The following is a 72,089-nucleotide window of genomic DNA, read 5'->3' on the forward strand; positions in this document are numbered from 1 at the left end:
CAGCTGAGGCAAATTTAGCCCTACATGTTGATGGGGGAGGGTGGGAATTAGCCTTTTACACTCATGGGTTTTAAAATGTGAATATTTGGTTAAGTTGTAAAAAGCTACCTTCTATAGGATTTATAGAGCAGTGGCAAAGTAAACAGAGTATCCATTACAGGCTAGCCATTCCTGTGTCTGCAGCAGATGTGTTAATCTCACAGCTTTCAGGGAGTAATGCATGACCGTTAAAGCATCCCTGCACAAGTCCTGCTGACCACCTGTCATTTCTTTGTGCAGCTATTAATCAGAGTGACATTACAGTTTATGAGAAATCAAATTACAAGACAGTCAGGAAATTAATGCTTCAGCACTTCATTATAGGAGCAAAGGGTAACAACCTATGCGTTCTTTTAATTAGTTATTCATCTGGATCTATTTCATCTCTCAAACCCGTGTGTGATGTTGATGATAACTTTACTTGCAGCTATCCACAGCACAAGAATGTCCTGAGGTCCCTGAAAAAAAATTGCTGAACACCACTAGAAATGTTTAATGGCTGACTTTAAGAAGTAGAAATCCTCTAAAGGTTCAGATAGCAGATACTGTTGGATTTACTAGATGTCTAACAGAGCAGCATATTCACTGCCTGAGCAGAAGAGGTCAATAAAACATTATAAATGTCTTCATTGGAAGTTAGGGAGGGACAGATCAATGTAGCAAGGTCCATGTGGAGGAGACAAAGCAGCAGTCAAACATCGATAAGAAAGATTGCCTTTGGTGTGCTAAGACCTGGTGTGCCTGTTGGAAGATGAGGCTTCCTGGCGCCCAGGGTAGAAGAGCAGAGTGCAGGTCGTAGCCCTAAATTAGCTACCCCCAGCTGGTTAGCCTGAGTGAGGAGGGTAGGTTTGGAGAAGGCGTGATGGGATGGTTTGGTGAATTTAAAATTGTATCTGAGCAATAATGAGGCCTGAAGGTAATGGGAACACTGATGACTTGAATATTGAATACCTAATTTTGCCATGTTACCTGCATTATAACAAAATGAAAATTACAGTAATGTCAGAAGAGATATAAACAGAGAGCATGCAGAAAGAGTTTGGTTGAGTTCCTTTTCCCAAGAAGAAAATATATTGGTGGCTGAGAATAACCTTTCCATAAAGAACTGGACATTTACTTTTGAATGCAAATTAAGACAGGTCACTGAGCTGCTTCATTCGGAAAGAGAACAGTGTGTCACTGCCTGCTCTGTTTAAATATGTGAAGAGAGAGATATGAATTGGACATAGTATTATAATACTATTTAGGGAAGATTACAGAATGTACAAGGAAGTTAGATTACATTAGGTTTCTGCAACTTCACTTTGCAGCAAATGACTTTCCTCATTAAAACCATCAGGATGATTATACTGGTATCACATCATTTAGTCATGGTCAGCTTCTCTGAGTATGGACATGACCAGAAGTTGTGCAAGTGTCCATTTGTGGCATTTTTCTTCCATCCTAAAAGTTCACATTTGTTTTTTACAGATATTACGTTGTTTCTAGCACATGTTTTTGACTGATCCTAAGCAGAATTTTACAGTTAGAATTTGCTGTTTATATAACAGAAGATGTTTATACCAGCCCTATCTTCATCACCAGCACCATGATGATAATTTCCTGCCGTCAAATCAGCTGTCTAAGGAAGACCCATGATCAGGTGTGGAAAATGAGCTCCCTCCTGTGTGCCACAAGTATTTGAAAAGAAAGTCACTCATTTAAACATAACTCTGAAAATTTCTCTCCAGGAGATGACATGTGACATGTGTTGAAGAGAATATAAAAACAACAAAATATCTACTGCATGATTCTGGAAGCCTTCCAAGGGAATTCATGGAGGGATTTTTGTTGTAGTTGCTGCTGTCAGGTAAATATTTTATTTAGTCTTACACAGAGTGTCAGTTAGCAAATTGTTGAAAATATATATATCTCAGCTAAATCTTTCACATTTACAAGAAGGTGGATGAGGGCTTAATAGATTCTTTTCATGTTGCTTTAGGTTTTTATTTCACTTGAAAACACTTTGAATCCTGATGCTCCAAAATCCATCTTCATATTCCTCTTTTTTCGTTTGTGCTTTTTTTTTTTTTTTTTTCCCCTTTTCCTTAATATGTGCACTGCTGTAGCACTCTCTGGTGCCAGGGGGGTTTGAGGCCCACTGTTAGGTGTAGTGTACAAATAAAAACTTTTCAATAGCTACAGTTTAAGGCCCAGATACTGTAAGCAATTAGAACAGAAGGACTTGTAGCATGATAATTTTGATATTTAAGGATGTCTCTCGCATTGTGTGTTTTTTACTTGAATAGCCCAGAACCACAGCAGTACGAGCAGAAATGAGGAATACTTGTGCATTTGGCCATATGTTCATTTTTAGCCTTTACATACAATCATGCGTTATGCTAAAGCACATATCCATCTCTGCAAGGCTTTCCATGTTTTCTGCTTATGGTATGAGATGGATCCTTTCCACCTTAGGAGACTCTGTGAGGCTCCAGATGAGAAATGTTGTCCCCTCAACAGACATAACATTTGTTCCTGTGCCACAGTGTTTAAAATAATAAACCAAAAGAAGAGATATGTTTCAGAGGAAAAAAAGTAACATTATCTCTCTTCTGCAGATAGGGACATAAAACATACAACCTGAATTACCTGATGTAACTCTGTTTAAAGTAAATGGAAAGAACTCTGTAGTTTCTTCAGAACCTGTTGCCTAAAGTCATATTGAAAGTAGATCTAAGGAAAGACCTCAGATTTCCTGCTTTCTTTGCAAGCTGCTTTATCTCGAGTTTATTTTTCATTTATAATAGTCAGGCGTCCATATTATATTCCCACTTAGATGTGAGTTTCAGTGAGTAGGACAAAGAGGTCCAATATATGTCATCCAGTTGTGTCATCATGCGTAAAGTTTATTTTTTTAACTCAGGATGGAATGATTACTGTATTCATTTGTCTAGACACTTTTTTATGCGTGTCATGTATACAGAAGGTTCCCATCTGATTTGTTTTAGGAAAATCTCAAAGGCACTTCTGAAACTGTACTTTGGAGATATTATATGCAACTGTGTTTGCAGTAAGTAGACAAAGGTTGTGTAGTTCTTTCGTTCTTTCCAAGCATTTTTTATCCTTTTCTGCTCCATGCTTTTAAAATATTTTTCCCATTTAGAGAGCTTTGGGAACATAGCCCCTTCCTTGCAGTGCTAATTAAGTTCACTCTTTCATTGTAACAATAGTAGCAAACAAAGATGAAAAAGCTGAAATAAATTGTCCCCTGGGATAGAAACTAAAATGTTGTTATGCTTAAAAATAACTGTTCTCCTCATCGCCCCTTGTTCTTTCTTATTTTAAGGACTTAAATCTACTTTCTGAAAGAAATACAATTCTATCAATGCTACAATCTAGACAGCATGTAGACCATTAACAGCATTGTGCAGTATATGCTAATGTTAAATTCAGATTCACAAAACGTTTTCCTTGAGCTAATAATTAGATTAAAATTATACCAACAAACCCCCTCTTTTTACCTATTAATACATGAAATCTAATTTTTCTGCTTGAAATCCATCAGTTCCAGGACATAGCCCTTATATACCTTTTGACAGTAAAATTAAAGACATGGAAAATTGCTGCAACTTTACTTCTTATTACTTGAAAGACTGCTATAATTCATGAAACAGGCAGTTTTGCAATCCATTTATGGTGAGCTACATGGTTAATGGGTTATTGTTTCAGGGACTAGGGATAGTTAGAAAAAATACTACTCCCTGATCTCTATTTTATGTGCAAATGGAGACAGGAGAAGGAATTTATTCTGAAATAACCAAACTTCCTTTTCTTCCTATTTCCATATAAACTACTTGGTTTAATATTGGAAAATAAACACGCCGGGGGAAAATCTTATCACTTGCAAACTGTTACTCCCTTAAGACCATGTCTTCTACCAGAGACAGTATTTTAGGTGAGTTTTGGGATTTTTTTGCTTCTGCTTATAAAACAGTATGAGGCTAATAGCTTTGAGATTGCCCAGCAGATGAGAGGTACCATACAAGACTATCAGCGCTCTCCAGATTATTCTGTAACATCTCTGAAGGCACTGATCTGGTATTTTAAAGTCAGATTTGTCTTTCACCAGTTCTGTTAATACACAACAATTGTTCATTTTCTTTCCTCCAGATGCTTTTACAAATCTTGTAGCACATATGCAGATATTCAACAGGATTCTTTCTACTCCTTTGCTCACCCAGCATTCTTCTAGATGCTGTCGTCTTCTAGATGATGGGCAATCCATGCCAATGCTGGGTTTGATTTTCCATGGAGATTCCTTGCTGGTTTCCCTGAACAACTTTGTGCCATGAAGAACTCTCTGTGTTTAAATGCTTCTCTCTAATCTAAGTGGAAGCACATTGAAAAAAATGACATGCATTGATGTAGATGTCAAAAGTTCTCAAACTTGATTTTCAAAGCTATGTAAAGAATGTTCTACTTTACTGCTACCTGCACTTTTCTGTGATCATTGCAGCAGTGAGTCAAAAACCTAGCTTGACTGGAATCTGAGTGGGTAACACTGATGAACCCCACAGGTATAAAAAATACTCCAAGGGATACTCCAATATTGATTTTCTTGTGATGACAGTCTCTCCAAATGACTAAATACAGTCTAGCTCTACAGTCAGAATATTACCCGAGTCCTGAATAAATAACCAGGGTCTTTCTAATTATCTACTGTAGAGTTGAACAGTAAAAAATATTTTCTAAAATGGATTAGTTCGCCTTAAAAAAAAAAAAAAGAATGTTTTGTTTTTCTAAAGGGCAAAAAATACAATTACATTATTTTCCTCAAGGCTTTGACTTACACCAGATTCTTGGAGATAGCGATGGCCTACGGTGTATCGCCAACTGTAAACATACTAGGGGAGGATTAAGAGAAATGATATATAAAGCCATGTAAATGAAAAAAAATTAATTACAGAAATGTGGAATTTGACTAAGACAATATGGAATGCAAATGTTAATATAATCTAGAAATCTAGATGTGGGCTTTGTGTATCTTCCAAAAGACAGTGTCACTCATTCAGTAGACCAACCTGTATTTGATAGACAATCAGTACTGACTGCAAAAGAACGTGGCCTTATGAGTTATCAACACCATTCTCTGCTGCCCCTTTTCCCCAATCTTTTTCATATCCTGGCCAACTGCTGTATAGGCTGAGGCCTGTCCGTTTAAGTTACAAGACATACTTCATAGGGCTGGCAAACATCTGGTGTGGCAAAACTTTCTCCTGCAGACTTTTGAACTTCTTTTGCTTAGATTTATCTCTGATGCCTTTCCAAATACTTTTTGTTGTTTTCTATAGCATTTTGTTCTTCTTTTATGTGGCAGATTATTTTTAGGTTTCCTACATTTATAGAGCCAGTCTAAACGTGAATTGAACTGTTTAAAAATAGTTACAAACAAAAGGGATACAAAAATTCAAACAGTCTAAAGGTCTGAAAATCAGCTCTCTATGTAGTTGTGTATGTGCAGCAACAGTAACACTGTATCTGACTCAGTGAACCTGAATGAATGAACACACTGTAATTTGAGACCCGTAAAGCACTGTCTTTAGAATAAAAAATATACAACTGTTTTAGGTTTCCAAAAGCCCTCCTTTCAAAGGGTTACAGTACAATTGTCACCCAGCTGTGGACTATCATTCACTTACTTTACTTAGTAATTCACATTATAAAGATGGCTCAAGGCAGTTTGCATCAGAATTATTCCTGTGGAGTTATGTTTGAGATAAACCTCAGCTAGAAATGTAGAGCTAACAGTGCAAGGCTAGCTTTCAATCAGTGATGATGGATGTCTAGGACAAGCAGTGTTAGACTGATTTGTTATTGATGTCTGAACAAAAACAGGTCAGGGTCGCAAAACATGTCCAGCTAGATAGTGTCCATTAGCTGCATGTTCTGTTATTCAGAAGGAACCTTCAGAGGGCTCACACAGAAATAAAGAAGCAGAAGGATGAAGCATGTATGCTAATATCGGATTTTGTAGCAAAAAAATTGGCTCCAGTCCCATAAGAAGCTCAGCATACATGGATTTATGCAAACATCCACTTAAGTGAGTGAGTTAGACTAGGGAGCCTTCCTCCCAGGATCAGGGCCAGAATGAACTGCTGGTGAGAACAGGTGGTATAAATACAAGGATGCAGAAGGCAGAAAATAAGAGAATCAATTATGCTAATTTATGATACAGAAAATACTGGCAAATCTTTTGACTGCAATTAATACTATCAGTGTGTCAGCAACAGCATCTTTGCAGTTGCATTCAGACTTGTTTTTTAAAAAGAAGACAAAAAATCTTTGAGTTATGTCTGGTGACAGCATTGGAGAATTTATGAGCATGAGTCAGATATGGGAGCAGGGGGGAATGTTACTTACGCGGTGCAGGGAAGGATGCTCTTGAGGCTAGATGTATGCAGATTGGTTTGTGTTTTTTACTAAATTCTACCAGATGCACAATGCATTTCAAGAACTGTTTTGGTGCAGCTGGGAATCTTCTGTGTTATTGCTGCCTGGTTTTTGTCATAGTAGGAAGTTTTTGGTTTGGCAAGGCCACAACACTCAATCAAAGGAAGATGGCTATGCTGTGTGCTTCTCATCTATCTAACTCTGAGAACAAGTGTTGCTTCTGCTTTTCTTTCAGCAGAATGAACCACTGCAGTCATACCTCTATAATGTTGAACTTACAGGTCTCCTGTGACACAGGCTGTGTTTCAGGTAGTAAGGTGGCCACTGTCAGATAGAGCTTCCAACAGTGCCACCCAATAGTTAAATCACTCCTCTTCCCTTGCCTCTTTGGGCCAAAATCAGGTACATTCCCTCTTTTCCAATGTTCCTCTTGTTTGTACTGCTTAAGGGCAACATCTGTGCAATGAAGCCCAACCAAGTGGGAACCCTGCAGAGCTGTTGCTGCACTCACACCTATGCCCTGTTCTCTGAGAGGTGACACATTTCTTCTCACCATAGTATTTTACCACAGTGCCTAGAAATACCTTGTTAAGATCAAGTCCCCACGACAGGGGAATGAGACAAACATTGGGACAAAGGCAGGAGGCACATCCTGCTGCAGCAGCGTAGGCAAGCCCCTCGTCCGCTGCTGAGAAAGCGCAAGACCAGAGGAGGCAGAGACATACCAAACTTGAACAGACTGTGATGTTATCCTGAGTGGATTTGATCCACCTCTGAGAAATGCCTGAGGGGCTCTGTCTTATGCTGTTAGATGCTTTGGCACTGTTTGCATATATTGCCTACACTGCAGCAGAGTCTGGTTTGAATGCTCCCTCTCCGGTGCAGTTCAGCCCTCTGAGCAGCGAATTTCCAGCTCTGGCTACAGGGAAATGGGAGGGAGAGGGGGAAAGGTGTGGGAGAAATTCATGGGATCTATCTCATTCCCTCTTCTCCTAGCAGCAGATCAAAGGGCCAGTGGCAGATGAATACAGTCAAGCTGCTTTCAGCATGGAACACGGTGTTCAAATGGGGGAAATTGAAGCAGCTCAGTTAGTGCTTTGTTTTCCAACACCAACACTGCTATGTGTGTGCATGTGAGACAGGTGAGCGAGGAGAATGAGAGTGGGATGGAGCTTTTCTGCTTTCCTGCTTTCCAGTGAGGGAAAAGAAAGAAAACCAGGCAGGTAGAGTACAATGCATCCTCATCCACTCTGATTCCTTCACACTTTATTACAGGAGACTTTTCTTCCCCTCTTACCATGATTTCTTCTTACTCTTTCTGTTTGCGTGGCATAAATACTGCACATGGAAGTTGGGAAAATTTCTTTCTAAAGACTGAAATAGTTACACACCTTGAAAGCACAAACAGTTATGGTTCTGTCCCTGAACTGAGGTTCTTGTACAAGAAAAGTTTGTTCCTGCAAACAAAAAAGGCTGAAGGATGAATGTGTGTTAGCCCTGCCCAGAGAAAGAGGAGGCAAGGGCGAGACAGGAAAGGTGTGGGTATGCTCTGGGTCCAGGTCTGAGCTGCTCCGATGTCCAGGTTCAGAATTTCTGCTGGGCTTCTCAAAGATCATGTAATTTGCACATCTGGTGGCCAGTGACAACCTCAAAGTAAGAGATGGATGAAAAAGTGTGTGAATGGAGAATGTCAAGAAAGCTACCTCAGCAACCTTAAAAAGGATTTGGTGAAGAAATGGGCAAACCTTGACATACCACTTGTTCCCTAATCCTGAGGAATTATTTTACGGGAAATTTCACAACGGTCTTTCATTGTCGGTCTAGCTGGTATTGTAATTTGTAATGGGATGGGTTTTTGTCACAGGACCTAAGTGACAATAAATGTACTGCTATCTAATGACAATACCTCCACAGATGGATAATTTCCATTTTAAAAGAAAACAGGGAGCATATTCTTACATTCTTACAAGGATTCCTTCCAAGAGAAGACAAGAGAAAATGCCATTCAGACTTTTCTGTTGAGTTTATTTACACAGAAACCCCTTTGTTTAAACTTAAGACGTTTCCATTCAAAGAATTAGTTTATACAGTGTGCATGCATCAGGGCAGGAGTAACATTTGTGGTTAGAGGGTGTACAGCCGGAAGGTGGTAGTATTTGCTGAAACTCCCAGGATACTGGGCTTGTGTATTTTAAATGAAAGAGGACAAAGAAATGTACAAGCAGAAAACCATGGTAAAAGGAACACTGCCAAGTACTTTTTCTAGAAACACTAATCACTGCACTGGAGTCACAAATTCTGGAACAGGTTATGTAGCTCCGTGGAGTAAAATTTCAAGATGCCTATTGACTACTGGGATGACAACTTATAATACTTATCACAGTACAGAAATTACATGAACTGTCAAAGACCGTAGGAAGGTCAGTGGCAATCAGGAGCAGTCTAAAGTTAAATCAGCAGCCTAGTATTGTGCCTCCCAGGCTTTTGGCCCCAGTATGAGATGCTGCTTTTTCTCAGAAGTACTTTCTGTTTACTTTCTCAGTGTATCTCTGCAGCCAAAATAACCAGGAGATTGGCTTCTTACTTACAAATAAAATAGTTTTCCAAAATATATGAGGTCTTACAAGACCTATCTGCCTTATCAATACCTTCTGAATCCAAAGTAAGCATGGTATCAAAGTGAACTTCCCAAAGAGACTCTGGGTAGCACTTGTTTGGCATTTCTATAAATTAATTTTCAGGTGATAGAAATCATTGATTACATATAATGTCCATGATGTCCCATCTGAAAGGCTTGGCTGCAAGAATTGTATGTAAGGTATTTTAAGGTCCTCTTATCTCTAATACATTCATTTGGAATAGAGGGGAAAAATAAGTTAAAATTATTAATAAGTGAGTTTGGTTGTCATGGGAACCAATTGTCTCAGGTGCTCTGTTCCAATACAGCTATTAACCCCTAGTCCATATTTATTATTCAAGGGAAATAATTGACTTGAAAAAGGAAAATTGGTTGTCACAAAAAAGACAAGCCACTGTGCTAAATTTGAATAATTTGCATGCAATGAAAATGAATTAAGGAGGATGAATCTTCTTCAGCCCTAAAATGATTTACATTTGGGTTAGTGCTCTATTTTTCTCAGCTCTCAATATTATAGGACATCAAAAAGAACTGGGAGCAGAAGATCTGGGATGAAATACAGTACCCTACAGCTGCTATGCTCTGACTTAGTTTTTTATCATGCTTTTTAAGAATTTAATCCAATTCTTAAAGTCTATTTCAGTACATACCAGGTGGCAAAATCCAGAGGAAGAGCTCACATTATTAATAATCTGATTTTTATTTTTTTTGTATCAGCCAATATTTATTCAAGTTTGTAATTGTGAGGTTACCCCACTTAACTGGACTGAACAGAATGAAGGGGATTGCTCAGTGGACATTTTAAAAGAATTTGCACAAAGGTGTTTCCTTGATGCAATAATATCAATTTCCAAGGAATCTACATATGAAGTTTTATTCTTAAAATATCAGCAGTCCAAGACTGGAAAGCAATTTTTTTTTTTTTTTTATCATTCTAGTTAACATTTATTAAAAATTGTTATGTATTATCTCAGGGATGTACTATATGAATTCTTCTCTAGAAAGTGTTGACCTTCATTTGCTTTGTCTGTTTTTCCCAGTACCCAATATGTTCTAACACCCAATCCCACATCTTCAGTCATCAATTTTGTTACAGGTTCCCTCACTGAATCCATATCTATTCAACATGGCATGGGATTTATGTTCTGGATGATGGCTGCTACTGTGATGATTTTTTTTCTTTAAATAATAATAATAAAAAGGAACTTATACCTTTTTGTTTTTTTTCCCTGACTCTAAACTAAAGACAAGTGTTTTACTTGCCAGTTTCAGTGATGTTTTACCAATCACAAAATAACCATAAAGTATGCTTTTACCTAGGTTACCAAAAATTAGGATGAAATGATCACCTGGTTGCTTGAAATAGAGGATTTTGGAGTTATTAGTCAGGAGCTTCATTTTTTGGCTTTAATTTTTGCTAATGGAGTGCTTTAGAAGATCAAAAGTAGGACATGCTTATCTCATGTTTAGAAATATTGAAAACTCTGCATACTGTGTTTATTTTTAAGAAGTTGTTAAACATTCCCTGTATGTATCTAGACAGAAAATAGCTACAACATATAACAAGTGACAAACAGAAATCTTTGTTTATAGAAGTCCTGTGATGCACTTGAAGCCTTGGGATAAAAGATGATATAACTAAAGTACTGGCCAGAAGAAGGTAAGGAAGAATCTGGCACTTATCCTTTGTTACAACATTTCCTATTCTGCCTGGTCCTCTTTTGCTCTTCCCAGTTAATAATGTAAGTATGTTGGATAACCCTTAATGTGAACTTGCTGTTTCTGAGAGAACAAACAAAAATCACATCCCTAAAACATGACCTCCTCTCTTTTCTCTCTGTTTTTATTTACTTTTTGCCTATTGCACATTATCACTGCTACTACTTAGTGGCACCTACCATTGACATGGTAGGCAGATTCATTTATCAACCTGAGAATTGATAACACTTTGTACAGTATTCTCAGCAGTGCAGCCACTGATGTTTTCTGCCACAGAATGTCCCTATAGTAGTAGTATTGCTCTTCTTGCAATCTTTTTCAAATCATACATTGCATCTGCTTGCAAATATTGCAATTTATCTATAGGTGGCAGCAGACTTACACTGTAAGGCCAAAGCTAGAGCTGTCAATTACTTTCAATTTCTTGTGCATAATCATTTCATCTCTGTAAAGACAGTATACAGGACAAAAGGGGTGTGGAGACAAATACATGGGTGGATTAGGCCATAATTTTAGCAGCTGAGAAAAAAACAGAAAAAGAACAAGAGAGAAAAAGATTTGGAAGAAGGGAGAACGTTCACACAATAATAAAGTTTACTTCACAGATGATAATAATTTACTGTCTCCTTTTTACAAAGCTATCATTTGGGAATTAACCTACATATTTGAATACCATCTCTTTGCAGCTGGACTCCACAGAGTTTGAACAGAGCTCTGCTGTTGATATTCTGTATTGTTCTTTTCATCATAACGTACTTCAGGCAAAGCTTTTCTTAATCCTGCCACTAGGAAACCACTATTTATGATAGGATACCTTGTGCATACATCATAGAGTAAGTGGACATGCTTCAAGGGACCAGTTAGCCTCTGTATTAGGTTTCAGTGGCTGAAAATGATCATTGAATGTTCTATTGCTATGGTCTTATTATCTTCTGGTCCTTCCTAAGAATCATAAAAGAGATTAAATTCAATTTATTGAAAGGCAGGCCATTAAACCCTTGATATGTGCTGCATTGCCTGTATCAGATTTCATAGCGGAAAATGGATTTCTTATGGGAGATAATAGAAGATAATGAAGGTAAAAACAATTATAGAAACTAGGGTCCAGTGATTATCAGCACCATCGATATTTGCATATTAGACCCTAAGGACTTATTCATAGGACATCTGGTTTATTAGTGAACTTACAGGAGCCAAAGAGAATTTTGCCATGCATTTGTCATTGTTTTTAAAAACCTATATGAAAGAAGAAAAGTGCCTCTTGAAATTTTTAGGCTTCCTGGACTTCAACCAAAAGTGGTATCAGGTGTCTTGCAGGGTGAAAATAACCAATGTACCATAAAATTATCTGAGACAAGAACAGCATATGGATAAAATGTTTGCCTTTCCTTCTCAGGTGATTTATTGGCAGTGAATTGACACCAAAGAATTGGAAAGCCTCAGTTTCGATCATGTGTGTGTGCACACATAAGGGAAAGGTCAGGGGCAGAATCAGTTTAATTTGTATTTTCAAAATAGTTTAAGCTCATTTTACTCTGGCAAAGTAAGACTTGCCATTCAAAATCTCAGTCATCTCAGTACTCATCACTCCAGGCAATTCTCATCTCTTTTTTCCTCATAGTTCATGTTGAGAAAGCCTAGTTTGCTGGTACGAGCACACTCGCCGGTGTTGGGGTCAGTCAACGCTCTTGACTTGCTCTGTCACCTGTGATCCTGCTTGTACAAACAGGTCAGGCCTGTTCAGCATGTAGCTATCTGAAGCCAGAGGACAGGGAACAATAAGGTAAGAGTGCTTAGGTGAGAACTACCCGCTAGTCTCATAACTGAGACACCTTGTGGGCACGCAGAAGTCAAATCTGAAGGTGCTGGGAGACTTGAAGGTCACTCCTACAGGCTAGGTGACAGCTGAGGGTCAGGACTCTGGGTTTAGGAAGCTAAACTCCCTAAATCTTTTTGTGTTTGTTATCCTGGATTACCTATCTGACATGAGATTTGCTAGGATTGAGTCCTTCAATTTGCTGTAAGTGAAGAATTCTTTTACCAGATTGAAATTTTTGGTTTAGAAATCTTATGTCTCTATGTGGCCCAGGTGTATGATTTTATATACCCTGTTATATATTGTACTTCAACAATAACAACGTGTGACTGTAGAGACTATGAACTTGCCATTAAAGCCAGACAGAGGTATTTTTGTTCCTTTTTGAACAGGTTTTCCTCTTGAATGTCATAAACAGAGCGGAGGATGTAAGGTGGCTTAAAGGTTAACACAAAGAACTGGAGGTTGAAAGAAGGTAGGTCAGCTCAGCTAACAATATGCATAAGTCTTCATGAGCTAGTGTCTCAACTCTTTACCCCCAGTTGTTTTTCTGTGTCTGTTGTTAGTTCTTAATCTGCCAAAAAAAGCAGGATGATCTTCTTCCAATACCACTTTTTTCATGATTTGGTATGACATTTATCCCATTTGAACTACAGTGATAGGACAAATACATTTTTCACTGAAAAGAAATTTTCCTTTTGAGAAATCTAAGAAATGTCATGGTCTGCAGAGATGACGCTTCTTAGAGTAATGCACTTTATTTCCTTTTATATCTGTTATGTAAGAAAAAAAATGAATTAAGCTTTATCCAAGAGAATGAGTCCATTGAAAACTTTTACTCTACCCTGGGAAATATCTTGGTTCACTAGCTGGGGTCCTTGGAGAAAGCCAGTGAATAAATCTTCATCATGGAGATGGTAATGGAATTTTAGTAGTTTAATATTTAGAAAACCTCCACCTTTATGGCATAGGCATAAAAGCCTGTAGTGGTTCGAGGTGGTTCTGAGTAATCATTAACACTGGGAAATACTGTGTAGCCATTAGGTCATAGCTTCCTTAGATGAAGTTATGTGTTTACCACATAACATATGTCTTGCAGATTGGATATGCATATGTCTACAAGATTGTGCCCTTTCCGTCCTGATAGCTTTCTTTCTCCATTTCATTCCTCTCTGGGAATATCCAGAAACTTTAGAGGAATAAAAAATTAGGGATTAAAAGGTAGATATAACAAAGATACTAAGCTCTTAGAATTTAGCTGCTGGGGTACCTCATCTTTAGGTGTTTTGACCCCAAGGTGCTGTGTAGAAGAATCACAAGTTTGGTGTATGCATTTTCTTTACTATATTCACGTGCCTCAGATGCAGAGCAAAGCTTCCCTGCTGTCTGAGATCCAAGACGACTATTAGAGATAAGGAAAAATCAAGTTCAGTTTTCTGCTCAGGCTGAAAAGGTTCAGCTTATTATTCTGACTTTAAAGGAGTGTCTTAACTACCTTACTAGATTTCCAGTTTTCTTCTCCAAAAGCCGTTCACAAAGCCCTGGCAATGGTGGGAGTCATCCTCTAGCTAAAGTCGTGGCACTGTGCCAGCAGATAGAGATGACCTCTTCTGCGTTTATGTGGGAAGATGTCTCCAGAAGTTCCTTGCTTCTTGCCAGTTGGATGTCAGCTCAGCCAGTTAATTCAAAGCTTCAATTCAGATGTCTAATCTACCACAGCTAATTTTAAATGAAGTGGGTCAGGCTGAGCTCACACAAATTTGCTTACAACAAGTTCTGCAAAGGGATAACCTCTGGAAGACAGAAGATATAACTAATTAGTGGGTAACTGTAATGTCGTAAAGTTGTGCAGCTGTTTACTAAGCGAACATCTGGCTTAAGCCTTAGTTGTCCTCTCCTAATACAGAGAGGACTTCAGCAGCCTATAAGCAGATTCAGCTTTCTTTCACTGCTGTGCTCCAATTAGACTAAAAAATATCACCTGCCATCCTCAAGGCAATCAGCTGCTTCTTGCAAAATCTGACCATTCTAGTTGATTATTCTGCTAAACTCTCCTACTAGAACTAGATGATGGTGCCTAAAAAGAAACAGCTGAAAAAAATCACTCAGCAGTGGGGAAAAAAAAACACAACATGGGAATAGAGCAGATAAAATGGAAGAGAATGCACAGTAATGTAACTGCTTGTAGGTGGAGTTTTATCAGGTGAGTGTTTTGGTAGATAAATATTTGCAATTAGTGCTATTCATATATTATAAAAACCATATTTAGTGCTTTTATCAGTTTTGATAATAATAAAATGAAGAATACTTTACAGACAGTAATGCTTTAGCGCATTAAATGACAATATGTTTCTCAGTCACCTCTTCCTGTGAAATCCACAGCATATGTTTCTTACATGGCTGACTTTGCTACTGCAGAATAGTTAGGAGCGTGTAAGGAAAATCTTCAAAAAAAATTAAAGGCATGCAATATTTTTGTTGATACTTTTGGCCTTCATAAAAATCCTTTGGTAATATTTTCATATTTCATGAGTAAATTTGGCTGCTTTTTGATAACTCATCAGCTCCAAAGAAAAACAGAAGAAAGCACATTTCCAGGGCCAGAGAAAAGGGCATTTTTTGTATTTACAGGGATATTAAAAAGAAAGGTTAATTCCTTATTTCTTCTTCTGTCAAGTTTTTGTTTCAATTTCAGTGCCATTTCAGAAAGAAGAAAATCTATAGTGAGATAATCGGGAGTCTTCGGAGAAGAAGAATTAGAAGAAGAATTAATTTGGTTATGCAAAAAGATATTTCTTTTTTTAAATATCCAAGCAAGCTTTGGAGTGCTGCTACCAGGAATGAAGAGTAAAGGATGTGAAACATCAGAAATAAATAAGGTGAAAAAAGGTAGGCATATGAAATCAGACAGTAATTTTTCATGTTAAAAATATGAGATAATCAGTTTCTTCTTTCTGCAAGTACAGGATAAAAAGAGATTTCAGTGAAACAGAGAAGCTACATTTCAAATGCAGATCATGCAGATCAGCTTGCATAGGAGATTCAGAGATTTCAGGCCCGGCTCTAATCATCACAACCTCTCTTGTCTAGTGAGGTTGTCCCACCAGCTGTCAGCATATTGGTTTAAGTTTATCTCCACAATTTAACAGAGTGCTCTTTTTGTCTTTCACAGCACACTGATGAAATATAACTTGTAAAGGCAGGGAGCAGTGGAATCATAAATGCTCACTTTTCTTAAAGAGCATGTGTAATTGCAATGGCTCTGATGTAAAGAGTGAAAGAGTGAAAAAAGCAACGCTCTGATTAGCAAATGCTGTCCTATGGCCAACTAGGTACTTCTGTAACATGCACAGAATTTCAAAAGCATGTTCTTTTTATCGGGAGCAATACAGAAATTTGGGGCCTAGGCTGCAAAGAAGCTGAAGTGACGCATGTGAACAATCCTAGAGAAATCAGTGCAAGTAAGTCTTCCCTCTGACCTTCAGGATTAGGCTGACAACAGCAAAGCAATGTATCTTTTATAATTCATGGAGCCTATTAAAATTAGAAATATTTCTGAAACCTAAATGAAATCTAAGCCTTGTTTGTTAGATTTCATCTAGACTTCATCTAATAAGGAAATCTTCAGTTATTTATTAAACTACGTTTCTTGGTGCTAAACAGTCGTTATTATAGTTTGTTATCTTCGATAATATGTCCACCAGAAAGCTTTTCTGAGTTTTTGGGAAGGATGTTAAAGTAAAAAATCCTCTAGATAAACAATTCATAGAATTAAGTGCACAATATATTCTGAACCAACCAAAATTATTAGATAGAAACTGAGGTCTTACTGGGCATTTATTTCAGTTATTACTGGAATCTTAAATGAAACACTTTTAAAATGCTTTAAATATTTTTCATACTTGAAATGAGACACACAGACTACTGGAATTTGAGACAGGCCCATTGCCTTCCCCTTCTGGCTTAATTCCATCATGTCAAAGACTCTAATAATTGCTGGAGTAACAGTGAAGGATGGATATACTACATAGGACCTTAATCTCTTACAACTTCAACTATACCAGCAAACTACACTGTTGTCTCTCCTCTGATGTATCTTGTTATAAAACCTTTCAAGTTTATTCTCTCTCTAAAAAGCCACTTCCACTCCTGTCTATATTATATGGGAGCCCTGATCCTGCTGTGTCCTGAGCCACAGTCTTGACTTGTAGAACAAAACCCCCTAAGTTTATGAAGGAAAGCAATTCTCAGATTTATTTCATTAAGGAAATACCCTTCTATTGTTTGATATATCTGGAGTGATCTGTTAATAGTGAACTAATTTTAAAACAGTGGATATGAATCCTCTACCTCACTGCTACTCAAAATCATGAATCATACCCCTAAACCAAAAAAATGGAAGATTGTTTAAGCCAATTGTATTTGCCCTTAATAAAGACTGAGAAATTCTAGCTCCTGTAAAATGACCAGAATCGTTCTTTGAGAAACTTGTTTGAAGATGCAGTATTTTATTTTTCCTTTGAAAACTTTTTTTAGAGCTCTCTAAAATGAGCCATAGGTAACTGGGAGTCGATCTAGCTCTAAATTACACCCCTATTAGAGAAAGATAGAAAGGTCCAAACAATAACGGGTTGCACCCTCCTCCTTTTTACTGAAAAATGAAGTGATAACGTAAAACCTGTAAGAATGGCCATATAGCCTGGATCAGACAAAAAACCTAAAACCACCACAAAAACTAGCCCAGTCTCTTTGCCCTGAGAAGGTTCAAAACTAGATGCCTAGAGAAGAGTATAAAAGCACAGCAGTCACAGATGATACATCCACTTAATGTTTTCTAGACTCCAACCATTTTCAGTTCTGGGGCTCCCCGAGCTCCAGCATGACTAGTATGCTCAAAACCCCTTAACAAAGCAGATGTGCTTGCCATGTGTTACTGAAATAGACCTTTAGCTCCCACCACACTTTTTGGAAAGGAGCAAGACAGCTCAACGACCTGTTGTATGGAGAACCATTTCCTTTGGAAATTGCCTCCCATTAGCTTCATCCAATGCTCCATTTTTCCTGTCTTGCAGGATATTACAAACTGTTGATCACTACCTATTATCTCATGTCATTCATGATTTTGAAGACCTATATCATGTCCCTTTTAGTTATTTCATTTTAAAAAGGGAATCCTAGCTTACTTAGAAAGAATCTGTCCCATTTTCTTTTTTTTTTTTGACTGTCAATATTGTTCTGCTTTAAACTTTCTACAATTCTACTATCTTCTTTATGAGATGGAGACGAGCAACAAAAAGTATTCTAGATACTGTGAATTGATACAGTAGTAAAGTAAAAGCACAACAAGTAAACACTGTTGGAGAAGAAGAAGAAGAGATGTCAAAAGTTATGAGAAACAGTTTTATTATCCCTTTCTCATATGTGGGAATACCTCTTTTGTGTCCTGAGGACCAAAACATTTTGATTAGTTTTTCTTTCAGCCAAATAGCTAACCAAACCTTTAAACAATTTTTTTTTTTAATTCATTAACAGGACTGAAATTGTTTTCTCTACCTCAGAGGTCATAAGAAATTATTTCCTCTGCATGCCATCTGTGAAGGTGTGATTTCTGGAGTAGTCACATGTGTAACGAGCTGTACCTCCCTCCCACTGGCCATTTCCTCATGCCGCTTCCACCTGCATAGACTCAGACTGCCTGCTGAGAGGTTACTTGGGTGTGCTCAGCTACATAAAGAATATGTAAACAGAGCCAAAGCACTTCATACTATAGTGATTCCAATAGCAGTAGTCAAGAAAACATGTATGATTTTAAACTACGTCAAAAAGAAACAGAGTGCCTTTTCAATAGTGTACATTAATAGTGTGTATGCCTCATATCTAAAGATTCACTGGATATTTTCTGTTTCACTGAAGATATTCCTGAAAGATGGACTGAGTAAAGCTAAGCATACCTGTTCTTTCTTCTGTTGTTTCTCCATATGTGAAAACATTTGCCTAGTGTCTTACCATTGGTAGCTTTGCTGCTATTGGTTTTGGCATATATCCTTTTGTAGGCTTGATGAATAGAAATGCGTGAAAATGGTATCATATGGCCTAAAAGTGGAGTAACATCAGGCTGTAAACAATAGCATACAGTGCTATTAAGACTGCAGTGTAAACACACACAAAATGATAAAATGAGCCAATCCATTTCATGGATTTATACTAGCTGAAGTGAACTGATCCTCCTCCAAACTCAATCAATTACAGTTCTCTTTGTTTATAACAATACTAAGTTCTAGAGAAATACAGATAAAAGTCCGATTTATTTTTTTAAAGTCAATAGTATCACTTTAAAAATAAAACTGAAATACGGTGACTAATATATATTTTCATGAACCAACTTATAATGAGCTTTGAAAACAAACTTCCCACTACCATAGATAATTTTATAGTGATTGTAGGGTTATTCATAATGCTTCAAAAATAACAGCAAAATACATTATAGGAGTTTGTAATTATGAAACACTCGTACGCAAGGTGAAGACATTTACATATAGATTGTAGTTGAAAATGGTGATGGCTATATGAATGCTTTATAATGTTTACACAATATTGCCTGTTTAGCTCTTGTTATATTCAATTATTTTAAGACAGGAGATATATTTTTAGTAATTGTCATCGTATTGCTTGATTACAAGAAGTATGTGTTTTATATTAAACACAAACAGAGTATTCCTTAGAGAAAAACCTACATGAAGGAAGATGAAGTGATTGTGATTTTTCTCTTCTGAAGGGAATTAGGTCATTATGATCATTTGATGGAGAAACTAGATGATAACGGGCTAAACTAAGGAACTGTGCCTTCCTTATTAGTGTGATCTGATTTTCTAAAAACTTCCTGAAGCATAAATGTTCATGAATTTGCAGAAGTATAAATGGAACAATTTTTGCTGCAGTGAGTATAAATATGAACTGGCTATTAAGCTAACTGGGGCAGAGAATTTAATCTAAAAATCCCTTATTAATGTATCTTGTTCTCAAAGTGAAGTATTTGTTTGAATTCATCATTTCAATGGAAGTTTTTTGCCATTGCATAGAATGACGATCACATTGGACCTTCTTATTCAGTGTGGATATGTAGGACCTCCCAATATTCTGACAATGCTTCAATAAAATGAGAAAGGAAGAACAGTGGGCTATTAAATACATTTTGGTTTATCCACCATTCTTAATCAGACTGGGGGAATATAAAAATATGAGGATATGGGAACAGCAGATCAATGTTTAAAAAAAATTAAATTCTATAGTGGTGAAATAGTGCATATATTAATAAAATTTTTTTACATACTTGAAATATTTTCATTGAAACAAATAGATCATCCTGCCAACTAGACATGATACTGTGGTAATAAAAGTTCAGTTTGTCATGAAAACAGAACAGTGTTAGACTGCATAAAAATTTCACATTCACTGTGTTAAATGCTGTAGTACTTCTCAGTATATTTTAAAGCATTATCACCTTAACTGCAGTTTGAAATGATCCTTACTTCTTTAAAGAATATTGACTGGTAGAAGTCTGAGACCAACTTTTTCCCTGTAGAAGGCCATGAGACTTCAAATTTTGTCAAACTAAAAAATGACATTTATTGTTCTCTTTCTATGTTCTTGGCGCTTTTTTTAATAATGCAAACGCTGAACATACCATTAATGATGGCTTTGTTTAAAAACCCTGCCAAGTCTGCTTACAAATGAAAGACTGGTGGGTGAAGGTAGTAACATTTGATTTTCTTTTTTTTTTTTTCTTTTGAGAAGTTAGGTTTTCATTAAAAAATTAACATGTAGGCTGAATTTTTTTTTCATAATTCTGTTTTAAGCTGACAAAAAAATCAATACAATATTACAATTTCTCCAGAGAGAAGGACAAAAACTAGTTTGAAAAATAGTTTTCATCATTGGATGTCACCATTCTTAGAATCATAGAATCATTAAGTTTGGAAAAGACCTCCAAGATTGTTGAATCCAACCCAACACCACCATGCCCACAAAAACATGTCCCTAAGTGCCTCACCTACACATCTTTTAAATACTTCCAGGGATGGGGACTCAACCACTTCCCTGGGCAGCCTGTTCCAAGGCCTGACCATTCTCTCAGTAAAGAATTTCTCCTAATGTCCAGTCTAAACCTCCCTTGGCGCATCTTGAGGCCATTTCGTCTCGTCCTATCGCTGGTTACTTGGGAGAAGAGACCAACACCCACCTCGCTACAACCTCCTTTCAGGTAGTTGTAGAGCGCAATGAGGTCTCCCCTCAGCCTCCTCTTCTCCAGACTAAACAGTCCCAGTTCCCTCAGTCGCTCCTCATCAGACTTGTGCTCCAGGCCCTTCACCAGCTTCGTTGCCCTTCTCTGGACACGCTCCAGCACCTCCATGTCTTTCTTGTAGTGAGGGGCCCAAAACTGAACACAGGATTCAAGGTGCGGCCTCACCAGTGCCGAGTACAGGGGCACGATCATCTCCCTGCTCCTGCTGGCCACACTATTCCTAATACAGGCCAGGACGCCACTGACCGTTTTTGCCGCCTGGGCACACTGCCGGCTCATGTTCAGCCGGCTGTCAACCAGCACCCCCAGGTCCTTTTCCTCTGGGCAGCTTTCCAGCCATTCTTCCCCAAGCCTGTAGCGTTGCATGGGGTTGTTGTGGCCGAAGTGCAGGACCCGGCACTTGGCCTTGTTAAATCTCATACAGTTAGCCTCGGCCTATCGATCCAGCCTGTCCAGGTCCCTCTGCAGAGCCTTCCTACCCTCGAGCAGATCAACACTCCCACCCAACTTGGTGTCATCTGCAAACTTACTGAGGGAGCATCCAATCCCCTCATCCAGATCATTGATAAAGATATTTAACAGGACCAGCCCCAGTACTGAGCCCTGGGGAACACCGCTCGTGACCAGCCGGCAACTGGATTAAACTCCGTTGACCACAACTCTCTGGGCTCGGCTGTCCAGCCAGTTTTTTACCCAGCAAAGAGTGCACCTCTCTAGGCCGTGAGCCACCAGCTTCTCTAGGAGAATGCCGTGGGAGACAGTGTCAAAGGCTTTACTGAAGTCCAGGTAGACCACATCCACAGCCTTTCCCTCATCCACTAGGCAGGTCACCTGGTCATAGAAGGAGATCAGGTTGGTCAAGCAGGACCTGCCTTCCATGAACCCGTGCTGGCTGGGCCTGATCCCCTGGTTGTCCCGCACATGGCTCGTGAGCACCCTTAAAACGAACCGCTCCATAATCTTCCCCGGCACCGAGGTCAGGCTGACTGGCCTGTAGTTCCCCGGATCCTCCCTCTGGCCCTTCTTGTAGATGGGCGTCACATTGGCAAGCCTCCAGTTGTCTGGGACGTCCCCAGTTAACCAGGACTGCTGGTAAATGATGGAGAGCGGCTTGGCAAGCTCCTCTGCCAGCTCCCTCAGCACCCTTGGGTGGATCCCATCCGGCCCCATAGACTTGTGAGCATCCAGGTGGCATAGCAGGTCATTAACTTCTTCCTCTTTGATTATGGGGGGTTTATCCTGCTCGCCGTCCTTGTCTTCCAGCTCAGGGGGCTGAGTACCCTGAGGATAACCACTCTGACTACTAAAGACTGAGGCAAAGAAGGCGTTGAGTACCTCAGCCTTATCCTCGTCCTCGGTGGCAACGTTCCCCCCCCCGCATCCAATAGAGGATGGAGATTCTCCTTGGCTCTCCTTTTGTCATTAATATACTTGTAAAAGCATTTTTTGTTGTCTCTCACAACAGTGGCCAGGTTGAGTTCTAGCTGGGCTTTTGCCTTTCTAATTTCTACTCTGCACGATCTTCTGCTGAGCCACCTTCTTCCATGGGACAAGATCTGAATTACCTCTTGCCTTCTCATCCACAAAAAACTTACATTGCTTCTATCAGCTGCTAAGTGCTATGCTAATGCACAGATTAGTTTTTTCAGCCATAAGGATCGCAGGATTTAATTCACTTTCTACTGTGGTATTTCCTGTCAGCTACTTTTTTTTGCTTTGTTTTGGGGTTTATAGGTAAGTCCCAGCTCAGAATAGCAGCCAGTAGACATAAACTCCTTTATGCATACATATAGATTTCCAGGTTAAGACATGTTGTATATAACATTTACCTGACATTCCCTATCCATCTAGGTATTGTTTGTAGTCAGTAGAGAGGAATATGTGCTTCCACAATGATTCAGATCCTAGGGGGACTAAATTGCCCTTTGTAGGTACCTGTCCTGTTCCACCGAGGCGAAGGGCTCCGGAGCGGAGGATCGCGCCGGGGGACCCTTCCTGAAGCGGCAAAACCGCGGCAAAAACCGCAAAGGCAAAAGCGCAGGGAGCGAGAGGGTGCCCCAGCCCCCCTCCCCCGAGCCGGAGGAGCGAGCTCCTGACGAGCGGCAGCTCTGACTCAGCGTGGGCGGGGACAGGAGGGACGGCGGCCAAACCCCCTCAGGTACAAGAGCAGCCCCCAGGGAGCGCGAGGAAACAGGGCGTGGCGCGTCAGAAGGGCGCGGCGCGGCGCGGCGCGGCAGTTTGCGCGGCAGTTGGCACAGGGCAGGGCGTGCGAGCAGGGCGCAGCCCCCCTCCAGGCTCCAGAGGCTAGCTCAACTCGTGGTCGTCGCTCTCCCAGAAGAGGACCTGGCCATGGTCTCCACTCGGCCGAAAGCCATCGCCAGGACAAACGTGGCGACCCAGACGGAGCCCCTACGCAAACACACACCTGTCCAGGCCTCCGGCTGCAGGGAGTGCCTGAGGCTGTCCCTTGTACAGGAGGGCAGCAGGGATGACGCCTGTGTGCACTGCGACCAGGTGGATGATCTGCTCAGCCTGGTGGCAGAGCTGAAAGAGGAAGTGGAGAGGCTAAGGAGCATCAGGGAGTGTGAGAGGGAGATAGATTGGTGGAGCCGCAACCTACCATCCCTGAGGCAGGGGCAGCACATGGAGGCTCCGCAAGAAGCGGAAGAACCCCTGCCCTCTTGCCACCAGGCAGAAGGAGGAGACCCAGGCGACGGAGGGGAATGGACACAGGTCCCTGCTCGGGGCGCCAGGCGAACCCCCGGCCGGCCTTCCTCACCTCAACCTTCCCAGTTGCCCCTACACAACAGATATGGGGCTCTGGAACTTGAGGGCCAGACGAACGAGGACGAAGATGAAGGCCCATCCAGGGGGTTGCCCGAGGCGAGGCAGCCAGCCCCACAAATTACGACTGCCTCCGCTAAGAAAAAAAAGGAGGGTAATTGTCATTGGTGATTCCCTTCTGAGGGAGATGGAGGGCCCAATTTGTCGGCCAGACCCATCCCACAGGGAAGTCTGCTGCCTCCCTGGGGCCCGGGTGAAGGACATTACTAGGAAACTCCCTAGTCTCGTGCAGGCCTCCGATTACTACCCGCTACGGGTTATACAGGCTGGCAGTGAGGAGGTTGCAGGGAGAAGTCCCGAAGGGATCAAAAGGGACTTCAGAGCGCTGGGGCGACTGGTGGGAGGATCGGGAGCACAGGTAGTGTTTTCCTCGATCCCTTTAGTGGCAGGGCGGAACACTGAAAGGAACAGGAAAACTCATCGGATCAACACATGGCTCAGGGGCTGGTGCCATCGGCAGAATTTTGGCTTCTTTGACCACGGGGAGGTTTACATGGCACTGGGCCTGCTGGCGACGGACGGAGTTCAGCTGTCTCACAAGGAGAAAAGGATTCTGGCGTGTGAGTTGGCCGGGCTCATCGAGAGGGCTTTAAACTAGATTCGAAGGGGGAAGGGGATAAAACCAGGCTCTCTAGAGAAGAGCCTAGGGACCGCACGCCATTGTCGGGGGAGAAATCGGCAGCCCAGCTCAAGTGCATCTATACCAATGCACGCAGCATGGGCGGCAAACAGGAGGAGCTGGAAGCCATTGTGCAGCGGGGTAGCTATGACTTAGTCGCCATCACGGAAACGTGGTGGGATGAGTCTCACGATTGGAGTGCTGCAATGGATGGCTATAAGCTCTTCAGAAGGGACAGGCGAGGAAGGAGAGGCGGTGGGGTAGCCCTGTATGTTAGGGAGTGCTTCGACTGTCTAGAGCTCGATGGTAGTGATGACGAGGTCGAGTGCTTGTGGGTAAGGATGAGGGGGAAGGCCAACAAGGCAGATATCCTGCTGGGAGTCTGTTATAGACCACCTAGCCAGGATGAGGAGGCAGACGAAATATTCTACCAGAGGCTGGCAGAAGTCTCCCAGTCGCTAGCCCTTGTTCTCGTGGGGGACTTCAACTTTCCGGACGTCTGCTGGAAATACCACACGGCAGAGAGGAAACAGTCGAGGAGGTTCCTGGAGTGTGTGGAGGATAACTTCCTGACACAGCTGGTGAGCGAGCCCACCAGGGGAGATGCCTCGCTTGACCTGCTGTTCACGAACAGAGAAGGGCTGGTGGGAGATGTGGTGGTCGGAGGCTGGCTTGGGCTTAGCGACCATGAAATGGTAGAATTCTTGATACTTGGTGAAGTAAGGAGGGGGGCCAGCAAAACCGCTACCATGGACTTCCGGAGGGCGGACTTTGGCCTGCTCAGGACACTGGTCGAGAGGGTCCCTTGGGAGACAGTCCTGGAGGGCAAAGGGGTCCAAGAAGGCTGGACATTCTTCAAGAAGGAAGTCTTAAAGGCGCAGGAGCGGGCTGTCCCCATGTGCTGCAAGAAGAACGGGCGGGGAAGGCGACCGGCCTGGCTGAACGGGGAGCTCTGGCTGGGACTCAGGGAAAAAAGGAGAGTTTATCACTTGTGGAGGAAGGGTCAGGCAACTCAGGAAGAGTACAGGGATCGCGTTAGGTCGTGCAGAGAGGAAATTAGAAAGGCAAAAGCCCGGCTAGAACTCAACCTGGCCACTGTCGTGAGAGACAACAAAAAATGCTTTTATAAGTATGTTAATGACAAAAGGAGAGCCAAGGAGAATCTCCATCCTCTATTGGATGCAGGGGGGAACGTTGCCACCGAGGATGAGGAAAAGGCTGAGGTACTCAACGCCTTCTTTGCCTCAGTCTTTAGTAGTCAGAGTGGTTATCCTCAGGGTACTCAGCCCCCTGAGCTGGAAGACAAGGACGGCGAGCAGGATAAACCCCCCATAATCAAAGAGGAAGAAGTTAATGACCTGCTATGCCACCTGGATGCTCACAAGTCTATGGGTCTGGATGGGATCCACCCAAGGGTGCTGAGGGAGCTGGCGGAGGAGCTTGACGAGCCGCTCTCCATCATTTACCAGCAGTCCTGGTTAACTGGGGAGGTCCCGGACGACTGGAGGCTTGCCAATGTGACGCCCATCTATAAGAAGGGCTGGAAGGAGGATCCGGGGAACTACAGGCCAGTCAGCCTGACCTCGGTGCCGGGGAAGATCATGGAGCGGTTGGTTTTGAGGGTGCTCACGAGCCATGTGCGGGACAACCAGGGGATCAGGCCCAGCCAGCACGGGTTCATGGAAGGCAGGTCCTGCTTGACCAACCTGATCTCCTTCTATGACCAGGTGACCCGCCTAGTGGATGAGGGAAAGGCTGTGGATGTGGTCTACCTGGACTTCAGTAAAGCCTTTGACACTGTCTCCCACAGCATTCTCCTAGAGAAGCTGGTGGCTCACGGCCTAGACAGGTGCACTCTTCGCTGGGTAAAAAACTGGCTGGACGGCCGATCCCAGAGAGTTGTGGTCAACGGAGTTAAATCCAGTTGCCGGCTGGTCACGAGCGGTGTTCCCCAGGGCTCAGTACTGGGGCCGGTCTTGTTCTATATCTTTATCAATGATCTGGACGAGGGGATCGAGTGCTCCCTCAGTAAGTTTGCAGATGACACCAAGTTGGGTGGGAGTGTTGATCTGCTCGAGGGTAGGAAGGCTCTGCAGAGGGACCTGGACAGGCTGGATCGATGGGCCGAGGCCAACTGTATGAGGTTCAACAAGTCCAAGTGCCGGGTCCTGCACTTCGGCCACAACAACCCCAGGCAACACTACAGGCTTGGGGAAGAGTGGCTGGAAAGCTGCCCAGAGGAAAAGGACCTGGGGGTGCTGGTTGACAGCCGGCTGAACATGAGCCGGCAGTGTGCCCAGGTGGCCAAGAAGGCCAACGGCATCCTGGCCTGTATTAGGAATAGTGTGGCCAGCAGGAGTAGGGAGGTGATCGTACCCAGTACTCGGCACTGGTGAGGCCGCACCTCAAATACTGTGTTCAGTTTTGGGCCTCTCACTACAAGAAGGACATGGAGGTGCTGGAGCGTGTCCAGAGGATGGCAACGAAGCTGGTGAAGGGCCTGGAGCACAAGCCTTATGAGGAGCGGCTGAGGGAACTGGGATTGTTTAGCCTGGAGAAGAGGAGGCTGAGGGGAGACCTCATCGCGCTCTACAACTACCTGAAAGGAGGTTGTAGCGAGGTGGGTGTTGGTCTCTTCTCCCAAGTAACTAGCGATAGGACGAGACGAAATGGCCTCAAGATGCGCCAAGGGAGGTTTAGATTGAACATTAGGAGAAATTTCTTTACTGGAAGAGTGGTCAGGCCTTGGAACAGGCTGCCCAGGGAAGTGGTGGAGTCCCCATCCCTGGAAGTATTTAAAAGACGTGTAGATGAGGCGCTTAGGGACATGGTTTAGTGGGCATGGTAGTGTTGGGTTGACGGTTGGACTCGATGATCTTAGAGGTCTTTTCCAACCTGTATGATTCTATGATTCTATGATTAGTAAAGAAGAAAGCGACGACAAGTAAGTTCTGAATTTACACATTACATGCTTCACAGGAGATTAGCCTTGTTTTTTAGAAACTAACTTTAGGCTCTGGGTGTCATCATGGGGATGAAGAAATTTAATCCTGATGCAAGTTAACTTTTAAGCACTTAAATATGGTATTGGATTTGGTCTCAGGACAGCTATATGACAATGACTTCTAAGGTACTCTGGCAAGTTGTTTTGGTTTGGTGTTTTAGCAAACATCTATGATAAAGTCTGAGTCAAATACTTCATTGTGGCAGTCAGTTCAATATCAGATGAATGGCAATCCACTCTTTTTCTTTCCCAGTCTCTGGTATCTCAAACCAAACATGCTTGGCTTTCATACTTCATGCCTCCAACAGCTGGCATTATTAATGAAAACACATTTAACATACCAAGAAATACATCCCTATCACATTAACTATTACATTTTGTCCCTTTTATTTTTCTGTTTCTTTCTGTGGAAAGCAGTGCAGTTCATCCTGATTCTCTAAGACATTTATTAAGATCCTTAAAAGATGAGAGATGGGAGGCGTCGGGATAAGTACTGTAGGCTTCATGTCCAGAAATGCAATGAGGCTCTTGAGAATATTTCAGGGCATTACTTTATTCATGAGCTGAAGACAGTGACTGCTGAGTGAACAGTGATCATAATAATATACCCAATGGGTTTGAAGCCTCTTGCAAGGATATACTAAAAGCTTTTAATATTCTCTCAGCTTGTAGCAAATCCCTTCATTATTTGGTGTGTTAAATGAATGTGAAGTGCACTCATCTAAAAATCTGTCTGTCTAAAAATAATATTTTTTGGAAGAGCTACTTGGAGAATAGAAAAGAGGAAAAAAAAAACACCCTCACATGCTTTGACAGAAAGTTATTTTATTTCATATGCATTAGCAAAACTGGAGTCAGCATAGGGTTTTTTTCTTTCTTTTTAACATAAGGGAACTGTGTCGCAAGTTAGAGATGCTGTCAGAGAATATGGTGAAAGAGAAATAGAAGAACCGTTACCATGATACAGCAGCTCAGAAAGAAAACTACTGAGAATGGTATCTGGTTTTGCAGTAACTCTTGTCTAGTGTGGGTTACCAATGCAAAAGAGGATACCATATGGAAATTTATACATTTAAAAATACTTCTGTGCAGTGAGTTTCTTCAGCTGGTCTCAGAGGACTTTACTACATATCACTTTAATGCAGATAAAATTAAAAGTAAACTGAAGAGAAGGCTGTTTATTTAACTTTCAAAAGATCATTCAATAACAATCAGGTTTGTGGAGGCATGGTCTTTGGCCACCTTCCTCCTAGGTGTACCATGAAGGACTGCTATTACCAGGAGGCATTTTTTCCTAATGAATTGCTGCAAAACATGTTTAGATTTGGGTCACTGCAAACAGGGAGTTGCCAAACCTAATGGCCTCTGGATTGAGAGATATTAGTGCTTGTAAATATGTCTCTCAGTCTAGCTGCTTTTAACCTGGAAAGAGAATATTTGTCTGGTAACACTAAGAGAATACACTTAGGCTATCCTTTGTCTCAACAGGTAAGCTCCATTTTGTCAAAAAAACTGAAAAAGGCCTGTCCTGTATTATTATTTAGTTTTATTTCAGCTTTGAAAAAATGATATGCACACTTCGATTCTAAAAGGAAAGAAACTGTGGTGTCATTTTAATGTTTTTCACATCATCACTTATCTACTTAAATTTGACAGCATGATGGGATCTTTTTGCCTTCAGAATTCTTCAACTTAACCTGCAATCACACACAGTTCAGAAACACACAGAATTGCCAGCACTTTGGAGTTAGTAAACACTGGTTGACTATATAGCGATCTCTGAGCTCCCTGCTACACATGACCTTGTGGTAAAATATGGACAAGTGGTTTAGTTTTCAATTCCTTCAAAATCTGCCAGGAGATCTTATCTTTAACTTACTTCCTCCGAATGCAAAGGGCATTTGTTATTCTTTATCTGTGCAGTGGATTTGCAGAGTGTTAAGATGCAGTTACAGGTCATTTTGTGTTGCTGAGTCTGTAAGGTGGTAACGGCATGCTGTCCCCATAGCTCCGCAGTGTGTTGGTGCTGCCTGGCCGCGGCTGGCAGGGCGCCTCCGGCAGAGCAGGATGCAACCAGGCTCGTGCAGTGAACAAGCCCCTGGCCTTTTAGTAATGTATATTGCCTGCTCCGCTGCTAAAGTCATCTCACACTTGGAAGTTGGGCTGTATACCAAGACGCAAGACCACTCAATAACTTTATACTAATCTAAGAAATTAGGTAGTGGGGAGAATGATGCAGAAAGGTTGATTTCAGTCCAAGAAAAAGAGATGGTATTAAGTCCTGTTTGTATACATGGAAGGGGTTGTGTTTTCTGTTCCAGAGTGCCATGTGGCCATACACAGCATAGTTATTGTGCTATATATTCTAGCATAGGTAGAATAATTTTCATGTACCCACATTGCTGGGGAGTGGGATATACTTCAAAAACAACACACATGTATGAATTTAGACCCAGATCTTCAAAGGCATGCAAGTGACTCTTCCCACCAAAATAAATTATAGTTGGGTACCTCAGTGCCATGGTGCATTTACACCCTTGATACACCTCTTTATGGGTTTCAGTAAAGACAGCGTTTGAATATGCTATTGATGTTCAGTTTACATTGTTTACGGAACGGGTCTTAATACATCAGGTGATTAATAATGGCAATGGTAGACATGCAACGTAAGGGTTATTTATCTACAATATCTTCATCCATCAGTAGTTACAAAGAATGAAAGTAGTGGATGCTGTGGATTTCAGACTGACTACATAATATATTAGTGCTGACTCAGCAACCCAAACCACTAGAACACTGGAGAGAGTTTTATAACCTTGCTTGAGGTCACTGAGAAATACAATTCCTATCTCAGGAAATTCTGTCATTTACAAAAATTTGGTATGAACCCAAAACACAATCAAACCTTAACATTCCAGAAGCAGCAAAAAGTGATTATTTCTGTTTTGAGTCTATTGGCATTTTTAGACCTTTTAAATTTGATAAATACTTTTAAAAATTAACCCTTTCTTATCAAAAGGAATTTTTTTTTTCATATCAATAAATTGAAGGATTTTCTGATGGTATTATTGAAACCCAGGAATAATTTTACTTTCATGTAGGAGAAAACATGGACTGTGATTAGGATAGAAACATTATTTTTCAGCTCTAATGTTATAATTTGGAACCCCACAGATGAAAAGCTCTTTGACCAAGAAAGAGACATCTTCAATTAGTTACTGCTAAAAAAGACATTTTCAGTTAGTTATGCCTGTATCCTTAAAGAATTTAGGTCAGTTTCCTATAGCATTGGGTTTTTTTTAAAAGCATAATATATTTAATTTAAAGTTCTTTAAAATGAAGACAGAAAAGACCAAACTTTTCAGTGACTTATGCCCTTATCCACTTTTTTTCACTGGAGTTTCCTGAGATGAGTATTGGCTCTAGAAATGTCAACTCATTTGCATTTGTGTTGGACTATTACAAACCGTTAAAAATATGGATGTACCAATGTTAGATAAGAGTCTTGAATATGCATTTGTTATTGACCAGAACATGAATGAAAAGTTGGCCAATAAAATGCTGATTCAACAGTGACAAACAGAAAGCCAGATGTTATTCACTTTATCATAATAGCAGAAGTCAGGGAACATATGGAAATGAGAGTTTTAAACATAGGAGGAAGTCAACGGTGCAGCTTTTAGGAGAACACTTGACTTTTCATCTTCTCTCACATCTAGGAAAAACCATCTCTTTCTAAAATTTCCAGAGGACATCCATATTTTATTGTACCAGATTTATCACTGGTTAAACAAACTTGCCTAAAGCAAATCTCTGTGTTCTTTGCCTCTAATAATATGAGGGAAGATTAAAATATTAAATGGACCCCACTATTCATCTGCAAGTGAATGAGTATTTCCAACAGATAATGTTTAAATCTGATGTCTTTAAAAACATGCATTAAACAAACTATTATTAGTTATTGCACTTTGAATGCATTCTTTACTTAATAAAATAATTCTTCGGTGTCAGTCACTGTTTTTAAAATATCTCTTAAATAAGTAATAACAGTAAATATCTTGATAAACTTCAAGGATAACTTCCAAGAATGGTGCTTCCATTAGCCTCCAGCATTTGCTTCAGGCTTTAGAGTAACCTATGTTGCTTGGGATATTATATAAAGGGAAACAAGAATATGTATTTTTATATACTTACTGAAAAGTAAAGAAGCCTCTCTTGGCATTATAGGCAAAAATACAAGTACAATAAATATTGAAGTAAATATTAAACACCATTTAAATGACAACTAGTTTTATTTAGATCAGTTTGGATGTAAACTTGGTATTCACAAAACTTAATATGGAGATTTTAGAAGACTGATAGCATTCAAGGAAATTATAAAAACTGTATGCTGCAGAAGTCTTGGAGAAAGGTAAGGGATTGTGTGCCCTGACTGAGGAATGGAGGTAACCACACAGTGCCATGGGATTATCTGACACTTTAGAAGCATTAACATTGGTACTTTTGCTGGTGCTCATGAGTCCATATAAAAACAGTATTGCATCATCCATATTTTTCTTTTTCCTCAAGAGAGTTTGGGTCAATTTTCTAAAAATGACTTTACATGGGTCTTTTCATTGACCTGACTGCAGTGCAAATATTTTTGTTTTTTTTTTTTTTTATGAGAATGTTCAGTTAGACTGAAGTTAGACTTATTGATTTGTATCAGCAGTTGATATATATCAACTATATATCATATATATTGATATATATCAATATAACAATGCATAGAAGGGCATTTTATACCGACTTAAGCAGAAAGTTCAGCTTTTTGTATAGCTCAATAAACTAATGTTTTATTTTTCAGAATGCCACAGTTTCATACCTCCTATCCATAACCCTGATAAGTGTTGTGTATATTAATAATTTGTAAAACAAAGCTTTCCCAGATAAAAAAATTATAAAATCTAGTAGTGTGTGACTGTTTGCTAGTCTTTCCATTTCAGAGGATCTCAAGGTATTTTATATAGGAATAGGACTATGAGGTTCCCATTTATAAAGGCTTAAAGTCAGTCACGGAGAGTGTAGCAAAATTAATGTTTTCTTTTGTTTAAAAGAGCAAGGTACTAATGGAAGAATTGTAATTTTCCAAGAAAAGTGAGAAAAAAACTGTCTACTTTTTGCTTACTTTGTCTTGTCTTTGTTTTGTTTTTGTGGTTTCTGTAATATTCAGTGCATGAATTATATTGATATAATTTGCTAAGTGTGTTTTCTTTTAACAAAGATATTTGAAGGAGGAGATTATACAATTGTAAGGTCATCATTGTCACATTCCCTGCTTCAGTTATAATACACAATATAAAGAAAATATTTCTTTTTAGTAACTTTTAATGGAATAGATCTCATGATTCAAGTAAGAAGTTTGGCAGAAAATGTCAAAACAGGAAGTATGTAATGCCTGGACTGTCCACAAGTTTGAGGTTTGGAGATCTTTGCATCTCCATGGGTGGCTCAGCACATCTGGCCTTTGTTAGTAGTCTGTAGGGACTCCTAATTCTTTTCTCCCAGAGTCTTACATTACAGATAAATTACTTCTAAATTATAACTAAGTTCTCAGGCAATTCATTTCCTTTTTCGTAAGGTATTTTGGAAGCATCTATTAAATTAACTAACCTGGGAAGAAGAAAGAATGTACACATACTTATGTACTGGAGATTAAATTCAACATCAAATTAACAGTTTGTGGCTAATTTCATCTGTCATACAGATACATTCTTGTGACTGCTAGAGAATTCAAACCAAATGAAATTAGTAAGTGCCCCAGCTTTAAACAAAATCATTTTACAGTGAATATTAATAACTAAACCTGTTGGAAGTGTATTCTTCATGTTACAAAATGCGATACTGTTAATGCTAGAATTAGCACAGATAAAACTAGAAGGATTCATATTCAGATAGGTGAAGTTCATCTCAACTAGAAAAGATCTCATAATCTCTTTCATCTCATCCTCATAAAGAGATGAACTCTACATCTCTTTAACTGATTTACTAACAGGTATAGAATTCCTCCAGTTATGTGCCTTACTCTCTTCTACATTAGTGGCTGCTAAGAACAGATATCTATCTATCTATCTATCTATCAATCATCTATCTATTTATCTATCTATCTATCTATCTATCTATCTAATCGATCTATTGATCTACCCATCAATCTATCAATCATCTAATGTGCCTATCTAATTTAGTAAAAGTATGTTTTACAGGTGAGAGAGTGAAGGATAACCCATACTTTGAGATGAGACAATAATTTTAATTTGAGACTTTGAGAAATACCTGTTTGACTGGTAACAGTGAGGAAAATTCTTCTAGTTGAAGATTTGTAGAAACCTACTCAACAAAGGTAATGATTTAGGACGTAGCTGGAGATATCAAAAGAGAACTCAGTGGTATTTCTTGGCGGTCTGATAAAAGCTATTATTCTTTTACTTTGCTGCTGGTTGTATTCGAAGGTAGCCCATCAAGCACACATTCACAGCCTGAATAACATAAAAAAATCATTTGAGATCTCATTTTATCCTGCAGTAAAGGAGCAACGCTATTATGTATAGTGAGAGATGAAGAAGATGAGCAAGTGACAGCATTCATTGCTGTGTATAACTGTCTCAGCGTTACAGAAATCCTGGTTACACACTGCTAACACGCACATGTCTCTGCTTATCTACCACAGATCCACAGAACAAAACTGTGATGATGAGGAACAGATCATGTCCATACACAATGTCAATCATATATTGTTGGGAGATGAATTTTCTTCCCAAGAAGAAATAGGCACGTTTTCATTCAACTGTTCCAATAAAACTACTAGTGGAAAAGAAATGAATTTTGAATTGTTTTTCTTAATCTCATCTTCTTTATAGCACCATCCTACCAAGCCCTTAAAGCCAATGGAAGTTCTTAGTACCAAACCCTATCTGCTCCTTGTTTATTATTATCTTAAAATTTATGTGTTACAGTTGCAGTAAGGTTTTCCTAGATGTAGTTTCTTCGTAAGTGGCTCAGAATTTACTCCCAAGCAAGCATTTCTTTGGAAATACACAACTGGCTCACAGTTAATTGTTTTAAATTGAGGGCTATTTTTTTTTTCCGTCTTGTTTTCTTCCTTTTCTACAGTAATTGGTTTAAATATACACTATCTGTTAACACAAAATGACAATAAAGCAAGGGAAAATAGAGTACTAAGACATGATTTCATTTTGAAGAATCATTGATTTTTTTGTAAGACTTTTGCTAGTTTTTTTGTTTATTTGCATAATGTTATTTTGTAACACATGCAGATTTCTGTCATCTGCAATGAGAGTTTTATTAGTTCTTTCACAGATAAATATAGCCAGTGTCTTCTGAGTCAAAATTTCACACTGAGCTTCAGGTTAATATCAGAATATTGTTGAAAATACAGAGCTGCTTCTGATTCTCAAGAAAGCTCCCACAGACTTCTGTGTTGCCATATCAAAATCTGCATTGTTATACTGACAAACTGTCAGCTCTTGCTACTTGATGTCAGGTGGAAAATTTTGGATAGGAAACCACTGTTTCTAGAATACTAAAATTATTGTATTAGTGCCCTCATGCCTCTCTTATTCTTATAAATTGATATTTTTACCGTTCTCTGTCCTGAAAATTATCCCTACAGGCTTGTTGACTGGGAGGTCGTGGAAGATTTTCATTACAATATACTTGATGTACCTACTCCTGAACAAATGACAATTTAAAATAGCACTTGTGCAGGTATCAGCTGAATTCAGTATTCTAATTTACTAGAAAGCATGAATTTCTGACTATCTGAATAATGTTGGAAGAATGCATCTCCAAAACTTTTACTGCCATCCTTCTGTTGGATGGTGTTGGCTATGGCTTCTTTTGGGTTGTTTTTTTTTTTTTGGACATGAAACTCTCTTATGCTGCCTGCTTGTACATCAGCAATGTTTCCTAGTACACTGTTCAATGTTCAGATGATCAGGCATCTAGGAAAAAACAGAGAAATAAAGTGTAAGAATGAGAGACTATAGGTAGAGATCAATTAAAAGTATTTAGAATTCAGCTTAACTTAATTTAGGTCTGCAAAGGGACGCAATTATGCTGAGAAGGTAATTTCATTAGAAGCACATGATAGACAAAAATGGTGGGGTTTATCTGTTGAAATGAGGGAGTGGACATTTGAGAAAGATACTTTAGGCTCCCTCTAAGATCAGTGAGAAGGTATTCAGTGTAATTAAGGTTTGAGTCATCCTTCAGTATATGCCTGCTTTGGACAGATGATTCATTTCGTAAACTCCTCTGACTGTGTTAACTGGATCCCTATTGGCTGTAATGTGCAGCTAGTTGAGGTATGGACGGATACAGTATTACAGATGTCTGAGGTTAAATGGAATGAATCTCATTGTATCAGAACAACTTGCACTGTCTAGGGTGAAAATGAAGTACAGAAAGGGGGATATACCAAAGATCTAACTGAAGACTCTTGTCCAAATTGGGAGTCCATAACCAGAAGAGATGAAAAACCTAATCACCTTTAAAACTGAAGCTGATATGTATATAAAAGGAATTGCAGAAAATATTGTAGTGAGAGCAGAGAATAGGACTTGACTGAAGATATCCTTTCCTGTCCTATGTTGTATTCAAGTAAGCCTAAAGAAATTGGTTCAGAGTTGCAGTATGAATATTCATATAAGCATAAGTTAAAGCCTTCCCCAATACTTATTCAAAACTTGCTATTTCCAGTAAAAAAATTCCTGCAAGTAAGTTTAGAGCAAGTATACACTAATAATGTGAATACAAGTGCTACAATGCAACCAATGAATGCTATATTTTATCCTAGCCAATACTCATGGAAAAGGGTTTTTTTAAAAGATATTAATGGCTAATTTATGTGTGCATTAGCTGACTACCCTTATAATTTTCATTCTAATTGTTGCTTTTCATTCCTTATCAGAGCTGGACAGATAACAAAAAATCCCTCATGAATATTTTAATGAATAAATAGAGTGAGTTGCTATGCTGTTATTCTGTGTACCTTATTGTATATTATTTGACAGTATTCTGACAACAGATATTTAGTTCATGAAAATGAGTGCAAATCCCACAAATGCAAGCCAGTGTGACTGTTCATCCAAAAGTCCACACCAGTAATATATCCTGCGCTTTCTCTAGTTGTCCCTTGTTACATGCCTGTTTAAAAAGATTCACACATCCATTGGGCTACAAAAACAACACTATGAGACTTAAATATGAGGAAGGAACACCCCAAAGTAACTGATTGTTCTGAAATGTGGAAGGCTACAATTCATTTAAATAATCTGATCAAAGATTAGATATTTACAGTATGAATAATTATAGAATCATAGAATCATAGAATAGTTTGGGTTGGAAAGGACCTTTAAAGGTCATGTAATCCAACACCCCCTGCCATGGGCAGGGACATCTTCAACTAGATCAGGTTGCTCAGAGCCCCATCCAACTTGACCTTGAATGTTTCCAGGGATGGGGCATCTACCACCTCTCTGGGCAACCTGTGCCAGTGTTTCACCACCCTCATTGTAAAAAATTTCTTCCTTATATCTAGTCTAAATCTACCCTCTTTTTGTTTAAAACCCTTCCCCCTTGTCCTATTGCAACAAGCCCTGCTAAAAAGTCTGTCCCGTCTTTCTTATAAGCTCCCTTTAAGTACTGAAAGGCTGCAATAAGGTCTCCCCAAAGCCTTCTCTTTTCCAGGCTGAACAACCCCAACTCTCTCAGCCTGTCCTCATAGGAGAGGTGCTCCAGCCCTTTGATCATCTTCGTGGCCCTCCTCTGGACCCGCTCCAACAGGTCCGTGTCTTTCTTGTACTGAGGGCTCCAGAGCTGGACGCAGGACTCCAGGTGGGGTCTCACCAGAGCAGAGTACGGAGGGAGAATCACCTCCCTTGACCTGCTGGCCACGCTTCTTTTTTATGCAGCCTAGGATACGGTTGGCTTTCTGGGCTGCGAGCGTACATACCCTGTTATGTTGAGGTTAAAGAGAAGTACATTTTTAAGCTCTTTGCTGGTTTGTAATAAAACTTGTTTACAGATTGTGGTCCTGTTTGTCAATGATGCTAGAATTAACAAGCAAGGGAGAGAGGGAAGAGACAAGACGCTGACAATTGTTCTGTGCTGCTTCTGTTTTACACAGATGCCACCTCTACTGATTGTACTGGGGTAGGTTGGGAGTAAACTATCAATTAAACGTATTACCCACAACAACAACAACAAAAATCAGCAAATCCAAGTATTTGAACAAACATAAATACAAAACAGCCTGTGCTCTTATTTTAGGAGCCTGGATAAAAGTACATGCAGGTAAGAAATAGCATTCCGTTTTACCCCCTTTTTCCCTCATCCTGAAACAAAGGCTTTTTCATTTGACTGTTCTATGTCTAACAGTTTTTGTTCCGGTTGCCATCTCATCATTGCTAGAGCTCATAGTTGCGACAATTCCTCTTTTTAGATAAATATTTCAGGTTTATTACCCTTTGTGAAATGGGATTTTAAAAATCTATAAAATACCATTTTGTTCTCTAATTCCTTAATTTTTGAGAGAACAATCTCTTTAATGTCTGTTTCTTCATCTTTAAATATTAGGGTTGGCCTTGGATTTGATTTAATCTCCATTATAACTTTATAAACCTTGCATGGATTGCTTTGATGTTCCCTTGCATCCACTGAGCATACATTCAGCTTTTTCAGTCTTTTTCATACTACAAATCTTTGAAGCTTGATATCATTTTTGTTGCAGTAGGATGTACTCAATCAGCAGCAATTATACTGTTTCCAAGCTATGGTACCTAGGCAGGGTGAATACACATCAAATCAACCCCAATCCCCAAGCCACATGTTTAAAAAAAAAAGATTGAAACAAAAAATGGAGTTGCCTATAATTTTAAACAAATTGTTGTTATTTTTAATAGAGGTGACCTAAGCTTTTTTATTTGATATTTATTTGAGATATATATTTTTAAATATATATATATTCATGAGTCATTGGAACAGCTCATCCTGAGAAGAGGTAAATTCAGTTGTCCTTGCAATCTGTCTTTACATCTGTGCTTTATATTAAGTTTAGGCTTGCTTCTAAGAATTCTGTTATAAAGAGAAAGTGACACATAGGCAAATTCAAAAGTTCCTGCAGGACCCTATTTTCTTTCCTATGTTAGACTGCTTAGTGATATGTCTACCTTATTTCCTACCAACTTCTCCTTTTCATGTTTAATGTTAGGTGCTAGAAAATGATCCAGGCACATGAAAGCTGATTTATATACTGAATAAGTGATAAAACTATGACAATTTATACCAACTGAGGATTTTTCTTGTAGATTATTCCAGATATTCCTTCTCCATGTTAGTTATTCATGGGGGTACAAAGACATAAGCATAAAGAGAAATCTTTAATAGCTGCACTTTATGCTGAACTATTGTGAATATTAACAGAATTTCACCCTATTTTCAGTATGAAATTTTTCATGATCATGAATAAGCATTTTACCATGATGGGAGCCAAGACTGGCCCCATCAACTTCTACTCTAGGAGTCTCTGGAGCATCATGAAATATGTGATGAATTTAAATCTGATCATGGCTTTAATCCGTCTCTCTTCTAAACATGATGAGGCTCCTCCTAAAAGTTTACAGAGAGAAAACAAAAAAAAATTTTTATATATTAGAACAAAAAGGCATCTTACCTCTTAACTTAGACCTTTATAAAAAGTTACAGAATAGCAGAATGAAAAATGGATCTTTAATTCTGTAATTTTTCAAGACTTCCCCCAACTTCAGAAGAATTGCACAGTCTCATTTCTCCTGTGATGACTCCAGGTGTACAAATACATCTTCACTAGCCAAAAGAAACAATGGAAAATAAAGAAAAAATAATTTCTGTTTGATTAACAGGAAAATGAATATAAAAAAAAATGTTCAGAAGTTTTTTTTTTAATTAAAAAGAAACAAAAGAAAAAAAAAGAACATGAATAAATCACCCAAAAATAAATGACAGGAAAAAAGGCAGCAATTTCCCTAACGGTATTGATGGCAGAAGCATAAGAGAAGAAGATTCAGTAGAAAAACTGTTGGAACAATCATTACTTGGAGATTTTCTAATTGATTGAGGCTTTCCCTTAGTGTTTACAAATTTGGTGGGTGGTGGTGTTGTTTAACCCGGCAGGCAGCCAAACACCACACAGCCGCTCGCTCACTCCTCCCCGCCTCAGTGGGATGGGGGAGAGAATCGGAAAAAAAGTAAAATTCGTGGACTGTGATGAAGACAGTTTAATAGAACAGAAAAGGAAGGAAAAATAATAATAATAATAATGATGATAGAGTATACAAAATGAGTGATGCACAATGCAATTGTTCACCACCCACCAACCGATGCCCAGCCTGTACCCAAGCAACGATAACCCCTCCCTGACCAACCCCCAGCTTATGTAGTGAGCATGATGTCATATGATATGGAATACCCTGTTGGTCAGCTGGGTCAGCTGTCCCGGCTATGCTTCCTCCCAGCTTCTTGTGCACCTGGCAGAACGTGGGGAGCTGAAAAGTCCTTGACTATATAAACACTACTTAACAACAACTAAAACATCAGTGTGTTATCAACATTCTTCTCATACTAAATCCAAAACACAGCACTATACCAACTACTAGGAAGAAAATTTAACTCTATCCCAGCCGAAACCAGGACAGGTAGCTACCAGACAAAGCTACAACTTCAAACCTCCTAGGTCCCCTGTTTGGTAGAAAAGACACAGAAGGTAACTGCAGACTAAGCTCCAGTTCTGCAACAGAAAGGAAAAACTGCTGCAAGTGTAAGGAGATTCTGCACCTGCCTGTGTGTACCTCTGGCCTTAGGTGTTTAGTAAAAGCACATTGGTGAACAAGCTTTGTTGAGTATGAACTGTGCTCATTCTAGGAAGCACTAGAAACCAAAGCTGCTTTTCTCTCTGGTGCTGGTCATATTTTTGTCTACGTATCTGCTGTTTAAGTCAGTGACTATAATCAGTTTATTTAAGGGAGTTTGGTCACCTGTACAAATAAACGAGTTCGTAGCAGTAGATGAATCCTCTGTTAGCTGCCTGCTTGTCTGCCCACTTGAACTGGCTTCACAAAGTGTTGTTTTCATGCAAAAGTGGCGGGATAGGAGAACAACAGCAGGACATGAATTTTCTATAGCAAAACCTTTGCAATCCGCATTTGAGAGACATTGTATTAGCACAGTCTGATACAGTAGCAACATATTTGCAATTAAAAGAAATATCTAGGGCTAGACATTTGGACATACAATTGACAAAAAAGCACTATAAGGAAAAGTACCTTTTCCTTCTCACTTTATACCCTTATCCTTTCATTGGTAGGTTAAATGATGACATCTTCTACTTAATAGAACGTGATCTTATCATTAAGAGTCTGATCCATGTAAAAGGGGATTTAGGCAGCACTTAAGTGCCCAGATCTGAAATACATCTGAAATCTCATGTTTATGTATCACATAATCCTAGAAGCCCTAAGTGCCTTAGGTTTCTAGAGCTTTTCTCTTTTAATGCTTTAAGTGTGCTACATATCTAAAAATGTCCCTCTTGACAGGCCTGATGTAGCCAAAATTTTTCACACACAAAGTAGAAGCAAGCTAATATTTGCTTGCCTTAAACTCAGATGTAAGGACATTAAAATATGTGACAGCATGTAGACCTTTTTTAATATGGTAACACTACCAATAGCAGAACCAGCAATAAACATTTTGTAACACAGCTAAACATAAAAGTGATATATAACTGCAAACAGGCAAATGGAGATTTGTGGTATATTTGCTCCAACATGGTAGTTTGTACAAGTAGCAAAATCTACAAGGAATATAATGAGAGATATCTGACAGAATTGGGATAACTCTGCACAACAAGCAGGGAAGATGCTTGGTGAAACCAAAACAAGTCCTGGTCCATCCCCCAAAAGATGAACTATGTCAAGAGCAAATGACATGATCCCTTTTCTTTTGTGGAAAGTGTTGAGCAGAACAAAACATGAGTAAGGAAAATGGAGAAGAAAAAACATCCATACTTGGGCCACAGTTTCCTTCATCAAAGAGCTCTCAATCCCGGCCACCTCCATCTCAGTGACTATGTACCTTAGCCATCAGCCCTAAACTTGCCCTAACTGGAGGTGTGTGATATTGTTCACCTTCAGCCGATTTAGGATAAAATTATTAAGGATTAACTGCTTGAATATGTAGTGATAATGATTATATTGACCATGTATATTGTCAATGAATGTCAGTCCAGTAAAGTGTTGAAGTTTGAAACCAGCTTGATTTATCAGTCTTTTAAGCATTTCTATCAGAATATTCTCTAATAATTGCAATATACAAATACGTTCAGTCTGCGGCACAGACTGTCTGTCTTGCCAATTTACACTGTAATGAAAGAATTGTTTCTTAATATGCGTTCATAGTGTGCAAAAACCTGTTCTCAGCTGATACTTCTACTGTAGCACGATTAAATAAGAATTATTTATTACTGTATTAAGAGAATACTGAAATCTCACCCAAGGCAATTATTTTGTAGATTTGAATTCTATTGTAAGGACAAATAAATAGCTCCTGTTTAAATGCATCTACAAAGACCTAAGTGCTTCATTATAAGAAGGGACTTTATTCCTTTTCTGGCTTTTTTTTTTTTTTGCTTTTAATTATATATTATGCTCTGACAACAGCAATGTAGTACGTGGATGTGTTTTAGCTGTGCTGCAGATATCAACATATGAGTATATTTAGCAAATCCAATAACACTTCACCACTCATTCTCAGGACATTTAAAAATGTACAAAAGTGTGAAGATAGACCCCCTCAGAGAGCCTCTTGTCTCCAGTGGCACACAGTAGCAGGTGTCTAGCAGTCTCAGGCATCTCAGTCTCTTGTATTTTTCAGATCAATTTGTCTAATGAAATCAAGCAAATTATAGATTAGAATAGGTGAAGTATGAAAGAGTTAAAAGCTCAAGATCATTTTCAATGATTTTTTTTGTTAAATTTTGTATACATTTTGGAATATATACATAAGGTGAAATCAGTGCTGAACCCTTTGAAACTTCTTGTACCCAAGTGGGAGAGAGTTTCACCGACATATTTTCCCTGGGAAAGGACAGGCAGCAGGTAAGGTGCTAATGGAGGCTGAATGGGGAAGAGCCTCACATCTCTGTAGATGTGTCTTCTAACATTACAGAATGCAGAGTGGCTGAAGGAAGGTGTATAAAAGGGACTCTAGGTGCAATCCCACCTCCGCCTTAGCCCTTGCTTGAAAGTTCTGGCAGCACAGTGTTGCTGAAAGAGCTTTGGCTGATACAGCTGGTCTCTGAAAAGGCTATCGTACAGCCCTCTCTGATTTGAGTGGAAGCTGGATGATGTAGGCTGTAACTTCCAGAATTAGTCAAAGTACTGCTGTGACAGATTCTTGAACCAGTCTCTGATTGTGTGATAGATTCTGGATTCAGAGATGCAGGGACTAAGTCATAGCTACTCAAGTACACACCTAAAGGTCCCATTTAAGGAAAATGCGTAAGTACAGCTTTAAATCAACCACATGGTTGAGATCCATTAACATATGGAACTCCTTAAGTCTGTGTCTAATATTAAACATGTACTTAAATATTTTGCCAAATATAGATAGATTACTTACATTGGAATGATGAAGAGCTTTGCTGCAAGAGCACTTTGTCGAAAGAAAAGACAAAGCCACTACTTCCTGCATTGCTAATGTGCCACGATTTGCTTCTGAGAATATTTCAGTCTGCATCCTGAAGGTAGGGAAAAGCTTCTTAGGTCTGCTGATAAATGAAACAAATATCTCTGTTCTAGTAAGAATTAAAGCGGATCATTATGAAAGACCATAGGAATTAGGAAAATGCCTGGAGAGCACACGCTTGACTAGGGATCTCTATATGCTGAGTTCAATTAGGCCCTGAATTTAATCTTCTGTTTCCTCTATTAGTTCTTGTTTTATTCTATGTCCTTTTCCTTCTACTTCCTCATTCTTATCCACTTGAGCCCCTTTACTCTTTCCTTTCCTGTCTTGGATTTGAGAGCTACTTTTTTCTTAATTTTTTTTCCCTCACTCTTCATAGCAGTTTTTGTCTGAATCTGTGCTAATTTACTCATACTCTCCACTTTGTATTTAATTTCTTTCCTTGCTAACAAATGTCTGCCCTACTTTTGCTCCAGCAATTCTGTCTGCCCATAATAATAAAAGAAAAAAAAACCCACAGCATGGGCCTAAACACTGATCCATGATCCTCAGCACTGGTTAATAGCTACCAAGCTCCCAGGAGCAGTTTGGCTCATCCCTGCTTGTACTACAGTATGCAGGCATGATTCAGGCCACAGCAAAAGCGAAGGATATTCTCTATAAGCAGCAAGAACAACGCCAGACCAGTTTGATTCCCTTATCCTACAGTCATTCAACACTATATATCTTGGCTTTAATTCCTCAAACACCTCCACGTGCCCTCATGACACAGATCAGTGTATGCATCACGTACCGAGGTTTTTTTTGCTGATGGGTTGCTGTCCAGCCCATACATTATTTCAGATGTTCTGAACTGACCAAATATATATTTATATTTTACAATGCCTTTGGGCTTCAGCAGTACTACATGGGGCTCAAAGAGGGCCCAGGGCCAAGCTCTATATAATGTATATTTAAATACTCTGCTTTAGAAAGCACACGGTGGCTGTGAGCCAATCTGTGCCACTTGGTCTCAAATGAGAAACCATCCTCGGCTTGTTTTACATACTAATGTAGATTTAACCTAAGGACAGCCAGGGATTGGCTTTGCAAATGCATCTTTTTTCCCCGGCTTCATTCTCTGTTCAGACACACCTAGGAGGAGTGATGTGCCAGAGGCTCTCCACAGGAGAAAGTGGCCTGGAGCAAGCTGCTTTGCTGTTGCCTTGTGCTAGAAGTCACTCATAGTGGTCATAGCAGTGTCTCTCCAACTGGTCACTCTAATGTTAAACTTCACAAATCTAAGTAGATCTGTCACTGAACAAGCCCTGCCACCTGAGTGTGGGGTTGCAGTTAGGCCTATCAGAGAACAATTTTGCAGGAAACGTGGAAATGCAACAGTCAAATTGCATTGATGTTTACCTAGGGACAAGCAGATGGTTATTGGTGGGAACTTCATTTATATGTAGGGATATTCACAGTTGCCTTACCTTTGCTTGTGCCTAAAAGGAAGCTTATCTCCTACTGAAGACCCTCAAACTCAGTCTTATTATTTTTGCTCCTGTAAGGACTACCTAAAAAAGCAGAATTCGTTGCCAAGGAGTCTATCTTTACCACATTTTAAAAGAGTGGCTATTTACCCTAATAAAAATTATCTGTTATTAGTAGTGTCCTGGTTTCGGCTGGGATAGAGTTAAATTTCTTCCTAGTGCTGTGTTTTGGATTTAGTAAGAGAAGAATGTTGATAACACACTGATGTTTTTAGTTGTTGCTAAATACCCTACTGGTCAAGGACATTCAGCTTCCATGCTCTGCCGAGTGCACAAGAGGATGGGAAGGAACATAGCTGGGACAGCTGGCCCAGCTGGCCAACGGGGTATTCCATAACATGACATTATGCTCAGTATATGAATGGTAAGCATTCGCGGAAGTAGCGATCGCTACTTGGTTATCAGTCAGCGCGGGTGGTGAGCAATTGCATTGTGCATCACTCATTTTGTATATTCTATTATTATTCTATTATTATTATTATTATTGTTGTTGGTGGTGGTGGTGGTGGGTTTTTTTTCCCCTTCCTTTTCTGTTCTATTAAACTGTGTTTATCTCAATCCACGAGTTTTTTTTCACTCTTACCCTTCTGATTCTCTCCCCGTCCCACTGGAGGGGGGTGTGAGCGAGCGGCTGTGTGGTGTTTGGCTGCCTGCCGGGTTAAACCACGACAAGTAGTCAAACACACACACAAAAAAAGTGGATTTTGAAGTTTTCCCTTTCAGCTTCCACTTAAGCTTCAGCATTTCATTGCTATGACTCTCTCTAACACATCCTTATTTTATCAGCTTGCTCATTATTTTTATGAATTTTCACAGGTGAAATGTGGTTGCCCACTTCTCATTTTTCTCCCTGAAGTCTCAAACACAAAGGAAAATTCACCAGTTTAATTTGGATGAACATCCTTCTTATAGTTGCAGGGCTCATTTATATTGTTCCTAAATGCATTAGTAGCGTACTTATAGGTATAAGAAACACCAGTAGATGGCTCTGTAATTCCTGAATTAGAAGCAAGGAAACAAGGGAGGCTTTGATAGCTTTGACTTTTGTGAGCAGATTTGATTCGGTGACACCAATGACAGGAATGAACTTCATGCCGACTTGCTGAAATGGGACACTTCCATTTGTTATGTCACACCGTTTCAAAATGGCCAGCCTGCCCTCAACCCACATCGACCTTGAGGGCTTCCGATGGAGCAAAGGGAATGCTGTCATCCTGTACAGGCAAAGGCTCCAAATAAATCGGCAGCAGGATGACACCCAGCTTATGGGAGAGGGCAGAACTACTAAGCATTGCCATGCCCTGCTTGCTGCAGAGTGATAAACATGAAGGTGTGGAGGCTGCTACAGATGCCCGAGCCCAGCGGTACTGTACCCTGGGAAATGGGAATAAATCTGAACATAGCAGAACTGTGCTGAACATATGCCTGCACTGAAATTAACTACCAAACACTCAGGAAAGGTTGTTACTGTTTTGCTTAAAAAATATATCTCTCTGAGAATGTGATAATTTAAAGCAGGAAGGAAATGCAGTGTAAAAAAACCCTACTTTTATTAATCAAAGAGTTTAATCATTTGTTACAGGCGATTTAGATGAAGTAGTAGGATTTCCTCTCTGCACAGACCCCATTCCTGAGCGCAGGACCAGGGTGTGTTTGCAAAGGGGATTTTAAGCATGCTTGAGTGCACTGGCTAAGGTCTGCTGGGCCCCCTCTGTGTATTCTTCCGCAAGTTAAATTCCTTTGAATACGTGTAAAAATTACTGTAGAAAAAGGGGATTTTGAAAGTTTATATGTGGCACTCTGCACCAAATACAAATATTGGCTGTATGTAAACGTAAACTGAGGCATCTAAGTTAAAAGCATGGGCATAGTGGGAATCCTTCCAGAGTTCGAAAAAGAGCAGAGAGCAATTCAATGTTTAACAAAGCAAAGATGTTTCATCTGTACCAGCTGAGATGATTATTTGTATGTTTTAAGTAAATCCAAACCCATATGAAAACAATATAGAAAATGTTAAACTTAACTTTATAACTGCTATTTTTTCACTGAAGTAGATATTCTACATGACAAATATTTCATTTCATACTTCATAATGAAAAATATTATTAGTAAACCCTGCAGAAAATCATCCTAACTGTACTTCCGAAGGAAATTTATTTTATAGGCATTTTCCAGCTAGTCCTAGTGTGTGTTTCAATGGCACATAAATACTGTCTCTGCTATTGTTTATCTGCTTTAAAAACAGATACAAGCTGTTTTGAAAAGAAATTCATCCATTTAATATAAATGGCAAAAATATGCGAGGATGTTGATATTTAAACATCTACATTAAACTTTATATGTTTATGTCAATAACTCACACATAACAAAAATAACGATCTGCTATGCTTTTTTGTAAAAACAAGATATTCTCTAAGCCCCTTACTAGCTTCCCTTGCCATTGGCAATGGTTTTCAGAGTAAGGAAAGTAAGATTACAATGGAAAAAAATCATATAAGACTATTCTTTATTTTGCTGCAGAGAAGCTGCATAAGGAGAGATATTCCATTTACACAATGCAGTAAATTTCTGTGACCTTTCATTTACTTAGAAAAGGCTAAAGTATCTCACAGCATTAAGTATTCAGCACTGGTATTGTCTTGGGAAACAATGCTCTTTAAATAATGTGAGGCACAAGTATTATTATGTTTTATAATGTACAAATACAGTCATATCTAGCTGGGTAAAAGACAAACCTGAGTTTAAGGCAACCTGTACTTTCTCTAAAATTTTATAGCCCAAAATATATTTTAAATTTACCTTATTAATGACAATTAAATAAGTTTTGTTTCTGTTGAGAATAATATTTTCAGAGTAAGCTACTTTGAATTACATTACATTCACTACTTAAGTGCAGGCAGTCCTAATGGAATAGCTGATGTGTGGCAAAATACTTCCCTGATAGCTATATTCAACTTCTGCCCTATGGCAAGTCTGAGATAATTAGATTGCAATATGTGAATCCAACATGACTCCTCGATTCAAATACCTACACAATGCGGGGAAAAAAATACCTTCAGGCTCAAGTAAGTGCAGCCTATGTACCTGCTTGGCTGCATACGGTGGTGATAGGCACTTCTGACAAATGTCATATTATTTGGTAATACTAGTTTATTAGCAACATTTGACTTCTTCATCCTCACTTTGTCATGTGATAGATCTGTATCTGTCTGAAATGAGACTACTTCTGAATCTTCCAGCTTTAGCCAGCACCATAGAACTGACAGAGGCTGATGGAGGGATGCTTCTTCATTCATTTCTGAATTACAGAATTATCCTTATCCCCACTCCTGTCCTGGATCAGGAGCACGTTTGAACACTGCAGTCATATTACATTTCAAAATTAGAATTCAGAGTTTTATGGCCTGTAAAAACCAGTCTCAGAAAGTTACAGAGAGAGAACAGATTAAATAACGGCCATATATAGTACAGAAAAATCTTTTTAATATTAACACTATATTTACTAGCTCTAGATTTTTTCCTGTGTTTCTTGATCCATCTACTGTAGGGGAATGTCTGTATATATTCAATTTTTTTATTCTAACCACTAGCACATTACCATGATGTGAATAATACAATTCATATTAGTTGAGATAAAAGCAGTAATTTTACTAAAAAGTTAAACCCCAACATACTGAATTTCCAGTAATTTTAAGTTAAATGCTAGAAAATAACATCTGTTCTTCTCTGCGATATACAATATTAAGACCAGATTTTTTCAAGGTTCTGAATGATTACACTTAATGCCACTTATCCGTATTGGTATAATAACTACTGGAGAATTCAAAGCACAGATCATTTTCTTCTCACTTATGCTATAACTTGTATATAGTATGTACTTCATATAAAGACTGTATAATAGATATACATTCAAACTAATATATAGTTTCCACTATAGATATAGTGGAAAGGGAAAAAAAGAAAATTAAATTGAAGACACAAAAAGAAACCTCTCAATAGAGACCTTCCAAATGTTTTGGAAGTGTTTATGGATACAAAAAAGAATATTGGCAACTATCATTATCTTATCAAAACCAAAACCAAAACCATGTGCATAGACACATGCATACACACACACTTACAACCTAGCTGCTATATTATGATGTGATTGTCTGCCCTGATTGTTCTGGGAGTTTAGTGTGGGTTATTTTTTTTTAACAGAAAAGGTTTGGGGTTTGAAGTTTTCCTGCTTCCTAAACTGGCTGTATCCTTATACTCTATCAAGTAAGATTGGAGAGAACTCAAAGCAGATGGTATAAAGTAACCAGTGAGAGGTGAAGCAAATACTTCAGAAAGAATTGCGAGAAAGCCGTTCTATCTGCATCATGCCAGAACACTTCTCAGCCCACATCCACACTATAATTAGGTATCACATGGGATCCATGGCTAGTAATGCTTTCACATGACAAGCTCAGAATGATTTAGTACAAAATTTAGAAAATGTACAGATGGACATCTTTACTTTTTGGCACATAAGGGAGTCTTTATTTGAAAAATGTTTTGATATATATTTTTAAATGCTTTTAAATGTGTACACATATAATAGCGTAAAATCATAAATATCTAGTAATTTGCCTTAAAGTGTATCTATTTTTCACTGCTGTGTACATGTACTCTGCTTTATATAGAAGCAAGTTCATGCAGTGTACATCTCTTAAGATGATTCTTGATGGCAATATTGGGTGAGAAAGCAGCCTTTCCCCATAAAAGCTCTCTGTAAATGCTCTTTAAGGAACACTGCTATTTGTGTAAATGAAAAGTATGTTTCTCTAGGGGACTGATGTACCATTGACTGAATGAAGAAAACCACAGACTCCACAAACCCTGATAGGAATGAGTGGCTAATGACAACATATCCCTTTGTGAGTCAGAAGTAATTATATATCCTATCCAGACCTCTCCAACAAGGATTATTTTATTGATTTCAGGAAGCTGAGTGAATTGAATGACACAAATAAATACATTATTAACATGCAACAAACTTAAAAAATACAGGCTTAGATCAAGTCTCCAATATTTGCTCAGTAGAAGGATGCATTGGCACCTTACCAACAGCCCAGAGGTTGCATATAATTTACATAAAGTAGATCAGATTTCCTCCCCTGTCATCTGTTTGAAGATAGGATGAGATGCACAGATTCATTTGTTCAAGCAGATGTTGGTGGTTAGAAAAATATATGCAAGGAAGTCCTGATTGATAAAGAACTATTCTTACAGATCAAAGTAATGTGACTTTGAAATACAGGAATTTTGCCTTTCCTTAGTTACAAACAGGTATCTGAACAGTGGCAAGGTATATTGCTTTCATTTTGTTTCCTATTCATTGTTGAAAATACTACTGTATTTCTTTCTGTATGAAGAAAAGTTAATGAATCTAGAACTTCTGAATTAGGAACAAAAGACCCACTGTACATTAATCAAACACTCCAATTCTCTAATGGCCACCATTTCTACAGATCATCTTCGTCTTGTCCACCTGGGCTTTGGTAGAGACATGATTATGAAGAGTATCAATCCATTTGACAGTAACAAGCATACTGAGACACACTGTAAACGGTCACCAGTATGAATTAAGGAAAACATAAGAACAGCAAAACCAATCTGCAACCTTCAGAAAAAAAAGTTTAACAGTGTAAGCATAGTTCTTTAAAGGAATAAATAGAATTTTTATATGAGGTTTTAATAAATAGTAACAGTTTTGGAAGTTTAAATGATAACAAACTGGCCGTTCATTATTTAAAAGGAACTGAAGAGAAGTGATATGTGGAGAGACGTTCTTTTAAAAGCTATGGGTTTGATCATTCCTAATTCCTAAATTAAACAACACCGTTGAAAATACATGATTTTATATTTATTCATGGAGTAAATTCTTTCTCAAAATGTGAGAAAGATAGATTGAATTTCTTGTACAAAGCTAAATGGTTGAATCCTTGCTTTAAGTAAACTGCTGAGCACAACCTTAATTATTAATTAGGAATCAGCTGAACCTAAGATTAATTATAGAACAGCTGCTGCTGCAGACCCACGATCAAATGCTCTTGAGTGAGCAAGGGTACTTGCTGTGGGAATTTAGGGTGATAAATTCTTCTATTGTACTGAGCTGAATTGTTTGCAGATCTGCCCAGAAAATACTTCAGAAGTTGTCAAATGACAGTTCTAGTAAGAACTTATTGCTGGTAACCAAGATTTAATAAAGAGATAGAGCAGCAGATGAGGAGTTGGTATAACAGTAAGAGCAGGTATCTTTGCAATGATTGAAATAGCCCTTGAGTACTGTAGTGCAATATATCCAGCCATACTGAAAGAGATAAGGAATGCTTCTCAGTAGCAGACAACAGTTATTTGAAGTAATTGCATGTCCAGAACAACTTCAAAACCACAGGAGCACTATGGGGTTATTTTGCGTCTTAAGGTTTACAAAAGCGGTGTCCAATAACAGACCACAATTCACTACAGGAGAATGCCAACAGCTTGCAAAGCTCAACAGCAGGAAATACTCATAGACTTTGCTACCCTATCTTGAAAGCAGCAGAGACAGCACTTAAAAATAAATGCTGAGTCTGAAGAAATGAAATGATCCTACTCTACTGCCTGTTAAACACTGGACCATATAAAAGTGTGCTTGAAATTCCTGTAGCTGGAGATCTTATTAAGGTTTTCTTTCCTCAAATCTAATTTGTTTCCCGTCTTGACTATGTTTTTAATGAGGAGGTGAAAAGTCCAATGTGGTAAAACTCATGGTGCATTTGTTAAATGGAAATAATTGGAAAAAGAGGATCACGGCAGTCTTTGCTAGGGCAATTTGATATAAATGTATGTGGAGGGATTGTATCTAAAACTCACAAGATATGTATCTGCATGCATTTTACCCTCAGGAGAAGGAGGGAAACCCAGAACAGTTGAAAACCGAATGTCATTGAGAATTGTTTTCTTACTGTAGAATTGAAACCTTTTCAATTTTGGCTGTCACAGAACCAATTGGGAGCAAACCAGCAACATGAAGGTAGACTTAGCCGGTGTATGGGTTTCAGCATACCTTTCAAACAAGTAACAGTACCAAGTGGCAGGCTACTACACAACTGGCAACTGAAATAAAGATGAGTATTCCAAAGTGACTGCAAATGCAATGCAGGTGGAGTAGTATGTGCTTAAATTGGGTGGGAGAAGGTTAGCCAAAATACCTTCTAAGATGGACCAAAATGAATTCTAAGCTTCTCCTTATATGTTTACAACACCCAGGGTTCTTTCCTTGCTATTTTTGCAGAAATCCATAAAATTTAACATCTTAGTGCTCTAAGGCTCTAACAAGCCTTAAAATTCAAGGCAGGGTATAATGCACTGATGATCTACACATAAAACAATGTCAGCTTTGGATTAAGGGATATTAGCCCTGACTGCCTGTGTAGTTGGTCCCTGTTAAAATTAGATCTGGTTTTAAGAACAGATCAAAGCATTTCAATGACATTTAGTATTTCTCTTGGGAAGGAAGAATGATTTTTATGGTTGGAGAACTAGGAAAGGAATCAGATATGTGAATTCCACTCTAAACTCTGCACAGGAACACACAGACTGCTAGCCAAAAATTGGAAAACTTCATGAAAAAATGTTCTTCTCTGCATCACAGAATCCCTTTTAGGCTTATTTGTTTGCTTGTCATGGTAGCTAGTATACGTCATAAGATCATGTCTGTTGTATGGGATTGTATGTATAAGCTTACTTTCATCAGTACTGGGATTAGTGCTGTATATCTAAATCAGAATTTCTTTTCTCAGCCCAGTTGGCTTAAAGATTTCTTCCTCAAAGGCTCTTCCAGTGCCTGTCTGAAGAATCACATGAACAGAACTGAGGTGATGAGTAGATGAGCTAAAAGGCTTTCACAGGTCTGGGACCCAGACCCTCTGCTGCTGTGCAATGTCATAACTCTATGGGGAGTTTACCCCTTGAATTCAGAGAGGTCAAGATTTCATTCGTGGAGACCTTTGATATACAGTCCCAATGGAAAATGATGTTGCTTGACACTTTACAGTGCATTTTAGTATTTTGCTATGATTGTGATCCAGATTGCTGGCATAATTTATAGGTTTAGATTCTTCAGTACAGCAAACATTTTGGTGTTATGCAGTACATTTGTCACTGCATTTATTTCTGTGTGGTTTATTTCCTTCTCATATGCTCTGCTTATTGTGTCTATTATTTGAAGAAGTATAATACATATATATTTGAAGAGAGAGAGAGTGTATATGAAAATTCGCACTAAAAAGTGTGAATTTATACAAGATATCTGTAATCACTTTGGACTGCAAAATCAAATATAAGATTGGATGAAAAAGATTTGATCTTTTCAATTTTGAAACTGTCACTGCCTCCAAACACTCTGCTGACTTATCTTTCAGTTTACATCTTTTCTGAATTATCTTTTCAATTTACTTATCTTTTCAATTTACATATCTCTGTCTAACTTTGGCAAAGAAAACACTACCTCAAGATAAACTTGTTTGAGATTTACAAATAGAACAGCTCTAAGCAGTTTCAAAATAAAGTCTAATTTGCTGTGATTTCAAAGCAAGAATGAATGTAGTAAAAATAATAATTCATAATAGCAATAGTAACTGTAACGATAAAGATAATGCTAATAATAATAAGCATAATAATCAAAAGTATTTATTTGCATTTCAGGGGAATACATTTGTTCCAATGAGAACTCATGATGTACTGAATTAGACAGTACTTGAAGACAACATGGCTATATATGAAAACAATAGGACAAGATTCAATTTTCATGAGTATCCAAAGTCAAGATCAACCAAAAACTGGACAGTGGAATATAATAGGGCTGAGATGGCATTTAAGGATCAGAGTCTTCTGCTTACTTGCTCTCTATGGCTGGAGGAGCCTAAGTTCCCTATGGCCACTAGTTTTTAACTGGAAAGTATAACAGAGACCTATTTTTACTTCCATATTCAGAAGTACATCAATTGTGGCAGAACTGAGTCACATTTTTAATACTTCAAAACAGAAAATAGACAACCATTTGCCTTTCTAGCAACCTGATCTCATAGGTACTTTCTGAACACATTTCTGATGTACATGTCAAAAAAACTCTGAAAGGATTAACCTGAAACTAGAGTTAGCAGCTTTTCCTTTAAAATGGTGCTGGTACTGCTTGTCACATCTTTCTGAGAAGCAATTCCAGAAATTTGCATAGGCTCTGGGGTAGTAGAGTTCAGTTGTCTCATCAAAATTTAGAAGACTGAAAGTTACATTTCTCCGGCTTCCACAACAGTGTTGTAAAACAACAAAACCAACAACAAACTGATTAGTTATCTTACTCTGGCATGAAGACACTCATAATTGTTCTTTTGAAGCTACTCCAGCATACCTCTCCTCCCCCACCCCGAAAACTGGACATTGGAAATAAAAAGAGAATAAAAAGTTCTTGTTTTGTGTTTAGGGCACACACCAAGGAGCGGGATAATCTGGATTCTGTTCTCTGTGCTGAATATTGTTTATGCATTTTCAAAGAAAACATGTATTTGGCAAAATACATAAGTGTGCTGAGGTGGGAGAGAAGCACAGGTCTCTGCTTCCAAGTATCCTTATTAGTGTAGGAAAACATGGTCTCAAGTGATCATACTGCTGTGTATATTCAGCCCTAAAATCTTGATTTAATTTCTTCACTGTGACACGCCTTTCACTGAAATGGGAGATAACTTGATTATGCTCACCAAGCCAGTGATGAAAGCACAGACATACTGTTGTTCTTTATATCCACAGCCTTCCTAAGTTGATACAAGCATCTGAATCTCTGGCTTCCACATCTCTTGAAAAGGATTTAAATCCCAGGTGATTGTGGTAGCAATTAGGTCCCTGAATTATAAGTCCCTCTAAGAATTAAAAAATATTCTTAATTTGGGGACGTGCACTTAAAAATCTCATTTCCATGCAAAGTTTTAAAACTGCACTCTGAAATACCATGCTTTCTTTCCCTTTGATGCAGTAATTTAGTAAAAAGAAACAGAAACGTGTTGAATTAATGTGCTGAATTAATAAGGTGGGCAGATAAAAAATAAATAAGCATAGGATTGGGATTAAAGTGGAACACTAAAAGTTAATTTCTTTATCAGCAACATTTTGTTGTATTTTTACTTTCAGTTTCAGATTCATCTGGCTGAAAAACTGAACATTTTGGATTCCTTCTATAAGTGAATAGACAACTGCTGAGCTCTTGAGGAGCTATGCTTTCTGGAAGGGTGTAAGTGTGGTAGACCAGCTGCCAGAAAGCAGTCTCAACGAAGGTGAGTTGGCAAAATTTTGAGAACTTAATCAAAAGTGACTTATCTCCATGAAAATCCCTTAATTTGATGAATAAGCAAAGTCCAGTGAACCCCAGTGACCAGTCACTTGCTTTGTCAACAGCACTTTCCATGTACAAGTAATTCCGTGGCGAGTAGTTGTTGAGAGCACAACATAAAAGAGAAATCATGTATTTGCCAGGTATGTGAGAAAGCATGTTGTTCTGCTGCATGTGGGATACAGAAACAGAAATTCTCTCAACCTCGTGGCCAGAACCAGGATCTAACCACAGCTTTCACAACCAGGACCACACACTTTCATTGCTTGGTGTGAATGTGTCAAGAAAAAAATGAATGTTAAGTCTCTCAGACAGCCAGTACATCTGGCTTTTATCCTTCTCACTGCCTCACTCAGGAAGGAATATGGTTATTTTTAAATCTAAGGTCCATGTGTGGAGCCAAATAAACATAATTCTCCATCTGGTTCAAAGACGATAGGAAAAGATTTTAAATGCTCTAAATTGTATAGGTTTATTTATCGTCTGCTAAATCCTCTCCCCAAAAGAATCAAAGGCCTCATTTGCTCTTCAAGCACTCATTACAGCTTCGATCACCCTATCAAAGCCTCAAAAAAACCCCACCCCAAAAACATGTGATTTCATGTACCAGAATACAAATAGTAAATTACAAATATTCTTCATGACCAGCTCATGAACACTTTATGATAGCTAATATATTAATTAATTGGGACTTTTCAAGCAGGTGAAACATTCAAACAGTTGAATAGAATTCCCATCATGATGGTGTAGCTAAATTATGGCCAGGAAGGGGGGACAAAAACTCCCCAAAACTGATGTTGATTTGTTGTCCAGCTCTTCCTGTGACCATAGTTTCTTTTGTTTTTGATCTCTTCTACTCAAATATTTTGGGAGTGTTTTTTTTTTTTTTTAAAGTACGGTTACTATTGAAAATAATCTCTTAAATAGCATTTGGGAAAATATATGTGATTTTGGTGGCCACTGTGGAACCTCAATTACCAGGACTTTTGGAAGGTGTTAGCAATCAAGTCATTCATAACCCCTGGTCCTACAGCTTCTACAGACACTACTTCTCCCTGAATCGACTGTGCATGACTGATTTACAGCTAATTACAGGTTGTGTGGTTCACTTGGATATATGTTGATATACTTTTGCCAGTCTATTTAGTGAATGACACTGAACAAGAAAATGGCGTATATAGTCTTCTTGTTTAAACAGGTAAAAGAGTTTCCTTTTTTATGAGTATTTTGTACATTTGCAAAATAAGGCTTGGTCTGTACTTTGAATGACTGAAACATCTCAAGTTTGCCTGATCGGTTTAAATATGTACGCTTTAGAGGATATTAGTATTTAAATATAGAAAGCTGTAGTGGTTCAGTTGGTCCTTCTTATTTCTTGACCATTTTGGTTATTGTTCTGTTTTTCATCTAGTCTCAAGAATGTTATTAACTTTAGCAGGTATCATAGAGAGACCTTGTAGTATATTAAGTAAAAATCTTCTTTAAACATCATTTTAGCGAAGTAAACCAAGACAATTATGTTCAAATTATTTAAATGGTTGTAACATTTAATATGTTTTACAATTCTTTCTGGATCTGCCGAAATGGGATTTTCAAATAAAAACCAGATGAAAACAAAATGCAATATAAGAATTGAAAGCTCATGGCAAAAACAAGAGTCCAAAGCTCAGAGCTGTATTTTTACCTTTTCTTGTAGGGAAAGTATGTTTCTAATAACTTTGCCACTGTTTGAGAACTCCAAATCAGAGATGATTTCCTTCTTTTTTTTCTTTTTTTTTTTCCTGTGAAACTGTAAACAGAGTCAGAGACATGTAAATGTTTTATCCGCTGTTAATCTGAGATGGTATCTGTGGCAGTTTGCCTGTTCAATGGTATACAGATTTACAGTATATATTGTAAATCCCATTAACTTGTCATTAAATAATTAGCTACATCTGCATCAGACATATCTGACGCTGGTTATCAAAATTTATTCCTTCTATTCAGCCTTTCCAAAATATTTCTATTCCCCTCTTCACTTTCTGCTCCTCATTGACTTATCGATCATGTCTTTGTTAGATTACTCTTTTCATGTAAATCAGAAGACTAGGACTTTTATTTTCATGCTGCATATTATTCTTCTGGTTTTCATCAGTGGTTCAAGTCATTTAAGTGAAAACAGGTGAGACCTTTCTGGGAAAGGGGAGAAAAAACAGTAAGGCTTTGTGATTGCAGGCAAACACCTAAGGAATTTTTTTTTTCTTTGTTTGAATATGCTGTTCATTTTTGAGATCCTAACGATCAGATCCTCAGCCCAAGTTAAACCCCTTTCTGCTGCTCTATTTGTGCACAGGGTACATGAAGCCAAGCTGAAGGAGCAAGTGGAGGTTTTTTTTGTTCTCAAACAAATCCCCTTCCCATCTGGTGTTAATCCAGAACTCCCACCCTCCATCATGAAAGGAGGTTGTAACGAGGTGTGTGTTGGTCTCTTCTCCCAAGTAACTTGCGATAGGACGAGAGGAAATGGCCTCAAGTTGTGCCAAGGGAGGTTTAGACTGGACATTAGGAGACATTTCTTTACTGAAAGAGTGGTCAGGCCTTGGAACAGGCTGCCCAGGGAAGTGGTGGAGTCACCATACCTGGAAGTATTTAAAAGACAGGTAGATGAGGCCCTTAGGGACATGGTGTAGTGGGTATGGTGGTGTTGGGTTGACAGTTGGACTCAATGATCTTAGAGGTCTTTTCCAAGCTGAATGATTCTATGATTCTATGATCATACTGTGGGACAGTTTTGGACCCAGGCCCGGATGAACGAACACTTTTTTGTCCCCTTGCCTACTGTCCCCCCCTTACTCCCTCCCCTGTTGTGAGTACAAACCCTGCAGTATTGTGCCCTGGACTCTCAAAGCTTGGTAATGGAAGGGAAATCCATGTCATACTGAGAACAAGCTGTTTTGTCCGTGCGCAGGTTTCTCATGTAAAATCATACATGAGATTTCTTCACACAAATAGTTATGATCACTTACCATGTTCTCACACTGTCACAAGAGAAGGGCTTTCACAGAGAACAACTAGGTGAGCACCAAAAATAAATTAAAAAAAACCCCAAACCAGCAATGTGCAAAAGGATGAGCTCCTTGGGTTGCTTCTGAGCCTGTGAATGCTGCATGGCAAGCCCACAAGGGGTTCATACACAGAAGTTTTTGGAGATTGTTGGGCCTGATTTTAAGTGGGAAATAAGATAGATGTATGGAGACTGTAGTCTCCATAGATGAGGCACCTGCTTTTAACCAGTACATTAAAAAGCTTTGTAAAAGTCCTGATATAGTCTAAGTGAAAGAGGTTACTTTTTGAAAGAATAATAATTTAGTATTATCAAACCCTGTTAATCCCATGGGTAGCTGAAAGCTCTCATAGCAAGGAAACCCCAAACTCTAGCTGAGAGATTACTGGATTCTTCTCCAGATTCCTGGCAGGAAAGAAAGAAATATTTCTATGGCAAGTCGATTTTTCAGTGAAAATCTGCTTGATGCTGCACAGAGATTTGGAATGTGAAAGTGTTGGGGAGAGAGGTTAGTTATCAGAATCTGCATGAAATGCTCAGAAAGATGTAATGCAATTCATCACGTGGGTCGCTTTGATATGTATATAGTCTTTATTTATACATGAGCATCTACCATACCAGATCTTTTCCAAAGCTCTGTACTCTGTTGAGGATACAGATTTTACACAGATACTTCTCATGTTCATTGCCCTCTTACAGAGCACAAACACCTTGCTCTTTTAAATGTACATCTCTCTTTTACAACTGGAGTCAGACTGCAGTCTAAGTGCCTGGGCTATGTCAAATGAAAAGCTATATTCTGTAAATGAATTAGTAGCACTTTCTCCTACTGCCTTCCTCAAACACTTACTGTTGTATGGTCAGTGGTAATCCGTAAAACATCTTCACTCTTTCCCTGCTTGTAGAGCACTTTTTAGTGCAACAAAAAAGAATATTTATAACAATATTTTCCTGTTACTGCTAAGGGGTGGAATCCCAGCCCTAAGTCACTGGCAAGGTTCCCATTTGCTTTATGATAGGTCCAGATTTAACTGGGCTGCAAAGAGGGCTGCAAGCCGGGAGACTTTGAAAGTAACGTCTGAGCCTCATTCCTCTGCTGTCTGGGCAGGCTTTTCCACGCAGCAGCCTACACAATGATGAAGAGAGTCGTTGTCAAGCCAGCTGGCTCTGCCTGCAAGCCCGCTTGTGCTGCTAAGGGAAAGCTTGTCTCTGTGTCTCAAAGGGATACCAGTCTTTTCACTTTTAAACAGTTTTTTTCTTCATGGATTTAAGTGTGTTTACATTTCCTTGTCCAACTGCCGATTCTGTATTCTCACTGGTTTTCTCATCTCTGGCTTGTAGATGCTGTTCATATTTATAGCTTGTGGACAACAACATCATCAAGCCTCATACTCCGACATTCCTTGGCAGAGCTTTCCTGACAGGTGACTTTTCCATTAGGGGATCTTCTCCCTTTTAGCTCCTCTTCTAAACTCTCCACACAGTCTGTCTGGATGCTTGAGAGCATGCTTCAGACAGGCTCCGACAAAATCTCTGGATTTGTGCTCACTTCTTCTCAGTGAGATATTCGTAAACATAATAATGTTTTCTAATGTAAACTCACAGTAAAGTTCACACATTTCTTTATTGAGATTGAAGGGAAGTGTTAAGTGAAATTTAATGTGAATGTATGTGTGAGAGATTAGAGAGGAACTAAATTGTTCTGTGAAATTGTGCTTTTATATTACAGGGAGACTCAAAAATTGGATTCTCTTCAGTTCCAAAATTAGCATTTGGTTTCTTCTAAAAAAAGGCCAACATGTGGCAAAATGAAAGATTTGGAATTCTGGTACCTGCCTGAATTTGAGACTGATTTGAAAGTCTTTTTGATATTTTTACTGCCTCAGACCATAAGGTTTTGGAGTCTATTTTACCTAGCCAAATGCACTGTTGAAATCAGTTTTGTCTTAGGATAAGGAACTAATCCTCAGATAGACAGCCTCACAAAACACAATGTTCTAAAGGTTTTTACTATTCCACAGAAATAAACTGAGCTGTAAACAGAGTTCTTATGCCACTTGGGTACAAAACTGAATTTTTTTGTTCATTTTCTTCTTGGAGGAAGACCAGAAAACTTCTCTAGAGCAATGGTTAGGGCACTCAGCTGGGGTGAAACAAATAATTTCTTTTCCCATGGTTTAGGTATCTAGTTCTTATGTTTAGTGTCCATATTCTAATCCCTGGGATAGGTGCTACTCAGATGCCGGTTCAAGGGTAAGAAGTGATTGTCTTTCTACTTACCATCTGAAATTGTTTTCTAGACCAATGTTTTTCTGAAGCTGATAGATTTGAGAAGAGGTGAGAATGAATCTTCGATGCATCACCACTTTCTGAGAGATAAAAAAAAAAGTGTTTTGTTGCAAATTTCCTGACTACACAACCCTCTAAAAATCAATAGTAATTATAAAATACTGAAAGAATGTGGTGCTCATGGAATAAATTGTAAGATAGACAAAAAGGGTGGAATATAGGATGAGAACAACTGCATGTTCACTCTATGATCTTATACGAAAACAATTCAGTTTCATTAATCTTTCTCAGAATGAATATGTCTGTTCCATAGTAATTTATGAACACAATACATAAGCCAGTTATTGAGATATTTGTCATATGAATATATTGGTTAAATTTAATACGGGGTAAGCAGAATGTGAAGACAAGCCATTACTTTGCAAATGCTTTTGGACTGAAAGGAGATGATGGCTGAGTTATTACCATGAAGGCTTTGCTGCTTGCCTTCAGCCACCTAAAAATCTTCGTTCCCCATTCAGAATCAAGCAGCAGGGAACCAGCAGAGCTAAAGAGCTATAGCACTCACAAAAGAGGATACTTCACAGGTATCTAATCAGATGGATAAAGACAGTTTTTGTGATATCAGAAACTGCCAGACTTGCCTGCTCTATGTCTAAGGGATGGTAGATTATAGCTATTACAGATGTGTCGAATACTTGTGCTTTTAAACAAAATTAACTAAATCCTGTGTTCTTTCATTTAAAGTGAAACTATTTTGTTTTAGGAAAGTTGTCTTGGCAATTAATTCACCTCTGGTCACAGACACCTTGAGGGAAGAACTGCCAAATAAAATTGCTTTTGCTGGTAAGCAATAATGATATACAGAGTACTGGGCCAAGAGCGTATACTAAAGTGGGAAAAACATGTCATTTTTCCCCAGGACAGGTTAAAACATTTTTGGATAAGGACCAGAGGAAGGAGAATGATACAATTATCATTGCAATCCTGAAAGAAGTGTTACCTCATATTTAGAAAAAAAGTACTGCCAGACAGAACAATTTAAATTAAATAACCCCTGGTCCGCTGAAAATCTGAAGCAAACCTCAATTGAAGTGTCAAAATACCCCAGATATCCTGTTTTCAGAATCTCTAGTCTAATCAGCTAGGAGTAGGGAAAAAGATTAATGATTTTTTCCAATCCAGCTCTGTAGAGTCAAAAAGCTTCATTTGCCTCCTTATTCTTAATCAAACGGAAGCCGTATTACAACCATTGAAAAGCTTGTTCAAACAGCTGAAACCATTTTAGGCTTCTTCTACTTGTTAATTCAAGTGAAACATGCTGTGTGTCCTACTTAGGAACAGAAAATTGCACCTTAGCACTCCTCATAGCTACTGCTAATTGTCTCAGCGTTGTTATCTGTTATATACTGCTTTAGGTAAATTTTTCTACTTATACTGTACTGCTGCTTCATAAAGAGCACAGCTATTATTTTCCAAATCACTATCTGGATTCTGCTTCTAATTCATCCAACTGAAGTCACAATTTAGTTATACTTACACTTGAAGTGGAATATGACATGGCAGACTAAAGTCCCACATCTAAACATTATTTATTTTTAGTAAACCGCTACTCCAGCTCATAAGCTAATTGTTACTGTAATGATGGGAGTACTGCAGGAATTCTCTGCCAAAGTTCATTTAATTTGCATTTTAATATACTAAATCTTCTTTCCATTAATAGTGCTGATACAGAAGTTTGACAGACAAAATAAAAATGTGGGCGTGTTTGTGGATACACTCTGAAATCCACTGTGGCATATAAAAGCAAATGAGAATCCTCTCTTTGGCACCATTATCCAAATGCCTTTCCACTTCTTTTCTGTCTGAGGTGAAGGCTGTGCAGATGGTTTGGCATAATTCACTCAACAAAATGATTCAGAGGCAGGAAGATAAAGCCCATGTTGCTTGAAACTTCATCCCTTTCTTTTTGCAGTGTGCTGCAGGAATTTACTACCTGGAATACTTTATTTCTTAGAATTTTAACAACTTAGTCTAATAATATGCTGTATTTTTCCAGCAAGCATATAGCTTTGCTTCTTCAAAAGGCCTCTCAGAGAACACTCTGTAACACAGTTATCGCATCTGCATTTTGAAAGAAGGAGCTGCAATACAGGGCTTAAAATGTCATTGACAGCATCACATTTGTAAACTTTTGTGCGTGCCAGCTTTGTATCAAAGACATCTAATGAAAGCACAAATGAAAGAAAGAGTTACCAGGAGAAGGCAATATCTACCTGCATTAGGAGATGTGTTTGAATCCTTTGTGAGAGATATAATTTCTAAAGAACCATAACTGGAGACAAAAATCAATTTGTCACAAAGTCTCTTTATTCAGTCTTTAAGTGCTACCCTTTTATCTGTCTTGACAGAATTTACCCAGCTGTTTTCTTGTGTATCTTAGATAAAATGACCGTATTTTCAAACTGCAGCCAAACAGAACAATTTTCTGATGGCATTTTTATAGGGTTACAAAAAAGCCTCACAAAATGTATGATGGTGTGCTTTTAAAGTTTACCTCAACCTCCGTGTTACCAGCTTATGATTCAACAGTATCTCTCATAGGAACTGAAGAACTGAGCAGTAGGGGATTTTTTTTCAGGAACTTGGGATTTCGAATAGGATTCTCATATTTTACAGAAAGCTTTGAGCTCCACCCTGAGCAAAAGAGCAACTTTCATAATAAGTCTCTTTTCTTACCAGGCAGGGTTCTGCAACATTTACTGCTTTGAAGTGTCTTACTCTGCAAGTAGTGCCGTTAAACACAATGAGAGAGACAATCTGAACCTTGAAAAGAGAAAGGAAAACTTATTGTAGTTTTTAGGAAACGAAGCTGAGAGTTCAGACAAACAAAATAGCTGGTTTAGAATCTGCCATCCATCCTATATGTAATGTATTATTCAGCTCAGCATGTACAATTTTGTTTAGATTGTACATTTTCTCTAGCTATTTTTTTATATTTCCTTACTTCACCACAGTATCTGTCTGCCTGAGGATGTTTAGTATTTCTATTGCTTATAAGGTGTTGTTTTAAACCCAGCTTAGAGATGGAGAACTGAGGCACAGAGAAAGTGTCATCACCTAGGAGAACTATAACTAGTACAGTCATGGGCTCTAAGTAATCTTGCCTAACATAAGGTAGGTTGATTTTATTTTTTTTTCCTTACATGGGTATCCATTGACATTTGAGATGACCTTGGGTATTCCGCTTAACCTCCATTTGCCACCTCAAAGGGATGTACCTCTCCCATAGGTCCTGTAACTGCCTGTCCAGAAACCCCAAGAATATGTCATAGATACTTCAGGCGATCTCAAGCGGCACTGGACACCAAGCTGACACAACTGAATCAAGCCCTAGGTGTCTAACTCTAATCGTGATATCAAAGCTCTCATGATCAATCAATACCTAATCTGTAGCACCTGTGGCATTTAGGGTTGCAATTCACCTTCCCAGATGTGCAAGTCCACAAATCTACTGTAGGATGAGGTAAATGACAGTGTGAACCCTATTGAAATCACTGACTTGGTCTTCACTGACTAAAATGGAAGCTTGGGCCACGATGGAGACACAGATAAGATGAATGCTGACTTGAAGTCCCTGACTTCTGATCTTTGTCTGTTGGCTGATTTGCACTTAGTCATTTATTTCCTTTATTGTTTTCAGTACTCTTCATAAAAAATATATAGTCTGCTGAAATCAGTGGAATTTGGTGTTTTTTCCTTTGGTATTTTTAACTCAAAAGCTCTTGGTTTACTCAACTCCTTTTCAATGAGACAAAAAGACCAAGCCTGACCATTCACAGATAATCTGTGATTATCAGTGAATCGAGTGTTGGATGTGATGATTAATGAAGGCAAGCTACCCCTCCATTATCTCAGAGAAGAGTCTTTTTTTGGTTTATGTTATCACTGATACATGTGTGGCCATGTTTTAGTCAAGAGAGAGTATGAACCCATAGGTAGCTGCATTCTCACCTCTCTCAGCCAAACTGAGAAAGGGAAAAATGATTCTAAATCAGTATTATGGAGTTGGAGCTATAAGGAGAAAAACTGAGAAATAAAAAGGTGCTTAAAAGGGTACATGTGTCTATAGTGAGTGATCAAGGAAAAACAGTAGATGCTTCTGTTAGTCAGAAAGGGAATGGGGAGCCTGAAGGGCCAAGTCACTAAGCCATGCAAGACACATCTCCTTTTTGTTCCCAAAATCTCTTACCTGACTTTTGCGAGCTTCCCCAAATGACCCCCGATCCAATCAGCATCAGTACTCAATGATTCGAAGTTCCTCAAAACTGTGCTATTTATTTCAGCTGAATGTTTGTGCCAGTATCTTCATACATATGACCATGCAAATCCTTCATGTTGTTCTTGTGAAAAATTGCCTCATAAATAGTCCTGGTAAGAGAAGCAGCAGACATCTTAAGTGAAACTTATCATGACAAGTATGCAAATAATGTAATCAGGCTCAGCCAATATAATATCAGATTACAAACTTGATCCAGCATCTTTGCTGTCACGTGTGATTCAATGCTTCTGGACTTTGTCAGCAAAAAATAAATCACAGGTCTGAAAAACTTGATGTTATTTCTCAAACAATGGCAAAGATATATGCACAAAAGTCGCTTCAGATCTGATTTATTAAGGTCTCTTTTTGTTTCCAGAGGATGACGGGAACACATGCATTTTTATTCTTTTCCTCCAAAATGCTCATTTATGGAAGAACATGTTTCAGCCCCTAAATGATTTTCTATGCTTGCCAGTTTTAGATTGCAGCACCAGTTACATTAATGATTTCTGAGGTGATGCTGATGCCTCTGAGGCTGCCTGGCAGAATTGCTAGCATAAAACTAATGAGTATCCCAGCATGACCCTGCACTGTTAAGAGATGAAGGGGAGGGGGGAAATAAATTAGAGACCTGGGTCTGTGGAAAAAATATCTGTAAAGGCACTTAATGGAGTCTAGAATAGAAAATTAATCACCCATAATGATTAGGGTTTGTGAGAATATTTGATTTAATTCCATTTATAAATATTTCCCATCCAATGATAAATGAACTCTGAGATAGCTCGTAAGCAAAATCTGAATCTGATATAAGCTTTAGAAGTGCACAGAGTAGAGAGGTATTAGACCACAGCAGCTTTTATCTGCTGTTTTCATTCTACATCTAACAGGCTTCACATAATCTTTGGGTACAAAATGATGTGGCAACACTGTTATGTGACTGTTGGAACATACATAACCTGAAAGTGCTTGATATAATCAAAGTGAAAAATGGTAAATTAAACAGCATTAGTCTGAAGCAGCCTATTATTAAACTATTAGGAAGCTAAAGCCATTACAGTTTATTGTTTATAATTCCCCAGCCTCTAAAGTCTTATTTAGCATTTCACATTTTCCAGGTCAGTAATATGTTGATTTTTTCTTCTTAATACAGTCATTAACCCCTAGCTCTTCTTGTGAAGAGAATTTGCCATATTTTAAAGCTATGACAAAGTTTGTCTTAAAAGTAACTATCAAGCAAACAAAAAGGAGGCATTAAAGCTCTAGTCTGCTTTGGCTTTTGAGTGCACAGGTTAATGAGAAATCATTTTTATAATTTGTGTCACAAATTTCTGAAATTCAGTGTAGTATGTTATGCAGCCAGTGAAACTGCATGGTCATACTCATTCTTTCTGGCATTAAAGTCTGTGCATGTGTGAAATGGTTTTAGAAGAAAGATGATAGCATTGTTCCTAATATGGAAATAAATTCATAATAATACAAATAGCATAAATTCAGATCTCCTGGGTAGTACTTCCAAGTTTGACACCACTCTCTGAGATCAGCAGCTACTGATCTTGTGTAATTTTCCTTCAGAGCTGCACGTTCATATTAAATGAAGTAGAGATTGCACAGTATTTTATGCCTGTTTTGAGGGCTGCAAAAGGAAAAAAAGAGAAAATGACAAAATGTGTGGTAAAGTGATATATTATAAAAATATAGATTAGATATTAATCAAACCTATTTTTTAAAAATCAGCAGCTTAAATCTTACACAATACTGGAGACTTAGTCATAATAGCACTGAGCAAATGAGGAACTCAAAACATAGAAATAATATGTGAGTTTCATTTCCCTGGGTGTGGGGGGCAGCGGAAAGTAAATTATATTATTTTAAAATTATAGTGAAAACAGAGAAAAAAGAACCCCAACATTTTCTATGAAAGAATATTGTGAAAATTATAAGGGTTTTTTTGATTTTGACTTTTAAAATTTATCTTATTTCTTGCACTTTCATAGTTTTCTTCTAAAAAAAAAAAACTGGGATATATCCCTTCCTTTCAATTTGACAATAAAGTTAATTCCAATAAAAATGGTTGCATCAAAAGTTCTGCAATTTCACAAATATTAGAAGTTACGCAGTGGAAATAGCCTGAGAAATTTTAAAAATCTATCCCTCATTTAATCAGATAGTGATTTGGTTTACCTATTCAGATATTTGATATTAAAATTATATTTTCACCATGTTAAAATAATTATGAAGGTAAGAATACTTTTAAAAAATGTATGGGGTTTTTTTTGGTAGCATTCTTTTTCAATTAAAAGTAAAATGCTCTCCTGTTAATATTCACTCTTCTGGCTTTTGGGAATCCTGCATTTGGCATGAGAAAAAATTACCTAAAGACTGACATCTTTTAAGGTGAATCTGTATTGAACATTTTAAGAAATGTATATTTTTCATTCCATTATTCCTTTCTAGTGTGCATATCAGTGCTTCTTTATTCAAGCACTTAAGTAGAGGTAAATGTAAGCTCATGTGATAGCTTGCTTTTGTGAAAGATAACCACAATGGATTCATATCTGGGTAGCACTTCATGAGTCAGCAGAGCCTACCAAAAATAATGTGGAAGAGGGTAGATGTTTAAATGACACAGGGGCAAGGTAAGCAGTAAGAAAGTGAATGGTTCTCAGTGGAATGGGGATGTGAATAAGTAGAAAATTTGAAGGTGCTCGGGTGAAATTTGGAGACAGTTAAAAAATAAGATCCAGATTCACAGCTTGTAGGTTTTATCTTTGACTTCAGTGCATGCAAGATTTTGAAAGACTATTTAATAATCTAAGATGTCTGGAAGAGAAGACTTTTGTAGAAGGCACAGGGAAAGTTAATTCTGGATCAAAAGAAATAAAGGAAGAATCACTAGATCTAAATTTATCTTACTTATGTTTAGCTATATAGAAGTTCAACATCTGGTACCGAGTAGTTTGTCATTTGGATTTCAACATAATCAATAGAGGTAACAGATAGCTCATTCTAAATATCTGTATGTGTGAAAGAATGCTCTCTGAAAGTGCCTTTTAGAAGTTCTCCATAGACAAAATTTCGATGACTTGCTAATGATACAAAACTGGGAGGAGTGACTGAAAAAACAGTGTGTTGTGCTAACATTCAGAGAGACTTCAACGAGCTGGAGAAATGAGCTGATGAAGCTCAGCAAAGGGAAATGCCAAGTCCTACACCTGCGGAGGAGCAAACCCATGCACCAGTACATGCTGGGGGCTGAACGGCTGGAAAACAGCTTGGCAGAAAAGGACTTGGGGGTCCTGGTGGACACCAAGTTGAAAATGAGGCAGCATTAGGAGGAGTGTTTCTAAAAGTGAAAGTCTTAAAAATTTTGTCAATTTTATCTCCAGTACCAAAAGTTCCTGTTATTATATTAAGTCCCCCTGTTTCCATCAGCTACTGAAGAATTAGTTACAAATACACATACATTTAGATATGTGATGATTTACTTGTGATTTTTCACACTCTGCCAACTGATAACTTTACCTTGCGGTCCTTATCCAGTCCTGTCACAGTTGAATGCAGCCATCTATAAAATTATGTGGAGGAAATAGAGTCTTAGCAGAATAAAGGAAGAGAGCTCAAAGATAGTCCCCCCTAAAAAGCAATTGGAAAAGTAAAGCTGGTAATGCTCTGAGGGAATAAAGGGAGCTTACCTTGAATTTTAGTTTCTTCAACTTTTCCTTATTTAATGATAAATCACTGTTTATGCTTTGGGTTGACAGCTTAGTGACAGTGTGTCAGATATGGCAAACACGTAAAAAGTTTTGTGCAATAGAAAAACTTTTCTGTCTTCAAGTAACAGGTTCCTTGAAAATACAATCCTGACAGGTATGCATGTAAGAAATCCTGTACAATACATATAGTATTTTTTAATATCCCTTATATGAAAGTTCTATTAAAGAAACCCAGTAAGATTCTATATGCATTTTTTAACATCATGTAGACCAGAAGCTTAAACTTTTTTTTTTTGAGCCATATTGTTAAATTCAAATAGCAGGGATAGGATTTTTCATCGATTGTCAAAAGGTGCTTACAAAATCCTCCAGAAAATAATCAAAATAATAGAACTGCACTATGAGAAGTCACTTTGCAGTATCTAACCCTAGTTTATTGTTTCTCAATTTTATTTATTTGTTTATTAAGAATCACTAGGATTAATATATTTTTCTTTAAAAAAATAAAGTAAAAACTTATACATGTATACTACAATATAGAACCATTGCTGAGTTAGAAAGCATCATTGACATAAATAACACTTGAGAGCATTGGTGAGGTTAGATATTAAATAACGTCAAGAATCAAGAATCTGTGCCAGACAAGTTGTGTTAAAATTATTAACAAATATAACAAAAGAATTCCTGAGAACATTTTAAACTGTATAAGTAATTCTGAAGCAATAGATGTATATCAGGTTTTATGTGGTGAATTAGTTACATACACTAAATCAACGTATTTATCTTAGGATGTTACGGTTCCGTGTCATCTTCATCTCTCCTCAGTGGTGAGTCTGTGAAATATCAGTGGTCCTTACAGAGGTTTACTGTATCTAGACATCTCAGATGCAGTGCTCAAAGATCACTTCAGAAAAGAATTTAATTACATAATCTTAATGGTTTATGTTATTAAATGTTATTTGTTTCAGGAGACTGTTCTGGTTTATTTAATGCACCCACAAAAAAATGCTCTGGCTGCTTTATGTGTGTATATATATATGTATATACACTCAGGAGACAACATTTCTGCTGTTCCATGATCACAGTTTGAGCTGTTGGTGTATTTCCACCTGTATGTAAGTAATGACACTGAATATAGTAGAAGAATACCCACAGGAGCAAAAATTTGCAGAATCTCACTCTAATAAAGAGATATAGTTTTTGATCTCCAGCCTAATTAGGCCAAAATAATTCTGTAGTAGGAATGAAGTCCCAGTCTAGCAAAGAATGTAAATACATCAATAGTTTTAACCATATGGAAATCTCATCAGTTTCCATAAGAATATATATACACTTTAAATTTCTTCTTTCACTTGCACCCTTTCTAGACTACAGTTTATTCAAGTGCAAGACTTGTTATCCTTAATTAAAGATAAATTCATATGCTCTGATTAACAGCTACTTTGACATCTGTACATCTAAAGTAAGCTTAGATCTATGTTGGCATGGAAACATTCTCATGGGAAATACTGGTTCCACCCTACTCCAACTGAGTCGTTTCCTAATTCCCTGGTCGTTCCACTAAGCCATTGGGAACGCCCCAGTAAAAGTCGTATCTTCAAAGGTTGGCATCAGCTTGTGAGAAAAAAACCCTTTGAACTTTTGTTTAATAAAGAAAGGGGAATGCAAAACTAAGACGAGAGGAAATGGCCTCAAGTTGCGCCAAGGGAGGTTTAGACTGGACATTAGGAGAAATTTCTTTACTGAAAGAGTGGTCAGGCCTCGGAACAGGCTGCCCAGGGAAGTGGTGGAGTCTCCATCCCTGGAAGTATTTAAAAGACGTGTAGATGAGGCGCTTGGGGACATGGTTTAGTGGGCATGGTGGTGTTGGGTTGACAGTTGGACTCGATGATCTTAGAGGTCTTTTCCAACCTTAATGATTCTATGATTCTATGATTTAGAACATTTGTAAAGCTACTGAAAAAGATACACTACTATAAAACTGAGACTTTATGATAGCTGGATATTACACGGAGTGGACCTGGGAGAAAATGCATTACTAGTAAAGGCAGAATTGGATGGTAATGAAGTTTGAGCTGGGCCATGTTTTTCTTTTAATTAACAGAGAGTGCAATGGAGTCATTCTAAACTAAATTTATGCAAGGATATTTATTCAGTTCATTTAAAATGTTTCCTAGCAAGGAGGTGGGCATAGGAATTCCTCTATATTCATAGTGCCTTGCAGGCTTCCCAGAAAGACTGCTGGTATCTTTGAATTCACCCTATAGTTTGCGAGCCACTAAATTATTTTCATAGCTATTACGTTGCTGTTACATATGGTGATGGGTTACCTATAAAATGAGATTTTGGAATTCAGATCTGAATTATACAGTGATTTAAATTTCTCAAACACTCCCTTTTCACATACACTGTTAATCTGAATTCTCTGAGAATTAAGTAAATCCTGTGGTTGCAAACAGCAATAACTGTGTGATAACTGAATGGTGGGAGATTAGAGAGGGCATCGCAGAGGACATGGTGGATGCTGCAAAATATGTTATACAATAGGTTTCTCTCAATGCAAGAATCAGCAAAATGTAATTCAGTTGAAAGCTTACAACAAGAATAAACACACAACTGATTGCATAGATGAACAGTGAAATTTACTTTTGAAATATAATGAAGTCAAGAAGTCACTAAAACTTGAAAAAATAGAACACATTTAAATGACATATAATATCCTGCACTTCATAGGCTAAAAAATAAAGCTGCAAATTCTTCTTTAACTGTCAGGAAAAGATTCCTTAGGAATCCTCTAAAGCATCTTTACTCAGCTGCGGTCAGAAAATACGAGAGTAAATGGACCGTGTTGCCTATTCTAAGTGCTTCAGTGAAATTACAGTTTGTTATTTGGGATTTCTGGTTTTGGAAATTAGCTAGCACAGCATACTTCTTCTGCAGTTTTCTTCTCTTTCAACACTTCATGTAAAAAGGCCGTCAACTATGCTTACTAAACTTAAAATAATGACAGTCACCTTACATTAGATGTTACAGAAAACAGTATAATAAAAAAAAAGTATTTGGAAACAATGTCCCATCTCAGACAATTTCAGTACATTTTGCTTAAACAGCAATCCGATATGCACACAGGTAACTTTTCTGACCTCAGTGTAATATGTTTCCAGACTAGTACCTTTCAGCAAACAACAGACACAGCCATGCATCAACACTTGAGCTTCAGTTTAAAGCCTGCTAGAAAAGCTGGAAATACACCTAACTCACACCATAAGGATTCAGATCAGCCCCCACATCTCAATTTCCTCCTAATCAAAGTGAAGAAAATTTTTTCTCATTAATTCTGCAATATGTCTGAAAATACCTACTAGTAAGAAATAGTCTTATGCATTCACTAAACCAAAGTGTTAACAGCTTTAGACCTTAATTAGAAAGACAGTATGTGTTTTTAAAAAAAGCCTGGTTTAATTAGATAGGTCATGAGTATTCAGATTGATTAGTGTATTCTTCCACAGTCCTTGTCTGGGTTGGGTCAGAGTTTTGTGCTGTGGATACAAATTAATGGTTCATAAAGCTATAGGAGACTAAGAAATTAGTTGCTGGATCACCAGCTCAGCTAC

The sequence above is a fragment of the Calonectris borealis genome, chromosome 5 (assembly GCF_964195595.1).
Source record: "Calonectris borealis chromosome 5, bCalBor7.hap1.2, whole genome shotgun sequence".
Taxonomy (NCBI): Eukaryota; Metazoa; Chordata; class Aves; order Procellariiformes; family Procellariidae; genus Calonectris; species Calonectris borealis.